Raw genomic sequence first — 72,089 nt, 5'->3', positions numbered from 1 at the left:
CATATCAGAATGACGGATCATGTAGGTAATGATGGTGACAAGTTAGCTTTGCCAGCACAGGAATAAATTACAATTCAAAATACAGTATATTACAATAGATAACAATTTGTCATAATATTTTAGAATCTTTCATCAAATCACTACAGGGTTGGTGAGAATTAAAGACTTATGGGTGACCTAAAACAAATTAAACGACTAATTCATTTGACTGATTTAAAGCAATCCTTTCTAGGCCTTTTTGGAGAGGTTCAGTAAAAAGAACTGGCTAAAAAGAGTCTCTCAAGATACACACAAACAAATGGGTAATATCTTTTTTCTTTGTCGTGGATCAGCACTGCCTGGAAATGCAGGAAACAATGCTGTATATGTACACACACACACACACACACACACACACATAATTAATCAACACACACAGAGAATGAATTAACCCAGGGGAATTGTGAAAAATATTACCTCAGCTCACCTCATTATCTCTCTTCTTTCTCTCACTCATGGAGTCTCTCGCTGCTATATGTCACCCATGCTTTTGTTATTTGGCCTGCCTATTCAGTCTTTCCTGATATTAACATCAGATCACACGCGGTCAGCCTAAATGTGTGCATAAATGTGGCCAAAAACCTGATATTACAAACACATTGTTCAAAAATATTTAGCCCTTGCGTGTCAACACCAATACATACAAAGCTTGGCCCTAAAACATCTTTCACACAGGCGTAAAGAGCAGAGCTACACGTAGCTGTTGCCTTGACCTCAAGCTGTAGTCGCTGCTTTAAAACAGCACCGTTATTGGTGACATCACCTTCTGGTAGGTGCTGCAGGAAAGCGGGACAATAATATTTACAGATATCTTCTAGTACTAACTGCAGGAAAGTGCAAGTCAGGTCCCTGACGATCGTCTACACTTTTGTGAGGTAAAGCGATATGGAGCACACAAAATCCCAAATCCTTAGACTCCACAGATTTAACTCTTAATAACATGAATTATGTATAAACTTGGCGTGCCATCTTGCACCTTGACTGCTAAAGCAAATCCTCAGCTGAAGCATATTAGTGCAGCATCTGCTTGTTATGCGACATATTAATGCTTCTGCATGTGCTCTACAGCACCTTCCTCTCAACCTCCACAACTGTGTCTTAAAGCTGATTCTTGAGCTAAAGCTTCTTATGCTAAAGTATCCGTCACCGGTGTTTAATATTCCAATTGCATAAATCCATTTTTATGCTTTGCTAAATGAATAAAAACACTGTAATTATAACCTGTCGGATATTACTGTTTTTAGGTGCAAATGTACAAAGATTTAACAAAAAATGTAAAGCATATGCTGTTAAAATATTGGGAATAAAACGAAGTTAACTGGAATATGTTAAAGAAAATACAATTTCTGTCTTTCTTTTTTCAATAAAAAAATTAGCTTTGCGCACCTGTAGATAATTGATAGGTGTAGCAAAAAAACTACCAAACTTCAAAACAAAAAATGAATAAATCCCACAAACTACCACACTTGCAAATTTATCAAAATATGAATTTATTAGCTCGTATTAGCTAGTTTCTGTTCATGACCTTCCTGAGGCACATGTCCACAAGACTATGCAGATACTGTGGGGGGTTCATTCTATTATTAAAAAAAAAATCCAAAAAATGACTTATTTCAAATGTTTTCATACCTAAAATAATAAACAGTATACACATTTTTTTTTTACTTTACTGCACCTGATATGGCTCGTCTTTGCTTAAGCTTAAAGTCACAAATTAAAAATTATTTTCCAACAAAAGAAGGCTTGTTTTCTTTTGTGAACGTATCTTCATATAAGAAACATTTAAGATAGGAGTTCTTTCAATTAGATATTTAGACAAAATACAGAGTAAGAAAATAATTTTGCAGTGAAAGTACGAAGAGAAAAGAAGAATCATAATAGTACCATGAAGTAAGAAACAGCTTAGAATGAGTAAAGGAGAAATATTGTAGTCTCCATGGAAACGATGACTTGCCAGAGAGGGGATTTCTCCCAAATCTGAGCTTCAAGCCTTTGATCAAGGTATGTGCGGGAATGTGTGTCGTTTGGGAGAGCTATGTGTTCCTGCACTGGCGACTCACAATAGCACATACCTGCAGATGATCCCACAGTAAATGAAAACCATGTCTGAATAAAAACTGAGATTAGACTCCAACAATAGAATTCCATTTCCACGGACACAATCATTCCCAAAGGCAAACAATGCAATTCCATTACAGTTTTAAACCATAGGAAAATTCAGTTGTTGACCTGGAGAAAAACATTTACAGGAATGGCCCTCTGTGTTGCAATAAATCCTCTGGCAAATGTTTTCTTTCTCTCTTTTTCCTCTTTACATTACATACTCTTTCAGCATAAACACTCCAGCAGACAATATAAATCAACTGTGTTTGCAGGTAGGAGAAACTCCACGGATAACGTCTCACCTCATTTTCTATTTTTAAAGGCTGAGTTAAAGGTTGTTTGTCTGAGGGGCACTTGTCCTGTTTCCTCTACTTCTGTCCATCTTTCCTTTTTCCTTAGTATTCATGCCTTGCCTTAGGAAGAAACCAAGAAGAAAGAGAGTGACAACATAAGGGGAGACATTATAAATGCATCAAGCCATCTAAAACTAAAGAGAGATTTGAGGTTCAAGGACAGAGAGGATCAAAATGAACGAGAAGGCCATAAAGGAAAAACCGCGGAGCAGACGCAAAGATGCTGGGTTAGCGTTAGCACGCTAGCATATGTGTCGCCGGCGGGCTTTTTCCTCGTCTGGAGCACATGGTGGCCCTGCGCTCTGATTGGCTCGGCCCTTGTGGCCATGGAAACCCAGCCATGGGTGAACGATACCCCCTCTGAACATGACTTGGGGAAAAGACAGGAAACAAGGACATCTCTCTTTCACACACACACACTTTCAGTCTAATACTTTCTGACCTGTGTTGGAGGACTCATGTTTCGTGTTGATGATGTAACCAAGGGGTCTGTCACTGCGCTCATGGCAGGATCACTGAGGGAGAGTTAGAGGTGAACGGAAAGGAGAAACAGATCACACCCAAATGAAAAAGTGCAAGAACAGCTTGTTTTTCTGACTCCTTTCTTGTACTTTGTTCTTGATGTGCTCCTGCTGCAACAGGAAAGTGTTACGCTAGAAGAGACAGCCCCAGTGAAGCACTAAATAAAACAGAACTTTTTCTTTCAGACCGTTTTGTTTTTGATCATTTGTTTGGTCAGAAACATACACTTAACGGAGAGATTAAACTGTTAATCGTCTGATTCAAATCAATGACTTTTTGTCTGATTCAGCAACAGGACCAAAACAGTCATTTATTAATGAATTGAACATCATTGGTCATGTTGAATTATTTTTTTCTTTGTCAGATTTTGGCTTTTTTTCACTGGCAAAGTAGGTCCAGCAAATGAAATTTATACTTGCCATGCTACTTTTTAAATCTGCTATTTAAAAAAAAATTAAGAAATATACACATTTATGTAAATTTAGATTAGCATTTATAATTTTACGCTTGCATCTTTATTAGTTTTATAGTAACATGTATTATAACATATTTAATATTATAATATAAAAAAATACAAAATATTCTATATTTGAAAATACAACATATTTTTAGATTTAAAAAATGATTAAAACCTAATTTTTTTTAAAACAAAACAAAACAAAACAAAAAAAATACTGAGAAGCAGAATTTGCTCATTTGCAAGTCTCCAAATTTCAAGTAAATTATAATAGCTAGCATTTGCCTAAGAGCAGATTATAACTCTGGGCCAGCAGCCATCCTTTTTTGTTGAACCCAGATCGTACTGTTTCATGGGCCAGTTTTCACCATCACATTCAATTCAAGTGTAAAACTAACAGAAGAAAGTCAGGGCTTCAGATTCTGGGGAAACACTTTGGGATACATCAAACTGTGACTTTAACTGCAAAACGTGAGATGTACGCCTCAGCTCCACACTCCCAGGCAAGAGAGGAAGAAACGGAGAGCAGAGTCTTCAACCTAATAGATGTCCTTAGTGTTTCTGTTTTCCTGTCTGTCTCTGACAGGACCCAGACCTGGCCGGGTCAACAGAGCACATGTACTTGTCTTTGACACAGGTTATGTGTCAGCACAGAGACTTGTGCATGAGAAAGAGAAAGTTTTGAAAAAGATGATGTTGGGCAGGCCACGAGAGGGAAGGCTGTAAATCAGGACGGCTTGTGTTTGTGTGTGTGTGTGTGTGTGTGTGTGTGCCTCTGTTGTCTCCGTGTGTCCTGTCTTTGCAGTCATCCTCGCTGTCACAAAGCATTAATAGTGACTGCAGATTTACTCACTCAGCCACAGAAGCTGAGAATGCACACTCACGTGTGTCTGTGTGTGTTTGGATGGCAAAGGTTCACTTCGGCACTGAGCTGTGTGGAAGAAAAGAATCACATAAGACTCCTTCCCACTGGGAATGTCACTGAGGATCTATAACCACACACACACACACACAAAAACATGCTGTGTGCATCACACAGAATGATGGAGTCATTATGAATCATCATGATGATAAGGACAGCACTTCTTTGTAGAAAACACACAAGCGCACACACAAAAACATCAGAACACATCATTACAGACTCGTTACAGTGCGTGCGTATGGGTGAGGATTTGCTTACACTGTGCTTGCCAAATGTTAAAAATCTATCGTTCAGCGTTTGCCACTATGCATTTGAATCTCCATATGGATAACAGATTGACAGACTTTGCAACAGACTTACTGAAAGGCTTCAGAGCCTCCCCACTTATCTGATGCTGCCTCGATCTGGGTGGTCAAAACTGGCCTTGACCAGCCGGAACGAAGCAGTCTGTTTCGTCTCTTTGTGTGTGTGTGTGTGTGTGTATATATGTTCACATTAGAAAGCTGTACACAGGCCAGGTTCCTCAGATCAGGCTCCTGGACTTTAGAGTGCATGAGCGTGTGTGTAATTGCATGCCAGACAGAATGTGCTCCTCATCGCTCTTTCACCCAGGCGAAGCACCATTTCCATTCCTCTTTACTATTTTCTTTCTGCCGTTAAGTCCAAATGTCTACTGTGTGCATGCATGTAATAAGTCACATAGAAACATTGTTTTATCACACACTGACTTGAAATGAAACAGAAAACGAAGAACTGCAAACAGGATGGGTGTATGCATAAAAAAGGATGTCTTGATATGCCATTTATGGAACGCATACATATTATATTATAATGATATTATAAATAAATTATACATTTCATAGATTACGGTTTCTCGTTTTTGCTAATTAATTATAATCCTAAATATAATTACTGTATTAATGATTGGTTCCTTTTATTTTTGCACTTTTTTCACAATTTTTTCCCCTCAATAATAAATATTCAAATACTTGTTTCTTGCATTCTTTGTTTATATCAGCAGTTTTAAACATGTAACTAAACTTGTCGTTTTAATGTTTTCACTGGGTTGGGTAAAAGGATAAAACTAAATCTAGCCTATATAACAAAAATATATTTGAAAAATAATTAAGGCATGGAAAATTCTGTTAATATGACTAATATGACTTTTATATCTCTAAAAAAATTTTAATTTTAAAAATAATTCATTTTATATATACACATTACATTATATTTACATATTTATATTATATATACATATATTTAAATTTAAAATATTTACATATATAAATGTCTGTATTTTCATATACATATAAAGATCTGACACATTTAAGAATAAAACATTAACTTAAATACTTTTTAACGTTATGATTTGATGTGATGGAATATTTTTAAAACTCATGTGAAAACCTTTAACATGCTGGTATTAAAGTTAAAGACCATCAGAGTTATGAATCAAGATTCTTTAAAGCAATTGCTTGTTGTAATTTTAGATAGGATGCATTTGAGAAATCCAGGCATCTATAGATAGCAACTTCCCAAAAGAATGGGATGGGTTGATGGGTTTATGACTTACTGGGTTGTAGTTTCCTTGAGTCACTACCGTCACTATATACACTATATATGTCTTCCTGATATGATTTTTTTTTAAAATGGACTAATAATTTATGTTCTAATATATGCTAGAAATGGCAGTAAAAACACACAAGAGGTTTCCCGTGCCTCTACGCACCACCACCCCACCTCTGCTAATGAAATACTTTCTGCTCTAATATCAGCTAATTGCTTTAATCAGATGTTTTGGTGCATAACTGTGACAAATACCTGCAAGGCTTGTTGCTGTGGAGCAGTGAGCCGAACAGCAGTACAGTACAGTGTACATTTAACTGGAAAACATGGTGTCCGTTTAGAAGACATTAAACAGACAGACTTGAACCGAACACTGAAAAGAACTAACAGTATGAAAGCAATAGAAACAAAAATGCATTTAAATGCTAATCCAAAGACAACTGCAAAGACAGTCCTTTCTATAAAAAAAAAAAAAAAGAAGAAGAAAAAAAGAAAAAGAAAAGATACTTTTATGGACAGGAAGGAGGGAATTTCCTGGAAATCTCGGCTTTATTGAGAGTGACTTTAACAAGTATCTTCTGCTTTCAATCATAACTTTTTTTTTCAAATGTTTTATGCTTAATTACAAAAATAAAAAAATAAGTACGAGGGGAATATATTACTGTCTTTTTACCTAATTAATAGAAGAGTTGGACTACATTAATAAATGAATCACGAAAAATACAAATTAATAAGAGAAGAGCAAGAAACACGTCCATACGTCCATAGTGTCTTTGCTTTGGTTCACAACCGAAGCAAAAAAAAAAACCTAACCTTTACTAAAACCTAACCTGAATTCTCCGTTTCAGCGTTGCCTGTGTAAAACCAAACAAAAGCAATGCAAGCAGAAAATGCGAAGTCTGTAATCACGTTTTGTTTCTGTCAGCAAAAAAACGCTGAAGCAAAGCGCGTATAAAAGTGTGATTACTCGCGCTCCTGCGCGCGCTAACGTCCTACAGTTGTAAATACAATATTAGCGTACTGCTTTTTTTTTTACACTAAAGTACATGCAATTGCATTACATTTTAGTATCCAGTACCTAATTGACTGACACTCATTATAACCTCGCCAAAATATGGTAACGCGCTCCAGTTCTGTCATCCACGTGCTGTTTCTCCACACAACATATCTTGTAAGCAAAACACAAATACGACTCTTACCGCTCCGCGAGTCTGTGATGATTATTTTAAGGAGAAGGATGCCCGGTCAAATGACGGAAGGTCCCAGAGTCTTAATCGCTGCCCAAGTCCTCCGTTAACGGACTCGCCTCCGCCTCCGTCTCGTCACCGCTGAAGACTTCACGAGACCTCAGAGCGCGACTCAAATCGTCCGGTTTTAACATGCTGCTCGGTAACAAATGCCGTTTTATTGCGAGTGCTGTTGATGTTCGCTCGAAATCTGTCGCTCTGTGCGTAAACCCGGCTGGTTAAATGCAGTCCTCGCGAAGAAACGCTCAAAAACCTCGCCGCGGAATTCGTTGGTCTCGTGCCCCTGTTTACCTGGCGAGATGTTCTCGCGCGCTTGCGGTGTCGTTTTCAATCGCGCGCCCGAAGTCGCCCGTTACAGCGAACACGTGCGAACCGGCCATCCTACTATCTGTCAACAATAAATGACTGCGACTTCAAGCCGTGTCCGCGTCTCCGTTCTCGTGGGGAGGCTGGGGCACAATGACTGCTGCCGCGGCTCATCCACGCGACTTTTTGGTTGTTTGTCACGGGAAAGGCGAAAGTGCACGACCTTGTCTGAGGGACGCTACCGCGCGTTAACACTGAAGGGGAAGCCTGACGGATGCCTGCTCACTGACCAGAGCAATTTCTGACGCTCACAAAAGGCGAAGGATGATTGACTTGCGCGCGAGCTCGCTCTCGCGCGTGCTTTTCTTTGGACATAAGACTCAATTGCTCTAACGTTGGTCCTGAAGACACCCCAACACTGCACATTCTGCACGTCTCCTTTATCAAACACAGCTGATTTCTGGTCATCAGCTCACTATTAAACACTGCAAGACCTTGGTGTCAGACATGCAAAATGCGTGTTTTTTAAATGAACTTCTTTTATACTTTTTATTTTACACATAAAAGGATGTGTCAAGAAATAGGCAAATTTAATATAGTTAAGAAGTGAAATGGAAGATTAAATAAAATGTGGAACTTGGAGCCTTTTTACAAGTCTGATGATGCATTGGTCGTCAGTCTCGTAAAATCATCAGATTTGTAATATTTTAATAAAAAAACAAAACAATGAATGCGATACTACACTTAGTATTATATATCCTTTGCATCAAATTACAACCCCTAAAAACTTAGTTATTGCTGATGCAAGGGTGTTTCTAATGCAGAACCTATGGGAGGACATCGTTCTTTGATCTAATTGCCATTATCAGTCAGTCTTTCTCAGTCCCAGAGTTTTTGGGAATGCAAAACATATATCTGTGTTACTCTCCCATTCACTGTCCTTGAAGTTTACCCGTCTATGACCACTTCGCTGCTGAGAAACCGGAAATGTGAAAAAGGTCAACTGGATTGAGTTTTCACCTCTAAACAGAAAAAAACTAAATTAGTTTTTTTTTTTTTTTTTTTTTTTTTTTTTTTACGATCGCTTGCTACACTCACTTGTTGGAGAATCGGCTGCTTATTAAAGCTGAAGTCTTACTCACATCAGCCCTTCAACTTAATTAGCGAGACTTCTAATACCTGCCCAGCCCTATACCCTCTTACGAAATGTGAGTTGATGGTTCTTACCCTGAAACCGTGTCCCATCGGCCTAAAGTCTGAAGGAGCCATTGTAAGCTCTCCATCTGCTCTCAGCTCTGACATTCAGACACTCTGACAGGAACTTTGACAGGCGGACTGGTTCAGGTGCACAGGCTGACATCCAATACAGACAGTGACATTGGAAATGGGGTTTCCTCCTAACCAGAGGCATCGCTCTCTCTCTCTCTCTCTCTCCCTCTGTTGTCTTTGTGTTCTGTCTCTCTCTCCATTTCTCACTTGTCAAATGATGGCATGGCTTAGGCTGGTTAGAGTCCAGGAGCATGAAATAATTATGGATGCTATGGATGGCATGGATCCGATCAAACTGTTGTGATAGTTGTGACTGGAAGGTATTGGGAAATCGGGCTCCCAAAGTTTGTTCACTCTGGGTGGTTTTGGTTTTCGGCATATGGTTTCTCAAAAACAGCCTGAAGAGACACAAAGTGCTCCAGTACTTCTGTTTGTCGAATCATCTCTGGGTGTCTGCCAGAAATTCCCTGGTGTCCCGTTTAACCCGAATCTCTCGCTCCGACTTGTGGGAAAGGCAGAGTAGTCGGCAGAGAGGCTGTCGGATCAAGATGGTGACAGTGTCACATCAAATCAGTCCATTAATCAGTCAGTCAGTGTGATTGAACAAATGATGGGACAGCCACAGCTCATTAGGGGAAACTTTTTTTATTTACCATTGTGTTTGCAAAACGCCAGAGTTAAGATCTAAAACTTTTTTTCAGTCACATTACGGTGACATTTCGTTTAATATCATGATAAACTATAGTCATCATAACCCATGTTTTAACAGTAACACCTTTGCTTTTAATACCTTTAAAACTTAGCTAGGAGTTTAGCAATTCCTTTCCGCTGTATTAAGCACTCTTGATTTTTCCATCCGTTCTGTTAAACATTAGTGTCTCTAGACTTGCCATGCAATTGATGCTTCAAGAGGCTTTTTGAAAAAGCTTTGGATTAATGGTAGTTTTTTTGGAAAAATAATAAGCAAACTTAAGCTTAGCTCTCAATTTACCTTGAGATTTATCTAGTCTAGTATTGTCAGGACGGGAAGTCTCTCTCGTTCTACAGTAGAAGGTACAATTGTAGCTTATCTCTTTCTCTGTTTCCTTCTGATTCATGTCTGATTCATGATTCCCTTCCCTCCGCTGCTGCATTATGTGTCAGTGTACTGACTGCATGACTATATCCGAAAAAGCATATATAATAATAATCATACTAATATTTTATATTTTAGAATATATTTTCTGCACATTGTCTCCCATTTCTAGTATGATGAATTTTATCCGATTACCATAAGTTAAGAAATATACCACTTTGATACCAAATATATATTTTGTGTATATTTTTACAAAGAAATATACAAATGTTATATAAATGCAAAATATTGCATATTTGTTACCCTGGACCAAAGGTCGCTAGGGGATGTTTGTAGCAATAGCCAAAAATACATTGTATGGGGAAAAATTATCGATTTATCTTTTGTGCCAAAAAAACATTAGGATATTAAATAAAGTTTATGTTGCATGAAGATATTTTGTCAATTTCCTACCATAAATATATTAAAACGTAATTTTTGATTAGTAATATGCATTGCTAAGGACTCGATTTGAACAACTTTAAAGGAGGTTTCTCAGATTTCCTCGGAAAAATATTGTCCTAGACTAACAAACCATACATCAATGGAAAACTATTTTAATCTGCTTTCAGATGATGTATAAATCTCATTTTTGTAAAATTGACAGTTTTGTGGTCCAGGGTCACGTTTTATACATGCAGCATAATACGGTTTCCTTATTATGCTCTCTGAAGTGTTTTTTGTTGCATGTTATATTTATAAAATAGTATACAGTGCAGCATGCAGTAAACATTATGTTTCATTCCAAAAAAATTCTCTTATATTGCTGTGAGAAACGCTGCCCTCATGTGGTGTTATGACCTGGTTCGTTGTTGTTCTTTTGACAGGGGGTCATGGGAAGGTTAAGGTTTGAATGTGTAGTTGCAGGGATGAAGAACTTTTGTGGGACAGACAAAGCAGTTCCAGTTCGATCGTCCGAAAGTCTATACATTTCTTTAAATATTATTATTTATTCCTTAAATGCCTGAAATGATGTCAAGATATTTTCACGTTTTATTCTATGACTTAAAATACATCCATAATACCACACACACACAATCTGCTTTTTACATTGCCATGTCTATAACAACACTAACAGTGGTGATAGAATAGTAGCGTAGTTTGTTTATAGTCTACATTTAGCTTTTACTTCAGATTTATTTAGGTTTCAATATTGTGTCAGAAAACTAAACTTTTGTTGGTCACAGGGCATATTTTTCTGGAAAATTCTTTTTCTGGATTTTTTTATTAAGGAACTTAAGGGTTGTCTACATGATGCTATTTTTCCCAAATCAATAAAACAAACTACAAAAGTGAAAAAAAAAAAACTAAACTAAAACACTAATAAAAGTAAGTAACAGTAACAGCAGCATCCTTACTGCAATTATACAGGCCATATAATCATACAGGATCATAACATTGCGTAAACAGTGACATAATTAAATTTTTGGGGGTTAAATATTGTTTTCAGCAGATATTATGAAATTTTAATATCAAGAAATATTAATTCATGAACATTTGAACCAAAGCCTTGTTTAAGCACTAGACCGAAACAATACCAGCTGGACAACAACATGCTCAAAAGAGGTCATTTTTGATTCGTTGGGATACAGCAGAGGTGACATGTGAGCAGCCAATAAATGTACAAGACACCACAGCCAAATGTTATTTCATTGGATAGAAGAAAACGTCTGGAGATCCAAGGCAAGTTGCCAGAGAAAAATAAATGTGGCTGCCTATTAAAACATGCTCAAATGCAAAATCTCATTATGGCATCAAGGTGAACCTCTATCAAGCCGTTATGGCTTAGAACTTAGAAATAAGCTGCATGCACATCTTTTGATGTTGTGGCGATCATGAAGTGTGCATTACAAGATTTCTGACTCATAATGCGATTGTATTATGACAGTTTTCTGACTCTGAGGCAGAATGTGTGTGTGTACATGCAGTGTGACTATGCAGAGCCCACGGCATCTGGTCTGATGGCAGCGAATGTGAAACGTGCCGGAACACACACACTAACACAAGCGTTCACACACAACCTCTGAGCACAATTTGAAAATCGCTGCTAAATATAGAAAAAAACACACCAGTGAGCCAAGACCTTGGGAGAAGACTTTCACTCAGAATATTATTTCACCATTCATCCTGCTAGAACGTGACCCTGGTATTCAGTCCTTACTCCCCTTTCTCTCGTTATCTTTGACAGGCAGGTTAGATTTTCAATAATGAGACCACTGCCTGACAGTCTTAGCTGAGTAGAGAGGTACTTTCCACAGGAGCTTTCTGCGTGGTGAGATCTGAGATTAAACTTGTTTAAAAAAAAGAGACATTGTTTCCCCACACGTTTCTGGCAACTATATGGACTAAACTGTTGACAGGATGTATTTTATTATGCAAGCAGTATGTGATGTGAATGAAAGCACCACTTAAAAAGTCTGTCACTCACACTGCCACAGCCATCTCACATATTTACATCACGCACACAAACACACACATCATTCACGCAGGGAATCAGCAATGTAGTCCAAACTGATTATTCATCACCATTTTACCCACAGACACATGCGTACAAACACCCCGACTCTGAATTCAAATTATGATTCCCTCTGACACACACAAACTTCAGTCAGACTTTAATGTCAGAAAATATAATCATTGTCAGTGAAGTTCTGAATTACATAAACATATTTTGGTGACACTTCACAATATGGTTCATTAGTTAACATTAGTTATTAACATTAGATAACATTTTTTTAAATTATTAAACATATTTAATTCTAATTTCATTATTTACTAATGCATTATTAAGATCACAAGTTGTTAACATTAGTTAATGCACTGTGAACTAACAATGAATGATTGTATTTTTAATAACTAACGTTAACAAAGATGAACGAATGTAAAATGTGTAAATGAAGTGGTCATTGTTTTCTTCATATTAGTTCAATACATTAACTAATGTTAACAAATTACATATTACATTTTTCTAGCTTCCTTTTTATTTTAGTATTATCATTTATGGGATAGTTTATTTAAACAATTTATTGTAATTATTTCCTAACTCTCATGTTGACGTTATTACTTTTTTAAATGTATTCCTTTAAAAGGTTAATCTGGTACCTGGTGCTAATTTCCTTATATGACAGACCCTATTTAGCTGGAAGCATTCCTCCGGTGTTCACTGGGTTTTCAAGATTGGGGGGCGCTCGAAGGTGAATCATACAGTTCAGTGCTGGAAGGGGATCTGCGTCTGCTTGCTTAAGAGAAGTCAGACTGAAAGAACACTCTGCAGTGATCAAGCCTCTCATCAGCAGAAAGAATCAGAAGGCTGGGTTCATCTTTGCTGAAGAGCGTGTTGTGTGGAGAGAGGAGAACTGCTCCAAAGCTCACTTTGATGATGAGACCAAGTTTCATTTCTTTAGTTCTGACGGGAACCATTTTGTTCAGCATCATATTGGGGAAAAAGACTGAAGCCCAAGTGTGTAATGAAGAAAGGTAGAAGGTGGGGAAGGAGTGTCATTGTTTAGGGGAAGTTTACTGCCACAGGAGTTGGGTCTCTCCTACAGATGCATGGCAAATACAAATGTTTAACAGAATCTCCTTCAGCAACATGCAGTACATGTTTTCATGCGAGACGATATTTCTGTCTCACTGCAACACAGATATAGCGGTTCCTTGAAGCTAAGTATATCTCTGGAAAGTCCTTAGAGACAAAGTTATGGCTAAACAAAACAAGCTACTGAACTGTTGAGACTGGTGGGGTGGACTAAGATCACTCTAGAGCAGTGTGAGAAACTACTTTTATCATGTGCCCACAGATATGAAGTCATTCAAAATGGGCCTCTACTCCCTACTCATCCTCCAAAATCTTTCGTACAACAGCGCTTACTCATCCACAAAATACCTGTTTTTCTTCATTTTAAATGCGTTGGGTATTTCAAACATATTAATAGTGGTACAGCTACAACTAATATTCCTCCAAATTTTGAGTGAATATTAATGATCTTCACTGTGTGTATTAAATAACAAATGATCTTCCTATACATTCATATAACTTACAGTTTTACACATTATACCTACATTTATTACTTTCTGGTTTAGGTAACTTTAAATGTTAAATTCAGAACTGAAGCTCATTTAATACGAATGCAATTTTTGTTTAAGAAAAGGGCACAGCAACAAAAAAAGACATCTGTGACATTCACTTAAATGTCAGACTTGTGTCTGTTGAATGGCCTTCACTCATGTCAGCTTCACTTAGCTCTGCTTCTGCAGTGTCTATTAGACGGATCTGTTTTTACCTGCATGCATGCAGACGCGTGTCTCCTGCCCTTTGCATGTACTTCGCTTTTATTCTGTATTCAGCGAATGTTCTCAAAGTTTCCCCTGCACTGAATATTCTCTTCCAAAGTTTGAGCATACTTTCATACTGCATATCAAAACCATCTTCTCCTTCACATCAAAGCATCCTCAAGCCTTGAGAAGAACAATGGCTATCAACTTCAGCGATATCAAACAATACATTCCACAGTGTCCTTAAGATCCACAGGTCAAAGCTTTTTAATCAAAAACCTCTTAAGATTTAAAAAAAGAGATTTCAGACACGTTTCAAACAGACTTGACTGTGAATTACATTATCTTATATACTACAAAACACTTGTCAAATATAAAAATAAACAAAAACAAAATTATAAAGGAGCTCCTTGAGGCCAGAGGTTAATTCAGGAAAGTCTGTGACAACGGCAAGAGTAATCGTGTGGATGTTTCTAGCGCTTTGCATAAAAAAAAAGACATTTTTTTAATTTCATCATACAGAACTGGATTGATTTGTAGTACGGGCAAGTCTGGTGAAGCTGAAGGGGAATGATGGGATGAGTTAAGTTCATTTGTCGCATCACATCGGGTAATTGAGCACCACGTCTTGTTTGGCCAGCTCCAACAACATAGGGTCATCGAAGAACTTGCTGATACTGACGTCCTCGCTCAAACCCTGGAGGAAGAGAGAGATGATTAGGATGATGATATATGATGCCTATTCAAACTAAACAAGTTGATTGACATCTCAGAGATGTCAAAGTGTCTTACTTTGCGCCTGCGGGTTTTGATCATAAACTCTCTGGCCAAATGAGGGGCCGGCTGAGGCTCTAGAGGACGAATCACAATGCTCTTATCCAGAGGATCACCGGGAACAATCTAGAGTGAGGGGCAGAGACAATAATTACTCAGGACAGTGGCGAAAATCTAATACCATGTGACACAAACATGCACACACACACACACACACACACACACACACACACACACACACACAGAGAAACAGTGTTAAAGGCAAGGGAGTCCAAGATAAGCTGCTGCTGACTCAATTTTCTGCTACTCAACATCAAACACATCAGAACAAATCCACTCACACACGGGTGAGTCTTACGCAAGTCACATTTCCCCCAAAATTAAAAAGATTGAAGATACTACATCTTGCATAAATTAAACAAAGACTGTAATTTTTAATTAAATACTACTTGCATTTATATATTATGAACATTCTTATTTCCATATCTTTTCCAATACTCTGACTCTTATTAACCTGTTTATAATACTGTAATATTTTTTTTAAAGCTTAATCACAATACATTACAGTAAAACAAATGCTACTGTGTCTAAATATCTTTCTATATTTTCTTCCTCAAACTTCCCCAACATTAAATTCACCTATTCAGACTTTGTTTTTGGTTAAATCTCAGATTCTTAGATTAAAGTACTGTAATAAAACCTTTACATTAAATAGTTCACAAATTTTACAATTAATTTAATTCATAATTCACCAATTAATATATTATATAATAGGCTTTGATTTCTTTAACCAAAAATGAAACAGTAAAAATACTGCAGCATACTGTAGTAAAATCAGCATACTGTAGTAATTGTGTAATATTAATAACACAATTATTTAAATGCCATTAAAACTACAAAAGTCCAGGTCTCAAAATAAAATCATATTTCATACATATAACATGTGTGCGATTTCCTATTTTCATTTCAGGCTAACATGTGTTTTTAAAAGGTTTTGTGAGATACTCTTACCCCCATTTAAACGCACGTACACACACAAGACAGGAACAAGACAAAACTAAAGACACGTGGGTGTGTTTGTACCTGCCAGTGGTGGAACACACTGAGCGCGAAGGCCTGGCCCTGCGTGTGTGTGCGGAGATCGGTTTCAAAGCCAAACGAGTCAATAGCGGGAATGAAAGCCTTGATGGTGTAGAGAGGAGAGCCAGGGATTGGCGCATCCTGCGTCACATGACCTCTACAGGACACACAGACAAGAGATCAGTCAGAGGCTTGTTCTAAAAGGAGACTGTCTTTATTAGAGACTTGCTGACTTTTGCTGCCTCGAGCTACAATCTGCTTAATGCGAGTGTGTGTATGTGTGTTAACAGACGAGGAGTCAGCAATGTCCTCGTTCTGTTTGTGTGTATTGTACCTCCTGCGTGCCAGCACCGTGTACACAGCAGAAACACAGTCAGCAGGGGCCTGAACCTCCACAAAGTAATAGGGCTCCATCAGCCTGGGCGTGGCCTACAGAAACCAACCAACCACCAAGCGAGGAAAAAGAGGGGGTGAGCAAGTGAGAAACCAATTACGATAATCAACTTAATCTACTGAACTGAGTTAATGGATCACGTAATTGAATGAAACAGTCCAATAAGACTAATGGAAACAATGATTAGACAGAGAAAGGAAACGGGGGAAGAAGAGAGGTGGCTAAATAGAGCTAGGGAAGGATAGATTACCATCAGGAAGGCAGAGTAGACGACTCTGCGAGCTGTAGGGATGACCTGTCCTCCTCCTCTGTGCAGCGGTTCCTGTGCGATCACGCGTCCAGGATCTTAAACTTCACGTTGCGGATTGCTGGACGCAGACAAGGAGATAGATTTGATATTTAGTACAACACAAACACACTAAATTGTAGACATTTACTAAAAGCTTGTTTGCATACGAAAAAAACACACATATACACAGTACACATATATTATGTAAACAAGAACTTATTTTTGGATGCGATTAATCAGGATTAGTCCTTTGTGCTAGTTTTTAAAGGACTTTGTGTTCAATGACGGCAAAAGAAAACTAAAATATCCAGCATTGGCTGATGGTCACACATTATTCTAAGGACCAGTTCTTGTTATTAACGAACCATTAACTATGACTAATTTGCTGTTTATTAATAGTTAGTAAGGTAGTTAAGTTTAAGATTAGAGATGTTGAATAATGTCATGTAGAATATGTGCTTTATAATTACTAAATAACCAATATGTAAATAATAGGTATTCTATTAAGCAATTAGTTAATAGTGAGAATTGGTCCCTTTAGTAAAGTGTTACTTTGGCTGATATATATCAAATGTCAACCAATACCAATATACAGAGCATTCCTAATTTAAATAAGTATATCTACTCTAAGAAATATTTATTGATTCTGTGGTGCTTTGCTTCTTCATAACCATTGAAAGCTCTTACGTTCATCACACAAAGGACCCTCGCGTGTTCCCCACTGGAAGCCCTGCACAATACTGTCCTTCACTGAGCCGAGAAGAGCTTTATCTACCTACAAAATGAACAGAGAAAGAAAACAGATCATTTATCAAATTATTTAGCTGTCAACAAGTTAAGTGCAACAGTGCACAACCTCTCACAAAAACAGATACACAGTGTCACATGCAATTATATGCTACATGTCCATTTTTTTTTCACACCTCTTATTGCCTGGCAAGCCCACAGACACACACATCTACATTTGAATGGCCAAAGGCACTATTTTAAAATTTACGTCTGAACAGTCAGAGGAGAGGTGCGTGAAATATCATGAATTTAATGCATATGAAATCAAATTAGAGTTGAATTGCATAAAAAAAAATTACAAATGATTTAATGAATATAAATGAACCTTAGAGAGCATGATTAATGTCAGCTGATATGCAAATTACCTCAGAGGGCAAAGTGTCGTCTACTAAAATGTTGGGCCCAGTTGTGTCAGGTCCAAAGGCCCAAATAGAACGAGGCGCCAGCAAATCCCAGTCATACTTCCCGTCTGGAAGAACTCTCCCAACTTTTTTCCTTTAAAGAGTAAATGAGATTTTCTTTATTTTCATTTATCGGCTTTAAAGTAGTTAACAGATGTTAGATGAAACAGTAGATCTTATCGGCTGAACTGCATCACATAAACTATCGCTTTAATGTTTTTTTTTTTTTTAAGAATTCTTTTATGTACCAAGGCAGTACTTATGTGATCAGGAAAAAAAACTGTAAAATGTTGGTGATGATTTGGTATGCAACAAATGTGTGTCATTATCAGTGTTGAAAACAGTTGTGCGTTTAAATATTTAATATTAAGAAATACATTTTTGTGTTACATATAACCCATAAGCCCTCTGAAGTTCAGCCATGTTTTACCTGTTCCACGTGATCTGCACCACCTCATTCTCAATGTCTTCAGCTAGACCCTTCTCCAACGGCTCCGCAATCATGGTAATCTTATTCCTGCCAATCACACACAGAGACTTAGAAATCCCACACACTGAAGCACGTCAAGACTGATCCTGTCAAGACAAGTCAAGTTCTAAATGGTGGTGCTGAGATACGGGAAATTTCTTCCCACTTCTTTTTATTGGGCGTTTCAGCAAAACACTTCAGAGAGGACGTCTCTACCACAGTCTCACAGAAGGTCACCACTGGATCAGCCACCTAATGTGCGAGGTCAAAGAGAAATCACATTAAAACAAAAAACATAGGTAAAAAGAGGAAAGAAATTAGCGTGACAGCAAAAGAGCACCTTGATGTCAATCTCAGAGTACATCTTGCGCAGGTCGTGCATCACACAGTCCAGGTACAGCTCACCTGTACCAAGAATCACGTGTTCACCGGACTCCTCCACCTGAACACACACACAGATTAATAAGAAACTAGTTTGTGAAAAGACTGCAACACGTAACACACTCATGTAACGTGGTTTAAAACATAAAAAAGATATGGTTTTACAGTATAGGTAAAGTGGATTGTTCTAGGGATCGTTACCTTTGTTGTAAGTGATGGATAACTTTTGTTGACTTTTCTGAGTCCATCCAACATTTTGGGCAGTTCTGAGGGATTGACTGGCTCTACAGCGATCTTTATCACCGACGCTGTGTTAAACTTCAGTGGTCTGAAGATCTGAGCCTAAACACACCAATACAAAGCACATTCAACTTACAAAGTCTTAAATGATGACTGCTTTGAGCTACTTTTTGAATCAATATCTCTCTTTCCTACCTCTTCATTTCCACGGGGTTCTGTGATTGTGGCGTTTTAACAATAGGCTGGTCGCACCTTCGATCAACACCCAGTTTCCAGCAGGGACACGATTCACTTCAATCTGATACCTTACATCAACACATAAAACATAACTCTTACAAAGACTACAATGATAAAAACTGAGATGATGACCTACTTTAAAACAATTTTGATTCAGAAATTTCTTTTTCTTTTTTACAAAACATTACAAAAAACCCCCAACAAATAATACATATAAATAAGGCTTAAAATGTTTAAGTAGAAAGATTAAAATAGTATATTCTTTTAAAATGTACTCCAATATCAGCTATTTACTTTCATCTTTGGGGCTCAAGATGTCGATTCAAAGACAAAAGCATGAAAATAACAATAGTCTTGAAAAAGCCTAGAAACCAAATTAAGAAAATATAGTGCTGAAAAAAGATTAATAATACATAATGAGTGTATACTGCGTATATTTATTTTGCATATATAAACATACAGCATATATTTTGTAAATATTTGTATTTTCATTTATTTGTATAAATACTATTATATTAAATGTATAAACATAACATTGTTCCTTAAATATACACATGCATGTTTATTGTTTTATATGTACATAATAGATAAACAGTATATGCACACATCATGTATAAAATTATATGCTTATATATAAAATTATATTATAACTGCATGGGCATTTTCATAATATTTCTTGATAGTTATGTCAATCTTAATTTTTTTTAAGGGCTATACGCTGGACAAAAAATATAAAACAAAAACATCATCCTTAAATCCTGAACAACTAGAAAAGACATAGGATTTGAAGTATTGCTGTTTAAAACAGGCGACCATGTATTAATAATGCCAGCAAAAAAAGAAAAGAGCAATCAGAAAGACAGAGTGTGACGGTCACCTAGCAACAGAAATCCACAGGCGTCCGACAGTGCAGATCTGAGAGTCCTCCTCGTCCTCCAGGCTGTAGTTCTCTCCTAGAACCTTCACAGGCTGGCCCGCCTGCAGGGTCCCGCTCAGGACTCGACCGAACGCGTGGAACTGCACGCCGTCATCTGTGCTGTACATCTTAGTGGTGTGACACATCAGTGGACCCTGCGAAAGAACACAAGCGCTTGGCTTACTTCTCTAGGCCTGTGTAACTGATATATTCACAATTTTAGGCGTGTTAGAGGTGGACACATTTCTATTTGGTAAGACACTATGTGCATCTCATTCTAAAATGTAAATAAAAAAATGTAATATGAAGGAATAATTCATTCAGAGAAGAAGAAAGGAAAACATTTGGCTTTGGTGATCCTGAAAAGCCAAAGCCTGTCATTCAAATGATCTGCTACTCTCCAAACAGTCTGACACTGTCGCTCCCAGACATAAAGCGTCTGCCACAGAGTTTTGTCTGTATGCCCTAAACTGAAAGTTATCTTTTATTATTTATCTAATAAAATAATTCTATTCCCATTTATATTCATGTATACACCACTGACATTTTTAATTGGCAATGAGCTTTTTTGATCATACTTTATTTTAAGATCCAATTCATGCTATTAACAAACCATTAACTATGACATTTGTCTGAATAATCTCCTAATTGTGGCTCATTAATAGTAAGTAAGGTTAATTTTTGGATTAGTGATGTAGAATATGTGCTTTATAAGCTTTATATATGTGTTTAATTATATGCATGCTTATACTTAACTAGTTAGTTCTGAGAATTGGTCCTTATACGTAAATTATAAAGTGCTTTTTCTGTATGTCACTTACATCAGGGTCACACTCAGACATCGTCTCTCCAAGGTCCGAGTCCAGTCCGCCCGTGTAGCTGTGCTCTATCTTAGCTTTGGCACCTCCCTGAGGAGATGGTATGTGTTTACGCACATGTCCACAAAGCCTGTGCAAATGATCACATATTATTAGACTGAAAGAAACTGACACGTGTGCAAGAATTATGATTTACTATCATAACAAAAAGAAAAAAAGATACTCGCCTGTAAACTCTCCAAAGAAGCGGTTGCAGACAAGGCGCAGAAGAGGTCTGATGTTGAGCTTTAATTCCTCTTTAGTCAGATGAATGCCGAGCTCATCCAACACACGAGGCAGAGATGTGTCCACATCCCCCACCACCTACAGACACGTTCACACATTTATACAGCCTGCGTATTTGACTGATCAAATGGGCATTCAGTTTACCCAAATGAAAGAAAAGTGAGTGTATTTCTCACCTGTGAAAGAATCTTGTACAGCGGCTCTAGTACGAACTCAACAAAGCTTCGCTGAGAATTGCTGTTGGGGGCCTTTTTCGTAAACTTCCTCCTGGCAGAGGAAAAAACGTCACAATGGAAAAATAAAAAAAGCTCCTATTCTGCTAATAAAACTAGCTTGAGATTCTCACGTTTTAGGGTTGAAGTAAATGTCTCCCCACAGTCTTTTAGCAAACTCCATGTAGTTGATGTCACCTGGAAAACAAATGAGAGTAAAAGAAAAGGTTGATGTTTTCAGACAGGAGCACTGAGGATGCTTATGAATGCGTTTTTGTTTATTGTGTGTTTAGGTCTCACCGTAGGTGTCTGAATAGATTTTGGCAAAGGAGCCGAGAGTGAAGCAGATGCTGTATTGTGAGGAAGCGAAACACACGTTTCCCAACAGGGGAGAGACAATCAGAGACTCATCGGTGGAGTACGTGCTGCCAGAGAGCGAGAGAGAGAGATTATTCTACAGAATTTCAGACAAAACGGTTCAATAACACCAATAACCAATAAGCAAGGGAAAGACAAATCGCAGATCTAAGACTTGTCTCAATATCATGTATCTTCCTTTAAACACAGTAGGTTACCTCAGCAAGCCGTTGACCTCATCCACGATGTGGCGCAGTTTGTAGTATGCATCAGTAGGGGGTAGCTTGAGCTCCACGATCAGACGATCCACTTTATTAATACAGATAGTGATGGCCAACTTCTCCTGCACTGCATGCTTAATCAGCCGCTCAGTGTTTAGCATCACCTGAACACATTCAAAACTTTAGCCTTACAGAACATAGCTACTTTCATGTGACATATAACATACGCTTATGCAAAACATGTTAAAAAATGATTTGCTTAAACGTTATATTACGATGACAACAACATGATGATAGCAGTCCTGGAGCCTAAAGCCTGACATTGGCAGTAGACTGTATTTGTGAACTCACCCCCTCGGCAGCATCGATAAAAAGCACAATGCCGTCAGACAGTCTGACTGCTGATGTCACCTCATCAGAGAAGTTCACATGACCTGAGGGCAAGTTCGAGAGATAAATGGCCTGCCATTTCACAGCATACTGTACACTTATAAGTGACATTTAAACACGTCAGCTAAAGTACCTGGCGTGTCCATGATGTTAAAAAGGTAAGATTTGCCCCGGGAGTCAGGCAGAACCATGGTTACAGGTGTACTCTTGATACCAACTCCCCTCTGTGAGAAAACAAAAACTTACATGAGATAAATTCACATGCTAGCTTATGATCAGATGATTTAGTTGATTTCTTACCTCTTGCTCTGTGAAGAGGATATCTGTGTATCGTAACTGTAAAAAAAGTAAAAAGATCATTACTGTAACATATTCAGAGTTAGCGTAGAGCGAAATAAACAGTGAATGTCATCTTGTCTGCCCAACGAAACACCTCAGTCTGCATATCACAAGCTGCAGCGGTGTTTTTATTCACATTTTGTATTTAATAACTATATACTCACGTCAGAGTCATCTCTCTTGCGGATTTCAGGATGCGTCTGTTCAATGAGGCAGTCCACAAAGCAAGTCTAAGCGGAAAAACAAATGCATATTAATGTGTCCTCAAAATTAATGCTATCAAATTTAGCACATATAAAAAACACCACATGATGCACCTTTATTTATTAGACAAAAGAGGACAAGCATGACGGTGTTCTTTACCTTGCCATGGTGTAAGTGCCCACACAAGGTGACATTTCTGATCAGTTCTGAGCTGTCCATCAAATCAGCAAGGAACCTGCGGATAGGCATATATGCAGCTCAAATAAACAGAGAGAGAGAGAGAGAGAGAGAGACGAGTCTACACAGAAATTCGTTTTGATTGCGTTTCATGAATGAGTGAGAGAGAGAGAGAGAGAGAAGCAACAGCAGCGAACTCACTCCATGTCGTAGACGGTGACAGGAAGCTCTTGCTCCATCAGAGTAAACCGCTTCATCTTCACCGGTTTTATGATGGGCTCTGAGGAGTAAACAAAATGAGATACTCTTGATTTTGTTCACCTGGAGTACATATACTAGTATTGCATGAGTGTTTTCTCTACCTGTCAGTGGTTGCGTATCTTCTTCTTGGACGATAGTCTCCACCTCAGGACCATAAACTTCCTCAGCTGTAGGATAATACTTTTTATCCTCATGCAGAACCACCTCCATACCGCCACCATCCTCCTCATCCGCCTCAGCCTGGTCTTCATCGTCATCCTCCTCATCTGCCTGAAATAAGATAAACAGCACTCATATCCCACTCATGCAGTATATTCTGCAACTTGCACCAAAAACAGTTTTGGGGCAGTTTCAGATGATTTGGTTTCCGCTGTAATATACACAGATGAACAGAGATCATATCTCAGACACACCTCATCAGCCTCCCGGTCATCTGCGTCTACTTCCTCATCTTCATCAGAGTCCAGCTCTGGTCCAATATAGTTTCGAACTCATCATAAAGATCTGTCTCCATGCTGATGAGCTCTGACGGCACAAAGCAGATAGGAATTACGTTTTCCTACCAGCCCTAGTACAGAGAATTACTGAGCATGCGCGGGATTTAATCGCAGTTTATTAACAACGTGCAAAACTGTAATCTAGACAAAATGCGACGACTTTGGAAAGGTTTAGGATGGTTTTACTTTCACTCTCATGTTTCTATTTATGCTGTTTTATATGGTGACTGTGTTACTTACTCTTGTACACTTTTTGCACACAATGTTATCTACAGAAGCTCAACGAGAGTATATTTAAGAGCCGTGTAAACACTGAAAATATTATGCAATAATTATAATGTGCAAATGCAGCATGATGAAGCAAATTACTAGCTTACTGACAATCACAATATATCTAAAAGTTAAGAATTTAGAAAAGCTTTAAACAAAGCTGCTAACAAATCTAAACGCGCCGCAAACGTACGACAGAACATTATTGAATGAATGACTGGCTCATTTAACTCATATGTAATTTCTGTTTATCACATGTAAATGCACTATGAAGCGTTATAATAGATGTATACCTGTGTGCGACTCTTTACGCCTGGTGGATTTTATTATTGTTTTAAAGTTATCCCGCGTACTGTTTCCAAACCATGCACCGCGAGGTCCTCTCTCAGAGCAACGTATGTCGTACGTTGGTGACGTCATCAACAGTGGCCCTGCACATTGCCGGTTCGAAAAACAAATCTGGGGTACAAAAGGATGAAAAACACTGCTTTAAATGTATACATTTATTTTAGATTTATGTTGGCTCTTGTTAAACGTTGGCGTAAAATATTTCAGAAATTAATTAGATCATTCAGTGTTCAATATATTTGCCGTGATGCAAATAGGCTTTAGTACACATGCACATAAGTACAGAAAGGTACCTTTTGGCTTCAAAAATGATGATGATCATTATTAAGGAATATTATTTATGCACCTTATTATATATAATTGCGTTATAAGCTTGGTTAAACTCCGTTTACATGTTTGCAAATATAGGCTACAAATAGAAGCTCCAACTTCACAGTAGGTCTTTAGAGAATCTTTGATTAAGACTTAAAATATTTGTCATATATTTTTATAATAAGAATAGTGCATGCTTCTTTCCCCAGTTATTATGATATATCCTCTCAAGGCTATCCAACAGGTCAAATAATAAAATGTACCAACAGAAGATGGCACCATAACACTTGTGTGTACTTGTATGTACAGAATTTCTTAGTTCCTCTGTGGGTTTCATGCTTTGGGCATCCCTAATATTTTCAGTCCCACATAGTTTACAATGTCCTAGTATGACTCAGGCTCCATTTGTTGATACAGGGATCTCATATGGCACTTGAACATTGGCAGGACTTCAGAGGTCAACATCCACTGTTACTTTCCAACTAGAAAAACAGACTAGGCTCTTCAAATAGCCTACAGGTACACGTTAATGTCCAACTGAATACAACTGATATGTACAATATTGCAGTTTTCACTCTGCTAACGTACTGTAATTCAAAGTTCTGAAAAAATATGAGGAAAATCATAGGTAGCCTACAATTTGCACAGTGACAAACATTTACATAAACTTACATAATACTCGTTTCCTGTGCTTTTAGAATGGTTTTCTTAAAAGCCTTTGAAGACGACTTTGTTTATAGTAAGAAGGGGATTTTATTTATTGGTCCAAACTTGATAACAAGAGTCTCTTAAGACAATTGAAAGTAATCTTTTAAGAGAAAGCCATGCTGGAAGAAAGGAAAACAAAAGCTGAACAAGTGCTGAGAACAACATTATGTTGATACAGTTTATTAAAAGTAATTAAATGAAGATGAATAAGAAGTTATTAAAAAAACTGAGAAAATTCAATAGTTTGTTTAAAGTATCTAATAAATAGTGAATTGATAATCATTATCCATCCTAAAATGTTACATTAACATTAAATTGGATGCAATACTTGGAATTTTAATCTAAAATAACATATTTTTGGACAGTAAAATGCATGAATTATTACATAAATGCAAATGTACATTACTATTTAAATGTTTTGGGTCAGTAATGTATTTTTCTGAAAGAAACTAATACTTTTTTTCAGCAAGGATGTGTTAAATGTATTGAAACAGGATACCTGTTATTCACTTTTTATGTATCAATTCTAGGTCTTTTGATCTTTTGCTGTATTTTTAAAGATCTGCAGAATAGGACTGTGTCTTTACAGCTTATACCTCAGATGCGAAATATACTGTTTGGTTCTGATTATCATGTCTATCACAGTGAAATCATACTTTTTAAACCGTATCAGTTTAAACTTCTGATTTATGGTCTTCTGAGTGCATGCATCTGAAACACACACAAAGTGTCTGTCACGCAACATGTGAGTACTAAACTGAGTAAGTTCTCTTTAATGTCTTATTGAGCTTAAACTCTCCAATACACTCAAAAACACACATGAGTTACAGAAACAGTTACGTCTATGAATTTAAACAGCTTGGAAAGCAATCACATGTTTATACTAGATCTGTGTGGCAGCAGCGTAATATACAGTAATAAATCAAGAAATGCACTGCTCTTTTGTCTCCTCTGAGACTGGGAGTCAGAATAACGTTCTGTGCTCTTCAGTGCAGCTAAAGACAGAACAGTTAGCAAGATTTGCTCCAACTCTTGCCATGGTGTTAGGACTGTTAGACTGTTGCGGCTTGTGAAATCACAATAGCAGTGCCGTGAAGAAAACGTGCAGATTAAGAGGTATGATATTATAATAAAAGCCTACAGTAAAATCTGAGCTTTTCACAAGCTTGCAGAGAAAGACTTACCAAAACAAAGTTACTGGGTTGTTCTTTTTCATAATTTTGGGTTGGGACCCGTTTATATCACTTTCATGATGTCACATTTAAAGCCATCTATAATGCAATAATAAATGCTGTTCTTTTGAACTTGCTATTAATTAATGAATCTTATATTCACTGATTAATAGAAAGGCAAAACAATATGTAACAGTTTTCACAAAAGTATTAAGCAGTGCAACTGTTTTTAACATTATGTTACTTAAGCAAACAAATCATCATATTAGAACGATTCCTGAAGGATCATGAGACAATGAAGACATGCTGATAATTCAGCTTTGCATCACAGAAATAAATTATGTGTTTAAAATATATTCAAAAAGAAAAAGGATAGGGTACATTGTAAATTTTGTCTTTTGCAATTGACTAAACCTTTGATGCATTAAATGTGATGACACAAAATACCTGTGCTTTATATTACACTTCATTCACATGCCAGTTTTAAATAAATTTAATTAATCATGTAAAGTTATATTTTACCACCTGCATTATTATGTTTGATGTCAATACATGCTATTGTACAGATCAAATTGAAATGTTGATATATATTATATGCGTTGATATATATACTCATAACAGTTAAAGAAATACACATTTCACACTAAAATGCCACCCACTGAATTTCTGGCATCATTGCCAGTTTACATATAACAGGATTTCTTTTACATTGAAGTATGAGAGAGGCAGAGAGAGAGAGAGAGAGAGAGAGAGAGAGAGAGAGAGACGAGCCTACACAGAAATTCGTTTTGATTGCGTTTCGTGAATGAGGCCCAAAGTATTTCTAATGATAGCTCTTGGCCTCAGTGAAGTATAAAGCACCTTACTGTCCACGTTTCCTGAGAAAATTAAACTGACATGATCTCGTCCATGCGGTTGCATCACTTACAAAATGCAGGAGAAGCAAAGAATTCCACAGAAACCACTTCTTTATAAGTGCATCATGTTGCTTCTACCAGACTACATGTTAAATATGCGTGGTTTATGCTTTATTTTCATATTGCATCGACAATCACACATCAACAGCATATGTTAATAAAGATATAGTTATGAGATGACATCATTCATGCAATATAATACGAGTCTATGTGATTGCATGTGAACCGTCGTATCATCACAAATAGATCTCTGGATAGAATAAATCATCTTAAGTGCATGGGTGGAATAACAGATCAACGTTTTCCACCGTCCCAGACTGTTCGTACAGAGGTTTTGGAACAGGTTGCTGCTGAAACGTGTGTAAAGAAAGGAAGCGCCCATGCTTTTTTTGCAGCAGGGCTTATGTGTACCATCTAAAATCTATCTGAGGAAATGGCGAAGAGACCTCAAGACCTCTTGGGTGCAAGAGATCCATTTTCCAGGGGCTCCATGCCAAATGTCACAAACAGGATGGTGCCAAATGCACAGACCATGTATCATGAGCGTAAATACTCTGGCGTAAAGAAGAAATTTATTTTGCGGCGTAGCAATGCTGTAGCGGACATAACAGGGTTACTGTAGCTCAGCTGGTAGGGGATGGTAGGTTCATGGGTGCAGTTTCTATGAAACATGCAAACTTTCTTGAATGCCTTAACGAAACCTTGATATTTGCCATAAAAGTATCTCTCCGTCTTAGCAGAATTCTTGTATTTAGTTTTATAATTCTGTTTTGTGGGTTTTGTGTTTGCATGTATGCATGGTGTGTGAGTGTATTCTCCGAGGTGCTGCTCTACTAACTCCTCATTACTCATTTTGATCAGCACACCTGGGCAGCGGCGAAAATAAACAACACACTTTCCCCCCCGAGCGCCATCCCGCTCTTCCGTTCCGGATCAAACACTAATGTCTGTTGCATTACAGCTGCGCGATCATTTTCTGTTGCTTCTGCCTGTCTTTGGAGCAACCTCATCTCTAACGTTATGTATATAGGCTACAGTTAGGTCTATACCTCAGATCCCTCCTTCTACTGTATTAGGATTGATTACTTATGTCTGTGCTATATCTACTCCATTACGACACACACACACACACACACACACACACACACACACACACACACACACACCTGTTAATCAGCAGTTGGTCCTTGTGCTGTAGTTGATGAGACTCTTGATTGTCGGTGGAGAGAGAGGAGAAAATAGCAGAAGAGCTCGTCAACCCCATTTACATAATGAAAACACAACAAGAGGCTCAATTAATGCTTGTTATTTAATTCTTTTGTGAAACTGAGGCATTATGTAAAGCTATTGTGTGTATTTTCTTTACTACCTCTAAACAGAAACGCAAACTCGGTAGTAACTGAATATTTCATGTAATCTGGATTATGTAATCTGTTTAGCGATAAATAGCAGTAGGACAATAGCAATAAATTCCTGTTTCTCTCCATCTAAAATAGACCTTTCTTAAATAGCCTGCTTATATACACTTCGAAATTCTTCCAGTTTTGTGGACATTCACTTAGCTTTTCATTAAACTCATGACACTCCTTTAGAAAACCTTGATGTAATATAATGTTTTATTGCACTTCATGTTAGCAACAACAAATGGAATATATTTTCTTGCTGTTTGTATTTTTATATTAACATGGTAAAACAATGTCCTATTTAAATCAATGCGATAAATGAGTAATTGAAATGTAATCAAAAAGTAGTCTGATTATATTACCTATAATGTGTAATGTAATGGATTATGTTACATTTATTTCCTATAAAACAAATACTACATTAAGATATTTTTGCCTAATAAAAATGCCCTCCTCTTGTACTTTTAGTATGCTAAACTGGTCTGCTGAATTGGAGCAACTAATTTTGTACTTAATGCACTTTAGTTGTGCGTAAGTGGACTTTAGGGACACTTTAAAAACCTTGCATATAAAGACACATTTTTTTCAAAGATCATACAATCATCAGTAGTGACATTAAAAACACGTTTTAGGATTAGTATTAAGAAATATGCATTGTACAAAAGTAAAACTTCAAATAAAGTTTAATTACCATTTTTTATATCGGTAGGTCTTGAGCGATATATCAGTGAATATGTTAATAGATTTAAACTATATACATTGTGATTTCTTTTTACTAAGGATATCACAAAAGGATTTATTTATTTCTGACCTATTTTATCAGGTCCTTCAAAAAAGTATCATAGTTTGCACAAAAATATCAAGCAGCACAACAATTGTTTTTTTAACATTTATAATAATAAATCAGCATATCACAATGATTTCTGAAGGATCGTGTTACACTGAAGCCCGGATAATGACTTGAAAATTCTGCCATCACAGGAATAAATTCCTTTTAAATATTACATGTTAAAATATTAAAGCAGTTACTTTTTTAAAAAAGGATATAAAAACCCTAGCACTGAAACAATGACCTTCATTTTTAGTAGCGAGAAAGAGAGACAGAACCAGATACAGTTAGAGACTTTGTTGCACTTAGTGTTTTGCGTTTATGTTGCACATTTTCGGATGTTATTCCTGCAGGTGTAATTTTTTACTTCTGATTAAGCAGGATGAATGCAGGTCTGTCAGAAAGATGGAGAGAAAGATGAATGGCAAACAAGGTGCGAAACTAGTTTACAGGAAGGAGGAGAAACAGCACAGCAGATTTGAGGTCACACACTCACACACTTCTCTACTCTAAGTAGATCATGCTCAGTGCACCACTCTGTGTGTGTGTGTGTGTGTGTGTGTGTGTGTGTGTGTGTGTGTGTGATATTTATCAAATTCACATTGTATAAATGGGTCTGTGTGCTCTTTAAATTTGGTATCATTCCCCGTGTGATGCATACCTACTGTACTCCATTTATCTTTGAAAAGAAATGCGTGAGATCTTCTCAAACAGGGCTACAGTGATGAAACACACAGCAAACAAAAATTAGTGTAAGTGGCAACACGTAAGAGAGTCTGTGGCCTAAATTCCAGACATGATAAATATTGTCCCGTGTGCATCTGTATGGCGTCAACATGTGTGTTGTGTCTGTTTGTAAAGAATACACAGTAAAGTCACACAAGCTCCTCTGAAAATGCAAACAACCGCTTAAGCTAGGCTTTGCTTCCTTAGTTACTGTTGCTAGTTCAGGCAAGCTTTATATTCTCGTGGGAATGAACTATACATTTCTACAAGAGCAAAACATTTGCTCGAGAAGCGAAACATTTTTTGAATGGATATTTTTATACAGGCTGGAATGAAGCATTACATTGGCGAAGCGTCTTTATCTGTTATTATTCTTTAAAGAAACTGGTAGATCATGCAATAATATGATTAAAAGCGGAGGTGGCTGTGAATCAAAATTGAAGCAAACGGTTATTTAAAGCCTCATTTAATAGCAGTAACATTCATGTAAGTGACCCGAATTAATATGGAAATTAATTAACATAACTTTAGACTTGATTAACAATTTACCTTTAAGAAAATGTAGGTGTGATGTTACATTTTAATTTGGTAATGAACGCACCCACACAGTTTAATACAAAGCAAGAACATTTCATGATCTATTTAAAAATCCTGAAAAGGGAAAAAAACTATGCAACAATATTTTTGCATTCGATCGATTGTTTTTGAACTATGCTCTCGTAAAAGCTAAAATATACATCTCTGTATCTTATTTTCCTTTAAATGCTATTTTACATATTCATACTTCAAAAGTACTAAAGTGTACATAAAGTATTAGTACCTTGGTTACAACCAAATTTAGTTTTTTGGGATTTTTTTTCTTTTTTTTTTTAAAAAAGTGTAAAGATTCGTATTATACTGTTTTTAAGGTATGATTGGTCAACAGCTTTTTTTGAGAGAGGACAAAAGTGCCATTTCACTGAACCCACACTCGCTTTTGCTCATATCTCTTTCAATCAGCCTATTTTCCACTCATCTTATTTTCATGCTCCATATGGCATAAAGTTAAAAAAAGGGACACACACACATACACACACACACACACACACACAGAGACATACAGTCGCTACGATTAATAAACTGTCAGTGTTTAGTTGCACAGAGCTTAAGGAGGACAACACATAAAAGTGAAACTTCTTTCAGAGGCCCAAGATGATCTTCACAACAGGAAAACATTCTCGCTGTTATTTCATTGATGAAAAGGGACACATTGACATGATTGAATTTATGTGTGTGCGTTTCTACAGTAATAATTAAACCCTAGTCCATATGGACCCTTGAATTTCCACAACAGACATCTGCTCGTCTGCCTCAGGGCCAACATGCAGACATATTTCCTAATAAATATTACAACAAAATTACATGCGCACAAGCACTTGACACCCTGGAACGACAATATAGTCTCCATAGCTTTGTGCAGAATGAATGAGCAATCATGCAACGGTTGAATTCGTCTCAATAGGTGTGCTTTAATGCATAGTGTTTCACACATTGACCATTTTGGCTTGTGCACTGGTGTGGAGATAAATGAGCATTCATAATTTATAAAGAGCTGAGATGCCTTATTAACTACACCATTCAAAGTGTGTTCCTCCATTGATGGCCATTTAAAGTTGTGTACGTTTTAATTACTTTAGTTTTGTTTTGTTTCTCACACAAAGTCATGATTTTAGATGACTTTTATAGGAATATAGTGCACCCGTTGTATGCAATGCAATGACTATTTTTATTTAGAGATTGCTAGTAAATTAAAAGAGAGAGAGAAAGAGAGAGACTAGAAGTAGAAAAGAAGTAGAAAACGTGAAATAATATTTTACTGTAAAACACTACGATGTTGTTTATAATGTAATATCTGCAGCCTTCAATCTTTTTCATTTTATTGAAAAAGAACAGTCTGGATATTCCTCAAATATTAATTTTTTCTGTTCAACAGAAGAAAGACTTGGAATTATTATTATCAAGATAAAAACTTACACAACAAATAATGACACTTTTTCTCAGTAATCTCAAAGGCTCTGAGGCGACCTTGAAAATATACACATGGGGTTTTTACTGTCCATAACCATTTGTTATAATTATCAGTATTCAATTAGACGTTCAGGGATAATTAAGAGGCTGAAACGCTAACTCAGTAAGACTTTATAGGCAGCATGTATAAAATAGTATGATATCAATAATATTCCTAATATTTCTAAATAAAAATTCATTAGTTGCATTATGACACTGAAGACTGGAATGAAAGCTGCTGAAAATTCAGATTTGCCATCTCAGGAATAATTTACAAACACATTAAAAATAGAAAACACTCATTTTAATAATATTTCTTTTTTTTTGTTGAAAGCTTTTACCTGTGTTTTCGGCAAGTGTAGCCTCAGTGAGCACAAGCAACATCTTCTAAAAACATCTTAGCAACCGCAAAGGTCTGAACAGCGTTGGCACATTTTGTAAAGTACACCAAGGCATGCTACTCCACAAAGACTCATCTGGACTGTTTGTTGTTTACAGTAAACTTCAGTCAACTCAGTTCGCTCAATAACAGATCAATAGCAGTCCTTGTAGAACAGATCCAAACATAGCAACCAACGCAAAACATGAAACATTATCAGGATGAGCCACTGCAACCCAAGCTGACATCACAGCCAGAGAGCCTTAGTATGTTTACGATGAGAGGTCAACACATGGCTCTCTCTATCCGTCTATCTATCTATCTATCTATCTATCTATCTATCTATCTATCTATCTATCTATCTATCTATCTATCTATCTATCTATCTATCTATCTATCTGTGGCAGAAGTGACACAGACACACACACAGGTAGGAGTCGGATTAATTAGCCAGCGTGACCAGGCATGATAGATGAGCGTATTTGTGTGTTCGTTTGTGTTTATTTGTAGAGGCAAATGTCCTGGTTCTGTCACCGTCCTTGCGTGTGCAACCCAAACCAAAGGGCCAGCCTCTTTAAAACGATTATTCATCTGAGCACACGTTCTCACACACACATACACGGACCTTATGCAAACGCTATGAAAAACAGTGCCCAAAAACCCTCAAACATAAAGATTTTTTTTTGTTGTCATTTGTCAGTCTGTAATGTATTCAGCCAACGTAGAGGGCAGTGAAAGGTACTTATTTTGGGTTTGAGCATGAACACCAGGCTGCTTTTCAAGAGCTCTGTGTTTGAGGTAGCATCGGTGAGACGGTGGTCCCTGCAAATGCCAACTTCAGAGAGAGAGAGGGAGCAAACGAGAGAGCGAGAGAGTGTGAAAAACTGCAGCAAAGATCAGATAGCAGACAAGGGTGAGAGAGAGAAAAAGAGAGAGAGAGAGAGAGAGAAAGAGAGAGAGAGAGAGAGAGAGAGAGAAGCAGTGTTTTAAAACGTTCAAAGAGAGAATCGTCGGCGAGGTGTCGTGATCAAGCATTAGGGAATCACTGGACATGCCAGACCCTCAGGGATGACCAAGGAAGATTACTGGAGCGTCGGAATCAGCGCTAGGGAACGTTAACGGAGCATTCGGAGGCTGTTAGCTTATAATCTGCAGCCTTTAGATAAGAACCTCCTCTCGAATACATGCGTACATGAGTGCGAGTTTCCATCTGTGTATGTGACGCTAAAGATGAGGACCTCGCTGGACAGTCAGGATCCTTTTTTCTTTAAATCTGGGATTTTTCCTGTAGAGGAACTGTGAGGAACTCAGTGGAATCATGCTTTAGCTCAACTTCAGATCTCTTTCTTATATATTTCCATGCGCACGAAGGAAAGAAAAAGGTAAGCAGACTGTGTACGTATTCTTTCAGCTTCTCTCAGCTCACTCACGTGGACAGTCTACAGGTATTTTCTGCAACCTGTAGGCGTTTTTTTATGTCTGCGTCTGCAAGCGTTCTGATGGCTTTAATCGTCTCACATGAATAGAGTCATAATGAGAAGGTGATGGTGATCATCATTGCATATTCTGTTCTTTCCATTGCGTGTCATCAAATCAATGAGGGACTGTCACACCCAGCATTCCCACAGTGACGGATGTCCCCTGCACATGTTGAGCTCTTCCTTGATTTGAAAAATCACGCATGCATTTCAATGGAAGCATAAATTCAAACGAAGTCTAAATATAGATACGGTCAGCGCTATCCAATTCCTGATTGTGTAAAGGCTGTACGTTCAACACACAGGCACCTGTTTGGATGGATATAGCATGTTAAAACAAATCAAATCATGCAAATGTTTTGCCACAAAAAAAAAGTCACTAGATGCAACTGTTTTCAGCGCTGCGCATATGGCGAAGGGATCTGAGTCGAAGTTCATAAAGTTTATTAAAGGAGACTGATGCAGCTCTTCGGGGGCTGTGGAAATGTTTGGTGGAGTAATATCTGAAGTCTGTCAACTGCCTGTCAAAGTTCTTACAATCTGTCATCACTTTAATTCCTCATCACATTTGCCATTTCGGGACTGGAGGAGCTGTGGGATGGGTAGAATATGTTAATCGTTCGAGGATTAAAATGACAGCTGTCCCTTTTGGTTCTAAGAGTGTAAATAAAGCAAAAGAAAACAATGTTTTCTTCAGATGAAGTTTCCATCGAACATTGCCACAGGGCGCAGGCATTTATGTCAGATGCCCATAAACAAGCTTATCTTCTGCATATCAGAAAAAATCTTTAGCGACAATTCTTTATAAATGCAATAAAGCACAAAACATTTTAATTTGAATTTTTCATATACATATAGAGAGGGTTCAGAAAAGAGATGATTGTGAAATGTACGTTTTAACGCAAAAATGATAAACATGAAATAGATAAAATATTCTAAATTAAATGTTTTTTCATATATATATATATATATATATATATATATATATATATATATATATATATATATATATATGTGTGTGTGTGTGTGTGTGTGTGTGTGTGTGTATGTATAAAGTGTTTATTTGTATGTACGTATGAATATATATATATATATATATATATATATATATATATATATATATATATATATATATATATATATTTTACACAATATATGACAAATAAAAGAAAATTGCAGAATTGCTGAGGACAGAGCGTTTGTTAGTTTTTATCTTCAGCTATCACAGAACATGGATTAGTCTATCTTCGCTCATCATAGTACTGCTATCGAACCACTAAGTGGTCACTGGATCTGCTGACATTTAGATTGGAATTAGCTGACATCACATCAGGATGTAGTGAAGATACCGACCCCGCTGTCTCCCCTCGACTGGAAATCTACTTTATATTCTCACAGCTATCATTGAAAAACTTATTAAATGCTCAACCGTCTCTCTCTAGTCTCTTCTCTCAATTTGGAGTGATTGGCCACCTGGAAGATGACTAAAATACCACCGCATGAAGCCGACAGTCACCCCTCAAACAAACACACACACCTACACACACACACACACACAACATTTCTACCAGACAGGTTTCCATGGAAACCTCTATATCCCAGTTCTTCATGTGATTCTTTTAGTTTAGAGTACTGTAGAACTATGCTGCATTTTTCTGCAATCATGAGTACACATGAAGAAAATTATATGTTTTTCTCATTATCACTCTCGTTGAATCTGCGGCTTCTTAGCTATTTGCACTCACCAATATAGCAACACCTGACACTACCCAGCCCCCCAATGTGTGTGTGTGTGTGTGTGTGTGTGTGTGTGCATGTGAAGTTTGTGTGTTTTGATGTCTCTCTGTCAGTACAGTATGTCTTGGAGCGCAGATTCTTGCAAGTGTGTGTGTGCGTGCAGTAGGCACACTGAGACAGGCGTCTATTATTAGAAAGACAGATCACTTGACACAGGCACTGGCTAGACGCCTAAATCTGGACCCCACCGGCAGCTCCCGGCTCAGAGCTCTGTCAAAAAAAAGTGCAGTGAGAAAAATTCGTTAATGATAATCACGATAACCATAACAACAAATCCCGCAGTACAGCTCCTCTCGAGCTATGAGGTGTGTGCACTTCAGCACTTCACTGCGCAAAGGTGCGGAGTTTCACAGCAAAAGTGCGAAATTACTTTAATTAGCTACATCTGCCGTGCAAAAAAACAGACGACGGATCTGCACATCTGCTCTTTCCTCGCTCACACTTACGGAGTAGCACTTTTGCACACACTCACACAACGGAGTAACACACGTTTTTAGCTGCAGTGAGAATTCGGGAGATTTATTTTGGGATTATTTTGGCCTGCATCACATAGGTTTCCCTTTCATTGACTTTCAATGTTTAAATACTATACAATTTATTTATGAAATAGAGAGTTCAGACTCTGATTTCTGATTGGATGAGACACATTCAAAGCTAAAAAATGCAGGCACCTGTTTCCTGTGATTGCATGCTTTATATTAATGTGCCACATTGTTAGGATACCATAAACAATCTACAGTTGGAGTAATCAACTAAATTACAGTTTGAAATAGTTGTTTATTTTAATTGTTATTAATAGATCTGGATATTTGTTACTATTTTCTAAAAGCATCATCTGAGGTCCTGTGTTATAGTGATTTAATCAGGGAGGCTTTGTGTCTTGCCAAAGAACACCTCTAACCACCTCCCATGTTTTTTTACATTTTAAATAATTAGTTGTCCTCAAAATTTTACATACACCTTGCAGGGTTGTAAAATGTTTTGGTAAAATGCTCACCAGAGTTGCATTTATTTAATTTGTAAAAAGAAATATTGTGAAATATTTCTACAAGTTAAAATAGCTTTCCTATTTTAATATATCTGAAGTAAATCATTTATACTTTAGATGGCAAAGCTGAATTTTTATCACCCATTTCTTTAGTCTTTAGTGTCACATGGTCCTTCAGAAAGCTTTTGTTAAAAAAAACTAAAAAAACTTTGCTGTCACTTTGATCAATAAAATGTGTCTATTGAATAAACATGAATTTTAAATGGTTATTAAACAAAATATTAAGAACCTTTTAAACATTCTTTTAATTAAATGCATTTTATGTGGAATTTACTTCAATGTGTGTTGTGCAACCATTTTAGGGCACTGCCAAATAAGAGCGATAAGATTTTATCCAATTTATTCGTAACAATTTAGCGTAGGGACTAACTCTCACAACTAGGTGCTTAATAGCATGCCTATTATTAACATATTGGCTGTTTATTACTTATAAAGAACACATTCTGCATGACCATATTCTACATTCCTACCTACCTAACTATTAATAAGCAGCATATTAGAAGTTTATTGAAGCAAAAGTCATAGTTAATGGTTTGTTAATAGCGAGAATTGGACCTTAAAACAAATTTACTTCTGCGAGGGGGTTGAAAACATACGGTTATGCTCATATTATGCTCAAACAATATACATTGAACAAAGACTGCATGACTGATCTTATGTTTTGCTTCATCTTCAGGCAACGCAAACTGATCCTGTGCTGCTTTGGTACTCTCTCTCACTTACGGATTGGTTCTGGTCGGGCAGAGTGGCATGAGTGTGGGCAAGCCCCACCGCTACAACATCGTGTCATCGTCGGAGGAGGACGTGTACCGGCAAGGCAACATGCCCGCCCTCGGCAATGGATTTGGTAACGGCAAGATCCAGACGCGCCGAAAGGTGCGGAGCCGCTTTGTAAACAAGACAGGCCAGTGCAACGTCAGTTTCGCACACATGGACGAGCAATCCCAGCGCTACCTCGCTGACATCTTCACCACCTGCGTAGACATCCGTTGGCGCTGGATGTTTGTCCTTTTCTCCCTTGCATTTGTCCTGTCCTGGCTCGCGTTTGGTTTCGCCTTCTGGCTTATCGCTCTTGTCCACGGTGACTTAGACCGGCCCACTAAAGATGATTTCACACCATGTGTCATGCAGGTCAACAGCTTTGTTGCAGCGTTTCTGTTCTCAGTTGAGACGCAAACAACGATTGGCTACGGATTCCGCTGCGTAACTGAGGAGTGTCCCTTAGCGGTGTTCATGGTCGTCTTCCAGTCCATCGTTGGCTGCATCATTGACTCTTTCATGATTGGTGCCATCATGGCCAAAATGGCTCGACCTAAAAAACGGGCGGAAACGATACTGTTCTCGCAAAATGCAGTCATCGCAATGCGGATGGGAAGCTCTGCCTCATGTGGCGGGTTGGGAACTTGAGGAAAAGTCACATCGTAGAGGCTCACGTGAGGGCACAGCTTATAAAGCCCCGAATCACAGAAGAGGCGAGTACATACCGCTCGATCAGATCGACATCAATGTGGGTTATGACCAAGGTCTCGACCGCATCTTTTTGGTTGCCCCTCTCACCATCCTCCACGAGATAAACGAGGAGAGTCCTCTGTATGGAATCAGCAAGCAGGACCTGGAGACATCTGATTTTGAGATTGTGGTCATACTGGAAGGGATGGTCGAGGCTACTGCGATGACGGCTCAGGTGCGCAGCTCCTACCTGGCTAGCGAGATCATATGGGGCCATCGCTTTGAGCCTGTGGTGTTTGAGGAACGTAGCCAGTATAAAGTGGACTATTCGCACTTTCATAAGACCTACGAGGTTCCCTCGACTCCACGTTGCAGTGCCAAAGACATGGAGGAGAACAAGTCCTTGGAGTCTGCCGCCAACTTCTGCTATGAGAATGAGCTAGCCTTCATTAGTAGGGATGAAGAGGAGCAAGAAGAGGACAGGGGTGAGAGGGGGACTGAGTTAGAGACACTTTCAGCCAATCTGAACTTCGATCAGAGGTCATATCACAAAGAATCCGAAATATGACCCTTGATTGTCACCTTTAAGACTTTGCTTTATCGTAGACTCAGCCTATTCTTCTAGTGTCGGTTGTAAAGGTTAGCTACAGAGCAATGCAAGTTATATGAAACCTTGACCCACCGTCCTAGAGCCATGCTGTAGTTGGGGCAGGTCAGGTCAGGAAAAGAAAGTGCTTTTTGTAGTTGTTGGAAATGCGAGGCCTTCCTGTAGGAAAACTTGAAATCTGATTATCTGTTTCATACTGTAGTTTGAAGTGATAGCTTTAAGTAGTATCATTATGCAATACTAAGCTAGCCTGGGTGCCATATTGACAAAAATTTTCTCTTGTTAACAAAATTTGCACAAAATAGGTTGTCAACCACTAGTGTGTTTGCTTGGATATAGAGTAGAACATGAGACACTCTTGTTTTGGTGTGATTTACAGCAATAAAAAAACTTGAAGACATTTATCCATGCTCTCTATATTCCAGTTTTTCCCCCCTTACGTCAGAGTTTTATTTTTACCGCGTAATGAGGTACTACTTTAGAGGTGTGTGAAAGATAATTAACACCTACAGAGATGCCAATTTACTGCTAACTGACAATGAGCAAAATGGTTCCCAGGCTAGCAAATAGCGAAGACACAAAGCTATTTATTCAGTATTAGAAAGTGAGTAGAAAATATATACTGTATGAGTTTGTGTGTGGATGAGTGAAAGAGGAGACATGATGGGATACAGTTAAACTTTTTTCCCCACAACAAACCATCAGTCGACATTCATTCTCAGGCCAGACACCCTTGAATAAAACAACTTGTATACTTACAATGACAGCCAAGAAAAACAAGAGTTTCATGTTGCTTCAGTGCCATATTAAACCCACAAATTATGGGTTTCTAAGTGTTGTAGCCAAATTTTAAAGCTCTAAAACCAACATATTTACAACATTACATGTGCTGCTAAAGCAACAGTTACATCGTGCTAGTGTGTGTGTACTTTATGAAATATGAACTTTAGTTTGACCTTTCTTTATTGGTGTTTCTTTCCTCTGTATCAAAACAGCTGCCCACTTGCGAATGTGAAAGGAAATGATCAATACCAAAAGCCAGTAGATCCTAAAGAATAAAAAGTCAGTATTGGATTAAGGGCACACTGAAAAAATAAATTTTTCCAACTTGTTTTCCTGTAAATAAAATAATTATATCCTTAAAACAATATATTTTTACTTGAAAAGCAATATCGTGTAACATAAATATTTAAATAAGTTTATATTTCTTATCTCAGTAGTATTTTTTCTTTAAACAAATTTAGTGAGAAATAATTCTTGTAAGCAATTAGCCATGCAATGTTTGTTTCACACAGTTGAAAACTAAATTTTAAGTGTCCAGCATAATACGACAATTCCATTTAATTATACAAGTAGTTTTTCACTTGAAACTACACCAAATGAATCTCAACATGCAACTAACAACAGACCAACACCAACCACCCACCTCTAATATCTTATGTGATAATTAGTGATTGTGACATTTTCCTCCTTCAAAATCAGAGCAAAGTGAACGGAAGAGGTGAAACGAGAGCCGGAGACAAAGAAGGAACAAAGGAGAGAGCGTTCACCCACTCACCTCATCCATCACTTTGCTCTGTGGGGGCAAATAAGTGTGCCTGATTAAATAAAGAAGGCATTATATAAGATGATTTAAATAAATTAAACGTTTCATCAAGGTAGATTATAGCTAAAGTCATCCTGTTTCAGAGAGAAAGAGGAAAAAAAAGAGATGATCCTCTCAACGTCATCCTCTCCAAAAATACAGTACCACACTAAACTACGTCACAAAACCATCATATAACCCACAGTCGCACAGTTTATTGTTTTTAAAAGTCCGTCTGGTCATGAAAGGAAAATGGAGTCATTAGTCACACTATTTTATGCAGCTGCATGGCTGTTTTCAGGTCATGTCCTCATAACCTCTTCAGCTGGGTTTCTGAGGGTGAAAGTGAGTCAGCTCATGATGATTTCAGCTCTTCAGAAAAGGTGGCAAGATAGATATAAAACAGTCAGGTACTTTATAGCAAATGAGCTTAGCCCTGCTGAAAAACCAGGTCATACCAGTTTAAGGTGCTCAGACTGATTTTTGGATTATGCTAGCTGGTCTAGAGAGGTATACCAGCTCTAACCAGCTTGACAACATGTTGTAACCAGGACTATCAGCAGGTTTTCCAGCTGACCAACCAAGCTGCTTTGAGCGTGACCAACAATAACCAGCTTGGACCGGATACCATTTAAACCCACCTACGACAAGACCAAGCAGAGCGGGCAGAACGCAAAAGTGGTGATAAAAATAAAGACACGACAGAAATTCAAAATCTGAAACGCAATAAAAAATCACGGCAATAGGATCCAAAAGTGTACCTTAGGGAATCAGAACTACCTGCAGGATTTATATTCTAATATTGAACAAAAATAAGTAATAAATCCACGTGGTGATGTGTAACTTTGTGCAGAGATACAGTATATGTTAAGAGTAAAGGAGATATGAGAATATTTGCAGCAATGAGCTTCGGTAAATAAGTGCGATGCATAACCTCAAAGCATCAAATCTCACGTTTAATTGCATGTAACTGAATTCCATAATTTAAACACTGAGAGAAAATCAGGAAAACAACTGAAAACTCGCATAGCATGAGGGTACAATTAAGGAAAAAAACTGATCAAGCAAGTGTAAAACACGTATAGATGAATCATTTTCTGTCAGAAGCTGTGTAATCTAGCATGAAACAAATGTCATTGTAATGCGAGGGAGTGAAGTGTGAGTATTCAGTGATTAATATCTTGACACTCTAACATTCAACATGCATTTTAGCACAAAATGACTAAGAAAGACGAGTGAAAGCTAATTTGAGCAATAGGTGAAGCTTATATGATTTTACAATCGCTAAAAATTCAAAGGCTGTTTTATAACAAATCTTGCTATTCAGCTACAGGTATCCTGCTGTCTGTCATCGGAAGAGAATCATAATACATAACCATGGTGACAAACGTAACCACGGAAACAGTCTATCTATAATTACTGGACATATAGGCCTATCTATAGATTTGTGTGTCTGGTGTTCCACAACAACCGTGCACCTTACACACATATTTTGTGGAAAAATGTTTCATTAATTGACCATAAATGCAACTGAATCATATTGTTAAGCCAACACTCGAACTTCAAAAATCCATTCAGTATAAAGCAAATGCCAATTGACAATCAACAAGTGATCTTTAAACAACATTGGGAATTACGGATTGCAATTAAAAAGATTAAGAATTAATTAAGGGAACATCCTACTGTATATAGGCCACATACTCTTATGGCCAGTGGAAGGAGAGGAAGTCCACATGCCCCAGTATCGCCGGTCCATGTCTGTGCTTTGTCTTCCTCCCAAGGGTATGTCTCTAATTGCCATCTCTCTTTTAGTACATTATAACTATGGGAACCAGAAGCATGCGTGCCCTATAGGTTCAAGCCTAAAAGCTTTGAGAATACTTGTCACATACAAAGGTCAAAGAGATCATGCACATTTGCCTTCTGAGAAGGCTGGTAATTAATGCCAAATATAACATAAAACCGGGAGGGGAACATGGAACAGCGGGTTCGGTATTTACACATCTACTCAAGCGCTCCTTACATAATCCATGGAAGTGGCAACAATGTAGGGACTGAAAAATTAATTATCCGAGTACTCACAGTTTGACATTACTGGTTTTTAATCTATTTAATGTCTCAAATACTGATACTGGGCCCAAGACTTTCGGAAAGACAAAACGAGCAACCTGCACAACACAGAAAACAGCGCACCATGAAACTGTACTAGATTCAAGAAGCGCACCTTAATCGATCAGAACCACACAATTAGGGGGTTTACAAAAAGTATTCAACCGTGTGTGTGTGTGTGTGTGTATATACACACACACACACACCATTGAGTTCTTGGAAAACGGGTGCATTTTACAACCATTGGCCTGTATCAAATCTCACCTTCAACTGCATGAAGTCTTAAGTTATGAAGTATTAAATTATGTGATTCCTGTACTGTGTGTATGTGTATACACGTGTTGTGTGATGTTTACTGACGTGCTACTGATGACCCTCCCCCTTTGATTTGCACAAACCCAAAACACATGCTTATTTTTCCTTTCATAATAGAGACCTCATATAGACTAGGCTGTAATATTTCCACTGGTACATTTTGCTCTAAATATGATAAAATAAAATACATATGTTTATTAACAAACTTGGATTGTCAACATACAAATTAAGCTTCAAGAACAAAAAGTATATAATAAAAGTAATAAAACTTTTTAAATTACATTTTCTTTATTGGCATTTAGATTATTGTAATAGAACTTTGTAATAGAAATCATTCGAGTCGTGCTTTGTTTCCTAGTGAAAACCAATGATAGCATGTTTATTAAACAGGTTTTCTCATAGGTGCTGCTGGCTGCTGAAGATATTTTGGTGTACTTATTTATATGCTCTGCGATATTACATAACCAACCCACTATTGCATTATATATTCATTGTCTACAGTTTAAAGTAGGTATATTTGTAATAAGCATACATAGGTTTTCTAAAGGCCAAACAGAAGAAAATGTTTCACTGATTAACTTGTACAACAACGCTGCCTTCTCTGTGCTGAGAAGAACCTCTCTTTTTCATTGCACTAACCTCTGGCCAGACTAAAAGAGCTGACGTATAATAAAAGTTACTCAAACAAACTGCACAGAACGTCAAAGTTAAGCAGTGAATCCCTAACATGGCCTCGTGGGACGACCCGAGGCCACACATTTATGCTTTTAAGTAAGTCAGTGCTTATGTTTTTCAAAATATCAATTTACCTGTTATAAGAACAGGACTTCTCTTACCCTTCTTGTAAAACGATGTAAACATGGTTCAGGTGAGAGGAGCTGAGAGCTGCATATGTAAATACGTTTCAAGGTAACGTAAATGCTCTGAAACGAGCTGAATAGGATGGACACTGTGAGAGAGAGAGAGAGAGAGAGAGAGAGAGAGAGAGAGAGAGAGAGAGAGAGAGAGAGAGAGAGAGAGAGAGAGAGAGAGAGAGAGAGAGAGAGAGAGAGAGAGAGAGAGAGAGAGATTAAGGCCTTGTCATGTCATTTTTAAAATTAATCAGTGTTTTGAAAATTTAACATAATGAAGAGATCATCGATTCAAAGCAACATGCATAATTCATAAGTAATTACAGACAAAGAAGCCGTCAGAAATTTAATTAGCAAGCGCACACCTGCCGAGCTCCTCTCAGTCTCTGTAGCTTACACACAGACCCCAGACATGACACACACATAAAAAACAAAAACAGCTTTACTGAGACGTATAAGCTAGCAAAACATTTCTAGATTCATTAACGATGTGAAACGATACGGTCCGTATTAAATGAGGGGAGACAGAGCTAGCGCCCTCATGTTCAGATGCTATCGGTTAATTGGTTTTTGTCTAAATGCTTTCGACGCTTTTGCAGACTCGGCAGCATATAATGAAACGTATTAAACACACGGCTCAAACAGGACTCCTAAAATCTAAGATAAAACTTCAGAAAAAATAAATAGCTGCATCTCTTTTAACATTAAGCAGAAAAGCAGCAGGTGAAGACTTTTTGTACCGGCAACTTTGTGCCGAGACGGGCCGACTGCTCTCCAGACGAAGCGCGACACCTAGTGGTTAAAAAGGCACTAGAGACATTTATAGTCACAAAAAGTTCATTTTAGTTCGCAAACGCGAAGACTTTTAAATACTAAATAAATTAGCTTTTATATGTGCTGTAAAAAAAAAAAAAAAAAAAAAAGGAGTCAGAAAAAGCTTGGTAAAATTACAGAGTGTCTTTTACACTATTTATACATTAAAAATGGAAAATAATCTGCCTCATCAAAAAAGGATTCCAATATGAAAATAGTTGGAAATTGAAATGGAATTCATTGGTATTCTATTTAAATTGTTTCTTTTATGTACATTGACTCAGGAACCAAGCTGCTGCAAACAAAATGAACAAGATCAAAAGCCTTTATACACATAGGTCCTAGATTGGAATCTTATAGGAATAACTTCAAAAAAAGATTATTATAATTAGAATTCTGTATATTTCTGACAAGAGAATAATAACAATATAATTGCTAATCCAGTATGCAGTATTTCAAAACTGTACATATGGGTTGAAAATGTACACTAACAAAAAGGTAAAGATTGGAAAAGCTTGACTTTATTCATAATTAGAGATGAAGCAAATTGAATGGATGCTCATTCGGGCATAAACATGTAAATATAAACAAAGACAGTTTAAGATTTAGAGAGACAACGTCATATCAAAAATTAATTCTACCATCTAAAGCAATAACAAACAATTAAAATGACTGACATAGGCTCGCTCTCTCTCGGTCACACACACACACACCAGTGACTAAAGGTATAGTTAGAATTCATTGTGTTATAAAGATATACAATTAAATAATTTAACCCACGTAATACTTTAAAATGCTTATCTTTTCTCTCTCTCTATCACACAGACGCACACACACAGAGTCAAATCTTTTGCGTGCTGGTTAATTCAAAAAGCTTCATCCTCTCCTGAACTGTGAGTCCATCTTTAAGACTCTGAGAATAAAATGAGAGATGGTGAGAAAGCTTTACATTTTTGGGTACATCAGTATTTTGTTTTATTTAAATGGCACAGACGACCCCACCTTGGATCTGACGGTCTGCGTAAGAGTAGCATGGTCCTTTGGGAAGTCTGGGTTGCTCCTGGATTTCATCAGATCTGCAACAGGCATTTACAAATTGTGAATAAGTGCATGCTTATGCACTTAGTCCCTTTGCCTTCACAGGAATATGTCTGTTCTTGTAGATTTGCTTACCGTATTTTAAACTGTGTTGTCTTGCTGGCGCCATCCTTAGTTTATTTAAGTCACTTTGAGTTTTGACTTCTGAAGCAACCAGCTCAGAGTTTAGTTCTTTAAAATACTAAAAAAAAAAACAAAAACATTTAATATAGAAATAGGAAAGACTAGTGATTAAAATTTTACTTTGAAGTGGAAGTAAATTCTTTGGAATCTTTTATGGTTAACATTTGTGATTAAAACAATACAACAAACAAAAGTGTAACGATTATTGCATTTTTTTTCTATTTATTGACTTATTTACTCAATATTCTCATCCTGAGTATATAAATGCTAACTAAAACTATTATTAATTAATTTTTAACTGAAGAAGGCCTTACCATATTTCCCGCCTGCAGTTCCAGTTTAAGTGAGTTGATCTCCTGTTTCAGACACTTAATCTCCGATTCCTTTACTCTGAGATTTACCTATAGCATCAAAAGAATGAGACAGAGCACATCTGTTTTTACACATGTATACTTTATAGCATCTTTGATGGAATATGCTCTGACATAATCTCATCTGAGTAGTAATAAAACCCACGAAGGCTTCTTTTGTGGAAGCCGATTAAATGTGCTCAACCGAGAGTGCAGATAACTTTAATCTGCGTTCAGTCAACCATCCCCTGCTAATTTTAGTAGTACAAGTCAAATTTGGGCTCTTCGCCATATGAAAGGGTGTCAAGTCTTACCTCCAGCTGATACACGTCTTTCTCCTGAGAAGATTGTGAATGTTTCACCTCCCCATTCATGCGTGAATGCATCAGGGACAATTCAGATGCCAAAAACTCATTTAATTCCTTAGAAAAATAGGTGATACATATGCAAGATAAGCAAAGGCTGTGTGAATGTGCACAATTTTCTGTGTGCTTGTGCATGTACCTGGTTGTGAATGTGAAGCTCCTGGTTCTCTCTCTGCGTTGTACTCAATGATTCCCTTTCTGTTTCTATAGTCCGATTCAAATTAGTATTTTCCAGGCATTTCTGAGAATACTGCTCTGACAACACTTCCAGCTCCCTGTGCAAAGTTTCCAGCTCCTCACTGCAGATAATGCACAAAGAGGCATATAGTTCATATATAGTTCTGCAATAAATAGATTTTGATGTTGTGGCAGACAGATACATCACACGCACTTGCACTTGTATTGTGCATGAAGCTGGCGGATGTCCACATTGGCTCCATTTTGCAGGGCTTTCTGTGTCTTATCCATTTCCTCTTTATGAGCTTTCCTCATAGCCTCAATAGCTGAAAAACAACAAATAACATTAAAAGATAGTTAGACAGAACTGTCAAGACCAAGAATCAGATGCTAGATCATTAGTTGTACGTGTAAGCATGCAGAGGACAAATTTACATTTATCAGATGCTTTTATCCATAGTTAAATACATGAGAGTAGGGACAAATTTGTGCTTAAAGGTACAAAAATAAAACTGTCATCAATTTCTGAACCTCGTGACTTACAAATCAATTTGACTTCTTACAAGGAACTCATTAGTTACTAAGCAAAATGTCTCAACCACAACTCTCACTGTTTCCAATTCATTTTCATTGCATTGCAAAAGATGAGTGTACGTTTTAAAGGTTTACAGTGAAAAGTATTTTCATGGTCTTGTGAATGGGAGCTTTTGTTGAGAGAAGCACCTGCAATGGTGGCATTCGTCTCCTCCTGCAGTACTCTTTCTCGTTCCTCTGTCAGTCTCTCCACCTCTTTCTGATGCTGCCTCTGCATCTCCTCAATCACTCGCTGGTGGCTATCTTCCATAATGCTGAAACCATGCTCATACGTGGTTTAAGACACACAAAGACAAGGCGCACCTTCATCTTTGTGTATAATTACATGTTAACCTTGTGCTGTAACAAGAAGGCTTGCGCATACCTTGATGGTTTCCAGGTCAAGCTTGAAGGCTTTGACATCCTGGTTACTAAGATCCGTCTTCAAACAAGTCACCTCAGTCTCAAGCTCTCTGATTCGGTCTTGCAGAGCAGTCACCTTCTCTTCATTCTCCTCTAGTTCTGAGAGAGTTGCAGCATTTGGCCTTGACAAGGTTTCAATGTAATATTCATGAAGACGGCTCATCTCCTCTTCATGGATTTTCTGGAGCTCTTGGAGCTTCTCCTCAAACTCCAACTGCAATTTTTTGGCTTCTTCCGTCCTCAGTTGAGCATTAGTCTCTGCGAAACACGCCCTGCTCTGCCTTTTCCACAACAACACGCCTCGCGCAGCTTCTCTTCATAGCGCTCTGTCTGTTCCTGGAAAAGAGTCTCCATGCTACTCACACACGGCACGACACTCACACTCAGCCTGCTCTCTCTCTGCTTTGCGTGAGGGCACTCATCTCCTGCTGCAGGGCAGAACGAAGACGACAGGCCATGTATGCCAAAGTGGCCTGACAAATTGCAGCCCTCAGGATGGCTGAGGGTAGTTCACCAGGAAGATCGGTTTCTCTAACAGTGGACTGTAGCTGTGTTGAGAGATTCTGCAGTGAATGGGCCTGAGCACGTAGCTCTGCCACCAGACTCTTTCTGCAAGCAAGCTGTACCTCAGAGCCCTCTAGAAGAAGATCGGTCGCCATTTCATCGTCCATTTGTTCACTGTATGGTGCAAGCTCTGGCGGACTAATGTCAGCAAGTCTGTCCCCTGCTTGAACTGTTTTCCATTTTGGTTCCAGATGAGGAACTCTCTGGCCAAGGCAAGACATAAAAAGCTCAGATCCCTTTGCTCCTGTGAGGATGAGTACAGAGAATATGTATGAGGTATGTCGTCTCGATCTTACACACAGCCTATGGATTGCACTTTCACTTAGCGTACTGTCTACCAGATCTTCCTCAAGAGGGTCCAAGAAGACCTGTGAGTAACTAGGATCCAAAGACCCATTATGACTTCCTCCTTGAGCCATCCTAAGCACCTGGACATGCACTTCTGACAACTTATTAAGCAAATTTGAGCTGGGATGCTCAAGTGCAGAGGCAATCCGTTGGATAATCAGTGCCTCCAGTGACAAAACACTGCAGGCCATCTCTAAAGACTGATTTCTTCCTGAACTTTCGCCAACCAAACTCTGCCTTCCAGGCTTTCCATCATCATAAAGGGGAGCTTTAACTTTGTCTGAGGCTCTGTCTAAAGCTTCAGTAAAACTTGGCAGAGAATCCACAGAGAGCCGACCCTCCGGATTATGGAGGGAACTGTGAGCACCAAGAATCACTGAGTCCATGCGGTCCAGTGTTGAGCTGTTGCTGCTGCTGCTGCTGAAGATGCATGGTAAGCTCCCGAAGTCGCTCTTCTGTGTCACACAACTTGCTCTCTAGCGCCTGGATTACAGAGATCACTCTATGGGACTCGTCTACCTGAGTAGTGGGTTGCATTTCCAAATCACTCTGCCATTTCTGTCTGCACTGTTGTGGCTCAATCAATGCCTCACAGAAAACATTAGCTTCAGAAGATTGAGCTTGCTTGAGCCTTTGCTCGGTCTCCTCTAAACTACTGCCCAAGATGGCCATCTTAAGAAGCACTTCCTGTAGTTCTTGTTCCTTCCTGTCTATCTCTTTCTGTTGTTGCACCAGCTGGGTTTGAAAGCGCTCCTCGCTTACCCTCTCGCAGTCCAGCAGAGCACCCCGCAGGGTCTGTAGCTCCTCACAAGCTCTTTCATAATCATGCTCCATATCATAATAAAGAGTCTCTTCAGTTTGGAGGCGTGCCTGCAGACGACAAACCTCACTGTCTGACTCTTCCAGCTGGTTTTGTAGCTCCTGGCACCTTCGCAGAAGTTCATCAGTAATGTCCCCTGTTGGCCTTTTCTGCAGTTCAGCCTCTTTCTGCCTGAGACGCTCCTCTAGTTCCTTCGAACGCTGTTCTGATTGGTCGAGGCTGTCACTGAAGCTCCTCCTTTCTCGTTCCTGGCTCTCTTGAAGGAGGCGCAGGTGCCTCTGTAGCCTGACCTCTTTCAAGGCTTGTGCCTCTTCGGTTGCTTTAAGGCGACCCGTTACCTCTTCCAACTGCCCACGCAGACTCTCCAGCACCTCCTCACGCTCCTTCAGAAGAGTTTCTGCATCTTGAATCTTTAACTCTGTCCTCTGAAGACATTCCTTGCTGTCACTAAGCTCAGCTTGGAGTCTGGCCTCACTGAGTCTTAACTCCTTTTCTTCAGTCTGATTCCTCTCGTGCTCAGCCTTCAGTTCTCTACGCAGGCTCTGAAGCTCCACATCCCACTGCCATTCAGTCTGCGCTGAAGTTGAAGAGAAGGAGACTGGCAATGGAGATGTGGAGCGATCAACCTGTAATGAATTACGAGACTTTGTTTACTACAATGACAAATTATATGTAAACAGTGAAAGTAATATAGATTGGAACACCACAACCATATTTGCTTGTTATGCTACCTGGTTTTCTTGTTTGGGTTTAGCTTCCAGTAGTTCACCATGACCATCACAGGGCACATATATGGTTCCTGCATCAACCTCTAAGCTGTCTGGGCTGATTGATTCTGGGGAGGTGCGACTGGGCATTGCAATAAGTGATAAGTTTGATGGTATATCAGCTGACATGATGTTTAGGCTTTGCCTCTGTGAGACTCTTTTTTTCTGAAGATACTCATTCGTTGCCTCAGGGGCTGAACGTGAGATCTGCTCTTCAGGGGATGATGCAGGTGCAGGAGGCAGTGAGCGCCGCCGTTATGGTTCCACTGCCTTCCAGATGGATCATTTGACAACTCCTCCTTGTGATGTTTACAACTCAATTCTGCCCAATCAAAGGTTTTGTAGCGCCCCTCTCTACGGCGCTCACGGATGCGACTCCTTTGCTCGGACTCCTGTGAAACTGTTTTGCATTGGCAGGAGCTTGTACGAGCATGTGTACTAGTCATTGGCACCTTCTGAGGAATTGAACTAAGGGAAAGAAAAGAAGTGGTTATGATTAAGTTATCTCTGAGACTGTAGTTGTGTTTACATAAAAAAACAAAAAACTCTTGTCATGAAAACACATTCAAACCTGGGTTTTATAACAGGATTTTTCCTTGTATAGCAAAGAGAAAGATAAAAAAGCAGAAGAATCAACCCACTAACAGAGAAAATTACAGCAATAACTGTATTAAGCACCGTTCACAACAACAACGATAACTATAAAGATAACAATATTAGTGTCCACACAAACTTTATCGTCTGTTTATTCGAAGCGCACACTCGTCTACTGCAGTAATTTATAAGTCTCCTTACATCAGGAGGATCAGGAACAGATTCTGATTGAGTATCAAATGTTTGTATCATTCATCAGCTGGAATAAAATTGTTCTGAAAGTGATTCCAGCGATATCGTTTTTCTGTGCCATTATAGCTGTGGTGTGGACTCTATTCTTTAATATTGAAACGATTTTTAGAATTACTTATCGTTGCATTTATAGTTATTGTACTGGGTGTGAACGAGCCTTTACACTTTAATATCAATGTATGTGTAGTGGTTAAATATTTCTGGGAATGGCAGCTAGTTTTGATCTTGTACCACGTGACATCTGGGGCAATGGCGGGACGAATGTTTTTCATTACTGCCTGGACCCAGTTGCGCTGTATCCCATAAGTCATTGCACAAAGGGTGAACACTCCATCCTTTGTCTGTACAAAAAGAGTGATGAATAAAGGTAATGCAACAGACAAATACATAAGCTTAGAATTTTTCCAATATAGACTCACATGAATCTGAAAGCCATAGTTCCTTTGCACAGGGAAATCTGTAACATCGTAGCAAGTAGACAAGTTGATCTCACCATCCACATCAGCTGCCTAAAACACAAAACACAGAAAGACCTCTTAACTGAAAATGGCAAATCAATTTTTATGATGATTCTTTATAGGGCGAATATCACGAATCACTTTACCTCTTCTGCTGCAGAGTCACGATAGAATCTCAAAGTCTGGTCTGTAAGAACAAACCAGTGTTTCCGCCACTAGAGACAGAGAACATCAGACCACTTCACACAGAAAGAATCATGAACAAGTAGACAGACCATGCACTCCAATCTCAAAATCACCTTTCCATCCTCTCCCAGTCTAGACATCCATCCCTTTTTGAAATTAAGGAGGTCAGGCTGAAAGGAAAAGAACATTAACAATGACATATGTGATACTAATGATCAAGTGACAACTATGATTAATTTGATAAATTTGTTGCAACATCTAATAATTTATTGGATTTAAAATGTATAAATCAATTTACAGCCATAAAGATACACATTAAAATCATTCTTATTTGTATTGGATATACTGCACTTACTGTGGCCGTGGAGTCAAGCGGTCTGCGCTCCAGCGATTTTGAGCGGAGACTACATGATATCAAATGTTGTGAGTGATCAGGAATATCATTAGTGAAGGAAGCCTGAGAAGTAACAGTTGTCTTATGGTCTTTTTGTTCAGTAGAGGATGTAGGGGTTGAGGGGGAAACCTTGGCATCTAGAAATGAACCCTCTTGTTGAACAGCTTCCTGAGGTCTGCTAGAAGTATGCAAATATACAAGTATGCAAATATATAAGACAGTTTTATATTTAACTTTGAGCTCTATAGAATCTAAAAAAAAGTTCTGAATGTAAACATGGTAAACAGAGAGAGGAAATTCTAAGACAGACACAGAGGTTAATAAGCAATACAAGCCATTTGGAATTCAGCACGCACACATTATACTGGTTTCATCAATGTTGACACATATACAGAAAATACACAAAACACCTAAAACTGTCAATCTACAAACTGTTTGAACAAACTGCAGAAATTGGTTTGAGGTACATCAATGCAGTGCTGCTAAGCATTATATAACATTATAACTTTAACAAACATAACACAAATATATTTGGATGAAAAAATGGGAAATGGGAATGCAAGCAGCCGAGTTTGATTTGACTGATGGAGATGGGATGAAGTCTCCTGAAAGAAAAGCAGAGAAGAGTGCTTTTGACATGCTTTTGAAAAAATGGCAAAACCATAATGAACACTAGAGGGAGCCACAAACATAACACACAAAAACCAATGTAATGAGCGAATCAGAGCACAATGAACCTTTCTTACCTGTACCGATTTCCAAACAGCCGTGCACTTTTCTTCTTGTGCTGGGAGATTCATGATTGATTGTGTTTGTTATGGATGTGTGTGATTGCCTCTTCCCATTGGGCTCCAAACTTCTCTCCCAGGAGAAACCTCTATCTGTAGCACCATCCCTACATGCCCCCTGTGAATTGTGATTGGTTGGTGGAGGAAGGGGGGAGGGGCTAGGAGACACTGAGGTAGGAAACATACACAGATGTGAAGCAGGTGAAGAAACAGAATCACAGTCACACCTGGTATCAGTGTGTGTCTCTGCATCCACAACTCTTGGACTTGAACTTGTCTTCTCCAGAGATGAATAGCCGCTTTCAGTGCCCAATCGATTCTTAGTACCTGAAAGAGCAAATAAAATCAAAGTAATGGGCTGAACCTGGGGTGGGGGTGACTTAAACCGTAATATATATTTGTCGTACCTAGTAAAAAGTGCAATGTGCCGAATATCACAAATTTCACACACAAATTAAGTTCTGTCATCATTTACTCTTTACCTCTTATGACTTTCTTCCATGGAATAGCATATGCCATACTGAATTTTTTAATTACACAACATTCAAAATTGTTTAGAAAATCCATTTCGAAAAATTGAGCATTTAACAACTACACCTTATCTCTCTTAATTTAATTTTCATTATCGCCCAAATTTTTATATTCCGTTACTCTGTCTAAGGTCTATGAAACCTCTAGTAAATAAATAAGGTTTTATAAATAACATAAAAGTATTATAAAAGCCACATAAAGATCTGCATGAATTAAGCTTTGGATGAGAAACAGATTGAAATCTTCCCTTGTTGCCCTTCAAACAGAAGTCATCAGATGTCAAATTTATAAAATAATAATTTGAGCTGATTTTGTAAAGCTAATTGACACAGTTCTGTTCAAAATATCACTGATCACATGCTTCACAGGTTGAGAATGATGACCGAATTGACTTTTTCATGCAAACTATTCAGAATTCTTTACTAGAAGAATTATCAATATTCTTAGCCTGCTACCTACCTTTATTTCCTAAGCTGACAAATCAGTAACTACTACAACCATAAACAAATTCATCCAGTTCAAGTCACAAGTCCACACACAAAGGCCAGTCTGAGGTCATACCGTCTGTGTCAGAGCAGCCCGAGGACTGACTGAGCGATGAAGAGGGAGAGGACTCAAGCTTGATATCGAGTGATGAAGCATTGCTGGAAGGAACCCCGACTTCACCACCGAGTGGCTCCTCCTCCAGCTTCTTCCCTGAGGACAGCATCAAGACCTCCTCCACCGGGTTCACCACGCTACCTCTTCTGTCATTTTTGGTGGCCCCTTTAATACTATTGGTGACACTTCTGCCTTTAGTGGCACCGCTGGTACTAGTGCCAGCATTGTCGCTGACAGACACTTTGGCGCTGCTGTAACTACTAGAACCGATGCTGCCTTGTCTTTTAACAACGCTGGTGGAACTATTTCCAGAAGTGCTGCTTCTTTTAGCAGGGCCACCGCTACCGCTGCTGCTGTTGCTGGAGGTTTGGTTTTCTGTTGTCTGCTAAGAGAGAAAGAGAGAGGCCGAGAATATAGGTGAGTAAATCAGAGATTGACAGGCTGCACACAAGCGCTCGGCCAACGAAATCCAATTGGCACGTGGTGGTATAGGAAAAGCCTCTCTTTCTATATACAACCTGCCTGACAAACAAGCACGCATGTCTTTTGCACTCTGCTCCCACTCGCAAACTCTTCACCCTCCCCCTGGGGAATGCTCCATAATCCTGTCCAGATCGCTTAAGTTAATTCTATTAAACTCCTATCTGACCAACGCTCAAAATACACAAAAACAAAAACAAACACACAAAATACAGGAACACAGCATTTCATGTACATGATGTTAATTGTTGCAGCACAGTGCAATGGCACTTTCACACACTAGATCAATTTGCTCTGTTGTCAGCAGAAAGAATATGCAGAAGGGAGGGATTAGTAAATCAACCGGACAGAAAGATGGGCACAGCACTTAGAAATGTAATTAAAGTAAAGAATAGGTGGAGGAGGAGCACATTTAAAGGAGCAGTACTCTAAGAGCATTATTCTTTCTAGCCTTCTACGCTTATTTAAGTCTACTATTTTTTAACAAGATGGTAATATAATGCTCTGCAATATTGTGATCTATAGATCTGGACATCTAATCCATTTAACGCTGAAACATATAAATCCTGCTATGCGTTTAGTGCATTTAAAACTTGCTGATCACAAATGAAATACTGACAAAGCAGAAGAGCAAAAAATGTGCAACCTGGAGATTAGACAAATCTTTTGATTCTAGAACTGTGCTAAAATATAATTCTGCTATAAAACGCAGAGGAAAAAATCCAGAGGAGTCCATGGAGAAAAATATGCTAAAAAGTATTTAGCATGTGTGTATTCATGCGTTCAAAAACACCCTGCTCTTGTAATTTTGGTATACTAAGCTGCTAAACTTTAAGTTACTATATTGGAACAATTAATTATATACTTCATGCACGTTAGTTGTGTAGTAGCTAAAAATATACTCAAGTATATTTAATAATGCTGAAGCTAAGTGGAACTATTGCAAATATACTTTAGGTAATCTTGCATTTAAAGACTATTATTATACAAAGATCAGACAAGCCTGACATTCATAGTGACAATAAAACACATTTTAGGCTTAATATTAAATATTCATTGTACACAAGTTACAATTACAAATCAGTAAGTCTTAAGTGATATAGTGATTTAGTAAATATGATAAAAGACTTGAATTATACCGTATATGAAATAAATATACTTATACTTAATATACTACATTAAATATTCTATTTATTCATATTTTGCTAAAGGAAATGCTGCAGAGATATTAGATGGGATACTGGAATTGTCTGTCACAGAACAAGACTGTATGAAACAGCATTAAATATGAATAAGACTCACTTATGTGGGTGGGCTGGATCCTTCCCTTCTTCTTCTGATTTGATTTCGCAGCCTTAGGGTAAACAATCAGATTTTCCTGCCACCTAAAAATGAAACAAACAACCTTAAAATTCAAACACACGGCAGACCCCAAAAACGGCCCAGGCTGGAAATTGCAGGCATATGCAAACTCAAACAAGCTTGGATTTCTCTTACTTCTGCTTTCTGGACATCACGCTTCAAGACTAAAAACCTCTAGTTGCAAGGAAACAGAATATTACAAGCAATAAAATAACAACCCTGAACAATCCCAAAAGAAAAGATCCAAGCTGGTGTTCTCCAACACAGACAGCGACAGAAACACTCACACACACACACTAATCCAAGACTCCTTGACACCTTTTATTACACTCTTAAGGGATTAGATCAACCTTGCTGAGATTTAGTGACTTATAACACTTAAGCAGAAACAGAGGGATGACACTGAAGACCGAGAGAAAGAGAAGATTTTAGCTGAACTTGTGAACAGAGCTCAGACTTTGGATCTTCAATCAACTTGACCTCTTCTGTTCCATTACTTCACAATTATGGTATACTATAACGCATATCGATTAGGATGAAAAAACAAACAAACAAACGTCTAGTGCCAAAGTAGGTGTAGCGTGGCCAAGTTCCCACCACAGGTCAGTGAGTGCATTACCTACTGATGCTGAAGCCATCTGTGCTCTCTGTTCGGATGTAGTAGTCTCTGTCAGTGAAGCACAACCTCAGGCAGTTCTGGAAGCCAGTTTGCGATGAAGCATCAAGAACCTCACAGCATTGGGACATGTTTACACTTCCTTGGGGCAATGTACTTGGCTAGAGGAAAACAGTTGCTATGTCATTGCACAGAGAGGATTAAATTTTAATAATCATACATTTTTGATGGAGAATCCTATAGTCAATGGAAAATCTTATTAGGTTTTGTCAATGACACCAAGGTGAAGTAGTAGATTATTGTAGGCCAACTTGGAAGTTAGTCTTCAAAACACTCCATGAATGATAATGCTAAGTGGAAGTCAGTTTGAAAATAGTCAAAATAAACACATTTTAGATCCAGTGTCAATAATGGGGATTCTTAAGTTTGGGATTGTTAGGTACACAAGACAAAAAGGTTAGGAAATATTGCATGAAGAACAGGTAAAAGCTCACCATCTTATCCAGAGTATCTCAGAAGCCCATGCTCGTAAAGCACAAAATATCTCCTCTGCCATTTCTATAACAGAGATGGCAAAGAAAGATCAAGGCTACAGTTAAAACATAGTTACATATCAGCGGCCTGTATCTGATGGAAACAATCTCTGAAATGCCAGGGTCATCACCCGCTTTCTGGGGACACAACTGCTGAAGTCAGCGTCCTCTGGGGCCAGGAGCAGCCAGCCCACCTGGACAGGCTTAGTCTGCGGCAGAGAAAGATATCTACTAAATAAATAAAGTAAAAGGCTTTAAAAAAAAAAGTTAAAAGTTAAGAAATTATATCCTTACCTGAATCAGATCTGCTTCGCTGAGTATGTGTGAATCCACGGGTTTGAAGCAGTTTTGACATTTACTTTTATTGAAGATGTTGGCCTGAAAACGATGACACCGATTCTCACGCAGAAAACATCGTTTTGGGGTGAATGGTGAATGTGTCAACATTTACTTTTGTAAAGTAAAATGGCTAAGTAATTAATTTTCAAGTGAATAAATGTGGTTTAATTTATTTAAAAAACGGTAAGGTGGCTTCTCGATGTCTTCATTTATCGACGGTGTCCGTGCCGTTCATATCTTCCTGTCCCTTCAGTCCTTTCACTTATTGTTAGAGATTTGTGGAGTCAGACGGAAACCTGCCTGATACAAGGATCTAAACGCGATATTAACATATTACGGAGAGTTCAGCTCTTCTGAAAAGAAACGTCGAAACAAAGCCCTGAACGAGCGTGGTTCTCAATGGCGTAGTCTAGCCGTTCCGCTAACTAGTGCTTTCTCGATAGGGAGTTGATTCATACCAATGATTCGATTCTTTTGAATCCGTTCACCAGAAAGATTTATTCAGATTCGCTCAGGGACCCTTAATTGTTTTTGTAAAAACAGAATCGTAAAAACTCGCAATTTATCGGTTTTCGGTATTTAAAAGTTTTAAACCCCGTAGAAATACATGTTATTTTACTTTTATGTTTTTTTTAACAGTGTGGTATGCTGTCATATGACCTCACTACATTCTTTCATCAAAGATGAAAGTCCATGTCCAGATAACATTTTTGAAAATGCCTTGAAATAGTATAATCAGGCAATAAATTAAAAGATGACAAAAGCACTTTCAGTTCATCAAACTAACAAAAGAAAGGTTGTGTACAGTTGCATTATGAGGTACATTTAAGAAAAAAAACCCAATACCATTAAAATATAAATACAAGCAGTATTTTATTTTATTTTATTTATAGTTAAAATAGAATACATAAAGGAATATACAGGTTTGATTTCCAAATGATGAGTGGTAATGATCCATATTTATTAGCAATGACATAAAACAAGCAAATATTATGGTTAAATAGATCTTAATTCATGCCACACCTGTCTGTTAAAGCTTTAGCATAAATGCTTGTCTGAATGTGTGAGTGAAAGTGATATCCGTTAAAATTCTCCACCCTCTGCTTTCAGATCAACTTTCATCTTCTGTTTCTTCATTATGGCCTCCAACTCAGTGGCCTTCCTCTTATCCTGAAACAGAGCAATAAGAAAACAGACAAGAAGTCAGTGATCATTTATTTCTGCTAATATCCCAATCGCCTGTGTTGTTCAAATATATGTCAACGAAGTGTTCTGACAAATGACTTTTATACTGTTTTGACACATTGATGCAGCATTTAAAAATGCTTTGCTTAAAGTTCTTCATAATGTGTGTGTGTGTGTGTGTATATATATATATATATATATATATATATATATATATATATATATATATAATAAAATGTCTATATTATATATAAATGGAATTAATTTTGTTCACATATATATGTAATGTCCATGTACTGTGTATATTATGTATATATAAAAACACACACATAATAATATATATATATATATATATATATATATATATATATATATATATATATATATACAGTATATATGTATATATATATATATATAGAGAGAGAGAGAGAGAGAGACAGAGAGAGAGAGAGAGAGAGGGAGAGATTTTCTTTCAATATTCTTTTAAACCTAAAATTAAAGACAGAGAGAACTTTTTTTCGATAAATGTCCACAGTTACATTCCCCAGTCGAAGTTGACTGAAAGAGGAGCCCTTTTCTATTAACTAAGGTCTGACAACTGAAACTGCCGGAGGGGAAAAAGAGAAGGCATGAGAGGTATTTTGCGAGAATGTGTCTGAGAGTGTGATTTACCTCCAGCAGTGCTTTCTGCACCATGATCTGACTGTAGACTCTGGTTCCCTCTTCTGGACAAACGGCACGCAGCTCATCCTTATTCAGAGAGAGAAGAGCTGGGCTCCCGTTAGGACACCGAGACTCTGTACAGTGCTGAGAAACAGATAGAGATTACAACATGAGCAGAGGTCTTACGTCAGTTTCAGCTCCAGACTGGGATGTGTGTATTTTACTCACTAATCATGGAAGCCTTTGGCACTGAGCCACCCCTGAACCTCAGCTGGAGGGGAGTGATAGTCCAGCGGGGCGGTGGTCTCATTTGCTTTGTTAATTACCACTGGGCGTATCGATGCTGATTTACCATTGGCCAGTCGTTGCAAGAGCTCATCATTCATCAAAAATACTGTTAACACATATAAATATTACAGTAAGAAATCACATAAAATATGCATTTTAAATGTTAACATTTACAATATATGATATCTCTGATATAATATATGTGACCCTGGATCACACATGAAAAAATAGTTAAAGCTATATATGAAACTGATAAAATGGCAAAAACTCAATAGCAAATTTCATTGAATAAAAATAGAAAAAAATTAAGCTAAATTAAAATATTAATAAAACTATTCAATTAAATAAATAAAGCCAAAATAATGAAGAATAATTAAAAAAAGTTTAGAATATAGTTTATAATAGTGAAGAAAAAAATAATCCACAGAATGCATTAAACTAGCATAGTGTTATAATATGGGATATTGCATCAAACATACAGTTTGGTAAACCTTGCAAACCTTGACAGACCAATCAAAAGCAAGTATTCCACATCAAAAAAAATCTGTCATATGTTTATGAATAAAACACAAAGTCACTTCCAGAAGGACAGTAAGCCGTGTATTTGACTGCATACAACACTAATAATGACGTTACCATCCTCCATAAACTTAGCCTTTGACTTTTACTCCAGAAGCATTGTCTTTGGAATCATACTTTGAATAAAAGGCATTTATTAAATAGTTAGAAGTGACTAATGTACCAATAACGTTGTAAAAAAAACAATACCTTTATCTCCGTCGTCTCCAATTGGTGGCATACTGTGGGGGCGTGGATCAGGGTGGAAAGCATTTTTGCCTGTGGAATTGGGCAGAACACACGAGGCTCTGCCTCCTCCCGGGGGAGGAATAGGAGCTTTCTATGAAAATATGATAGGAATTAGTTTGTGAATTAGCATGCGGGTTTGTTGCTGATTACACATCTGAGTGCATGATGCCTTTACCATAGACTGGTTGCGCATTACTACGTTGGAAGAGTCGACTTCTGCGTGATTGATTGGCTCGAGAATATTATGTGGAACGAAACCAATTTGGTCGTATTCATTCTTACATTTCCACCATCTCTTTGATGACTCTAACACCTAAGACAAAAAGGAAATGACAAAGTGTTTGTCAATTGGTATTATATAATTGATTCCTATTATGGCAAAATAGCATTTTCAGGGAAGGATCGGCTGAGCGTGTGCCTTTGCAAGATACCTCCAGGGTTTCTCCATGTAATACTGAGAGTTCACTACTGTTTCTCGCCACAAAGTCATAACTGCAACGGTACAGCCTTTCTTCGTGAGGAGGCAGGGAGTCTTCCATCCTGAACCAAAATCACAATGAAGCAAAGTGGCATCACAAAGACACACAGCTGACTGGTCAATACTAACCCGTCGTGTTCCTGGTATACAGCTAGACGCGCCTGATCAATGACCTGTGGAAGCAGAAGGGAAGGAACTGAAGGTGCGTTTGTATTGTGGCTGTGTTTATATCAGTGTTTTGATAGGTTTTATACCTGTTGAGTCTGCATGAGGGCTTCATGTCTGTGCTGGGACTCTATGGGGTCCTCGAAGGGCTGTCCGTGAGGATCTGTGGCCATTGGCTGCCAGCCATCCAGAAAGACAGGTGTGTATTGAGGCACTGTCTCGCTAAGTTGAGAGCTGATAAACACACAATGGAGTCAACTTACCGATCTTTATTAGTTAAAGCCTTACCTTTGCAAAATACTCCTTTTCCATGAAATATAATACTACACCACCCTGCGTCATATTTGCTGAGTTAAATCCAATACTTGCATTTTATTCATTTTGGGGTGCTGATTTAAAAAATAGTGCCTGTTTTGCTCTAGCATAAAAAGAGCAACTTGTTATCTTCTTGTATTTTGCAAAGAAAAGAAAGAAAGTTTATAATAAGTATATATAAGTAAATAATGACAGAATGTGCATTTTTGGGTGAACTATTAATTTATAAGTGAGGTTCAAACTCAAAGTCATTTATTCTAATACTATATTTTGCACTCAAATTTAAAATCTACAGTTTTGTTACTGACTATGGCATGGTCAGTTTGGGCTGAGTGACTTCCACAGTGGTTTCTCATGCTCATTAAGGTTCTTCTGTAGTAGGGAGATTGCTCCACTGGTCATAGCGGGGCTGGACACTGTTGCTGCCAACTCAGGACCACCTGTGGTCTTTACCATCTGGTGAACATACAACGAAACATACACACCATATGGCGACTACAAATTCTTTCCTTACTCTCACGGTAGCCTCTGTTTCTCTTCTAAATTAAAGTTAGACAAAGTTATGCCTAGGTTGCCAGTTCTATGTTCTAATATTCTAACAGATTTTGAATTGGTGCTTTTCTCTATATGTCTGCTGTGTTTGGTTTGTAATACTCTTACCAGTTGCAATGGGATGAATACATGGTGTAAGAGTTGTTCTGAGGTTGGTTCTGAGATTTTCGTCTTCAGGCGATCCTATTACACAGACATACACATTGGTGAAGCATAGTTCTCGTTATTCATTTCTGCTCTACTACCAAACAAAACTGAAATAGATAAAAGATAAAAAAGAGAATAAAATGCAAGATTTAGAAAGATTTGTTGAATTTGTCACCTTACCAGTAGACAGAAAGAATATTTAATCTTCTGAAGAACATCCACAAACTCTTGTTCTGATGGTGGGATCACCGTTCGTATGAGAGGGCCGTCTACAAACATAGATGTTTAAGATTTATGATTATGTAGCCTTGTGATTTGTGGAGGTCATCAGGGGCATCTCTCTCACCAAACTGTTTTTTCTTCTTCTTGCTTTTCTTATCATCCTTCTTTGCTGTTTTTAATGATCTGTTGCTCTACAATGTTCTTAGCTTCTGCTGTCTCCTGCAGACGGGCCATAAAATGCTCCACATCAGCAAAACAGTGATTCACCAACTCCTACAAGAGTGGGATATAAAAAAAAGTAAGCTTTTAAGCAATAAGTCCAGTTACAAAAATGCAGTGCTACGCAGTGGCACTTTCATTAATCTTTTCACTTAATTATAAAACAATAGTTTCATATTTTTAACAATAATTTTTTTACATTTTTATGAATTGCTTTATCTTTTTATATTTGTTGTTTTGCTGATTATTGTATAGTATATGTTTACGGTATGGCAGGTTTTAAAGTGACAACTTGCAAAGGTGAATGTGAACTTTTCTGAACAGTAATGTTCAAAATAACTACAAAATATTTTAAAAATTAGGTCTAAGCACCTAATTTTAATATCTTTTATAACAAAAAATAAATAACCTTCAGAAATATTCACAAGTGTGACAACTAGCCCAGGTCTCCGCCATTACAAAACTGAGTTATAATTTTTCACGTCTGCATTCTATACAAGAAGCAGTTTCTAAACAGTTATACTTACAACTTCTCTCTGTGCATGCATCAGATGTGAATCTGTTTTCACTCTGTCTCTCCATTTACTAAGATAAGCAAATATAAAGCAATGAAATATTCTATTTATATATAATTATATACACATATATAATTACAAAGTACAGGGGTTTATGAGGACACTGCCTAAAGGCTTAAAAAAACGTACTAAATTTCATTTGTTTTATCAGTTTGTACAGTAAAAAACCCCCAAAACATTACGCCTATAGAGAATCCCCGTAAACCACCAATACCAATACATTGTGTGCGTATGTTTGTGTGGATTTACATAAATAGTCAAAAACATGTGCTGCCATTACGTATCAATTTCATTAAACAGACAAACAGAAAATAAACACATACAATACACACATGCATTTATACCTATGGGATGCGAAGTTAGCAGTTGTGTCTTTTGTAGACTTAGACTGTCTCCTGGGGATAACTGGGGGAGCAGCCATCTTACAGAGTGAAATGATGAAAAAGGAAGAGACAAAAAACATTCATAAAAATTCATCAGATGGACAGGTTTACCTGGTCACCTGCACACACACAGTCAATGTCAAGCCTGGTACACCGATGAGTCACAATTACAACAAAACCATTTAAATGCCTTTAAGAGAACAAATTCAATATCTACTTCAATTACATCTGCAGTTGCTTGGTCACCACTCTACGTGGGACTCTACTTTCAGTTAAACAGTATTATGCTACCACAACGCGATTATCATTGAGCATTATTGGGTAGTGGACTATTAGGGAGAAAACATTAGAAACTGAAGACAGAATTTCATTCAACTGAGCTGGCAGGCAGACAAAAAAAGGCGAGACGACTATGCCAAGCAGCCTGAGAGAATCTCTTTATATGGTTTAATGGTTTAATAAAACAAGCTTTAGGACTTGGGCTGCCACAACTCCCTATAATTAAGACACGCCTGTTCAGATTTTTCTTTTTGCCAAACAAACTCAATGAATGGCTTTTTGTAAATCTGGTCTTGGCAGGATTGCTTGAGAGTTTCACTCCGTCGTTGTTTAAGACTCTGGGATAAAGAAGGTTGACATTCCATGCATAACCAATACATTACTGCACATTAGCTCAGTCACAGCTTTGGCCTCTGACTAGCAGAAACCAATAAGCGTCTGTCAGATCTTTAGGATCACATATTCAGTCTCTGAATATCTCTTTAACATTTATTAATGTTAAAATTAAAAAAACAATAATTACAGTCATTAAAATGTACAATTCATCATTTACATTCCCTTCTTAAAAACATTTTTGTATGTATTTTTCAGCTATAAAAAATAAATTCCATGAATAATAAATAAATAAATAAAACGATGTCTTGGTATCCCCACAGCCTTGTATGACAAGCAGTTTACAAAAATGCACTAATGGTTGGAAATAAATAAAAGAAATAACACAGACAATAGACTGCAAAAAAAAAAAAAAAGGTTCGTACAAAATTGAGCGATCGTGTTCCTCAGCATGATTTGAGATGATCCGTAGAGCACTGTATGCTTCAGTTGAAGCCAGTACATCTTACTGTCTATACAAAATAGCATGAACATGTCAGTCATGAATGACCTAAACATAGTGTAGAATCTAAAACATTTGTTTTCCATTTCATGTCATAATAACTCCTAATTTCATTTTTAAAATCCTTTTTATTTCAAGGTTTAAATTAGATTTTGAACTCCTGCTTTTCAATGTGGTCTCAGATCTTTGGACCCTGACTACATTCCTGAAAGTAAAAATTTCAAGAAGCCAACACAATCACCGCGTCCAAATCACTGCATTGACTAAACACTCTTGTGTTGTTTAGGAGGAGTGGCAGCATATAACCAGGATTTCTAGCACAGCTGCTATTATTAGCAGAGATCTATTCAAGAACTTGTCTGAATCCACGCTGTCATTGTATTGCCAAAGAATAGGTACAAGACACAAAATATAGCTCTTAGATATGAGATTACAATGCACTGAACATTGCTATAGACGAGTGAATACTTTTCCAATCCTTCAGGGTAAAGCATTTGTTACCAAAGTGCATCGCATAATCAGCATCTGCACGTGACCGTAAAATCATAATACACCTGTTCTCTTAATTGCTAGAATTAATATGTCAATTTCCGTGGCATTAGTATAAAGAAATAAATGGCTAGTTTAAAAGTCTTACTGTGTGTTAGATCGTACACCTCCTTCTGTCACATCTTCTGTTTACACCTAATAGAGAAATGCAAGAACTAGAAAAACAAGTTGATCTGTTTAACTTGAAGAAAGCCTGGACTCTTTCTCTCTCTCTCTCTCTCTCTCTCTCTCCTGAGTTTCAGGATATGAAGGTGCATAGAAACATGGGTGGAAGTGTGTTACTACATTCTGATGACTGCATTCCTCTTACATTCCTCTGCGAGACAATAAACACATCAGATCTTCACAGAGATAAGGTTTTGTAAGAAACTTTGAGAACCCCAAATTAGATTATAGAAAATATAAAAAGTGTAAAACATCCATAAACGTATGTATTCATACGTAAAGACACATAAATGCAATACTCACAGAGCCACAGAGTCTTCAGCAGTGCATCGGTCACTGCTTCAATGCAGTGTGTTCAGGCTGAGCTTGTTTGTCTAGATCTGTCATTCTTCTCATGCCCTCCCTCTTTCTTTTTTTTTTTTTCTCTCTCTCTTCCACGGTTCCTGTCACTCACAGGTGTAAAGAAATGATGTTAGCTCAGTGCTGAAGCTATTTGAAGTACTTTCTTGAGTCTAGGTCAATTTATGCAGTGTTTGCTGTCAGCACCCAATACATTTAGACTTGATATTATCTTACTGCAACACTTTTGATGCATAGATTGTATTAGTAATGCATTGTTGTTGTTTTCATTTTTTAAACAATCATATCTCATCGTTATGAAGCATTTGTTATTCTTATAAAAACTCTGTAGCTTGCTCAGTTTTTGGAAAATTTCTGCAAAAAAAATTGTAAATGGCAGCTATTATTAGATATGAATACATTAGTATATAAGAGGTATAAAATGTATATAGAAGAATTTCACAAAATACACAAAGTAAATAAAAAAATACACTCCACACTTACATAACCTCTCACTTACAGTGACTGTGTCATTTGATATGAATGCTATCTATTGCCTCGGATTCTTTGCCAAGTAGAGCACAAATGCTGTTCATCCCAGCAGGAACTGTGAATTAAGTTTCACATGGCACTTTTTGTGCCTGAATTTCCTCTCAGTCAAAGCACCATTCTGCATTTTCAATCTATAAAGCGATTAATTGAGCAATGCAGTCTTTAAATAGATTTTTTGACAACTTATTTGTATTTAGTAAACAGGTTAAGTAAATAATTAAATGATTCACTCAATACGACTTGCTTATATCCACCTACCGCGAAAATGTGCTAAATTTATTAGGACACCAAACAGGATATGATGTCACACTCTATGGCCTTTTTCATACATTCAGCCCGTGGAAAGTACAGTCTTTCATCAATTTCTATTTTCAGAACTGGGTAGCAACTGATTACAGGTAATCTGAATTACATAAGTACTTGCAATTAAATTAAATTTAAAAAATGTTGTTGTTGTTGATTACATATTATTACACAAAAGCAATAAATTATCCATAATTTATTCATTCTTTCTAGTTTCTCTTAATCAAATTTAAATGATCTTTTCGTTAATAATCTTATGTAAATATGAATTTACACAAACCCCTTTCAGTTGTAAAATTGAACATTGCATCAACCAGTAATGAACACATGCATTTTATTTTCATTACCACTCACTGTATTATTTACCCACTATAGTTTTTAATGGCTTTTGTCTTTTTAAATACATTAAAATGCAAAGATTCACATCATTTCTTACCTATATGTTATGCAGGCATGTCATCTAAACATCCCTCACCTAATATATTTACTTGAAGAAATATTACACTTGCATACGTTGGTTTCATTTTTAGTAGGTTAAGTGTTGTATTTTGATTGATGTCATTTGAAAATGAATTTTTATTATTTAATTAATTACCAACTTTTCATTAAAACCTAAAATAACAACGTTATTTGGGAACGTCGTGGAAAGCATTTAATGTAATATTTAATGCATTAATCCTATAAAAATAATAATAATAATGATTTCAATACTTAATAGATTAGGTTACAAACTTGTTGTCACGTAAATTGGAATCAGTAAAGGACTACAATTAATCTAGCTCTGTCCATTTATCACAATACTGCAAACCTGTATCTTTGTTTGCGCCGTCGTCCTCTGCTCATACCAATCAGCTAGGATTCCCTACACTTTTGTTAAACGACAAGGTGCAAGAAAAAACATAATGACACCGCGTACAACTTAACCAAGTTTCAAACTAAGTTAGCTCCTTCTAGTGGGCTTGTTTGTGTCACAAGCGAATGAACGCAAACCAGTGGAAAGCAGTGCCTGCATAAAAGGCTGAACGAGTCAGTGAAGGATTCAAAAGATTCGGTTCAGTTTAAATCTCCAGCGCTGTCAGCCTTTCAGTTTTATCCAAGGCATGGGGTAGCACCCCAAAATAATACAGAATTATGCCCGTATCTGTATAAGTGCGTCCAGTAAAGAACAACGATAGCGATAATAAGATACTCTTTATAAATTTAGGTAAGGCAATTGCGCCCTCGCGTGTTAAAAAGTGCGAAGGCCTACTTGGCAAAAAAAAAGTTTTGTTACGTAACGCAGGCCTGTCAACGTGCCTTCATGCAAGAACTACTTAACTTGTGCTCGTGTAACAGATGTGGTATCTATGCGCACCCACTGACTTTCCACAGTCTCTCGACGCATACGAACAACAATGTGCTCGTTCAAAATATAAACAAGAGGCGTGGCGCGAGGTGGAGCTTAGCGCTCGCGCGTTACCGTGCACGATCCTCATTTAACTGTCCACAGCAGCACCCGACGTGATTTAATATCACTTCAATGAACTCTACGCACTCGCAGCTCCGTAGGTGTTCACACGGGTGGGTATATTGTTATGTTCGTCGTTGTTTTGATGTTAAAGAAGAATGCAGACCCCAAAAGGGGAGCTCCGCGTGTTCTGTAATGTGACACAAAGAGCTGTCAAGAAGGGGGAGGGCACGTTACAACATAGGTAAAAAAGTTCACGAGTTGTTCTCCAATGACAGAGCACCCGACACAACGTCAGGGTCTGGCGTTACATTTGCCTTTTACCAAAGTTGTACATTAGGAGCCGAGCCCTCCAACGTGGCGATCCCCAAGAGCGCAGGTACAAATATTGCACGACAGGATTTTCTTTAGCCGAATCGATAACACAGAGGCTGCCAGTAGAAGATTAGCGGTTTAAGCCAAAAAAAAAAACCTACTACAGGGCAACTCCCCCTGAAACGGACTGCAAGGTAAGAGTCAAAAGAACTGCTGCAAGTTTTCTCATAGGTTACGCTGCAAGCGATTACTTTCAACTGAATCGCAAGTTGTTAAGGACTTGCAAAAAAGCCAGTCCTTAACATTCGTGCCCGTGTGGATAGGAGTCGGATGCATTACCTTAGAAGTTCCTATTTCGTTTGCCATCCTCTACCGACAAACGCGTAAGAAACTTAGCACGTTATGTCCTATTGCATTTGAGACTTTGCATAAAAGTTCTAACGCAGTCGTTGGTCTCAGTCTTTAATATATGAAGTATATAGGCTCTGTGATTTATTCTACTCCCTACTTAGTATTTACAGTTTATTTACAGGCTGAAACAATGAGTGCAAAGCATTGGTGGTGTGTAATGTATTATAGGCTATTCCTGGTTGGTTGGAATGGTATGTCCCTAAAATACCAATCAGCTGCCAGATTTGCACCAAGCTGGTGATGTTGCTAAAGATTTCAGACAAATATAAACATTGTGCGTTTTAATTTAAACTTCCGGTCAAAATGTATATTTATATAGCACAGTAAAAGCAGCTGAGGTTGACCCAAAACGCTGCACTATTTAGAAAAACATGGATTATGTATAAACATTTTCCAAATATCAAGCAATTAGTAAATAAATTAATAATTTGTACAGTTTCAGAAACATAAATCATATATATTTTTAAAAAAGATTAACGCCAGCTTTTGTTGCAGACTAAAAACGTTTTGTTTTATCTTAACGTTTTTATGTGAAATTGTCTCTTATCTTTCTTACCCTGAAACACAAATGAAAGTTAGCTTCTTTTAATCAGACGTATGTAAACAATGAGAAATAATGACAGCGAGAGATATTTCAGTCAGCGTTGTTGATACTGTCTACCTGCATAGTCATGCGTTGTCATGCGCTGTCCCATAAACGAAATGAGACTGGCACAGAAAAATAGCACAGCCAATCAAATAACCGGTTGAGTGGGAAGGTCACTGGCACTCGTAGAAAAGGCATTTGGAGGATTAACAAAAATCTGTTCACTTTCCCACTAGGTTCAGTCAGCCTTTTGTCTTTTTTATTGTGTAATTGGCAGAGTTGTCGCGCCAAACAGCTACCTAGGCATGCAAGGGCAAAGAGACACGAGAGAGACAGAGATGTTTACTTTTCCCCTGTCACAAGATCATCATAGAGGCATCGGACACCTTGACAACTTTCACCTCACAAAGTCCGCCTGTCGGTCACTCAGCTCTGACGCAGCAACACACCTCTTTCTCCTTCTCTCACATGCTCTCTCACTCAGTCTTTGCTAAAGAGAGGATCTGGACATCTGTACTTTTCACTCTCACAGTGGAGAGTGCATAGATCCCAGAGGAATACCCATATATTTATTGGACCGTCCCATTTGAAGTAATGCAAGTAAACAGTTTTATGTAGTAAGCTCATTTTAGGACTTGTTTAGTGAGATTTTTTTACCATTATATTTTATTTCTGTAACGTTGTAGCCTCAGATGCTGATATGGCATTAACATCTATACTACTACTACTATACTAGATCCCTGAGCTGGGTCCTTCTTCATGCGGTGGGTAAATAGTGCTAGACTTGACTCTTTCAAGTCAACGTTTACCATATGGCCTCTTTAGCCGTGAAACTGTATGTAGGCGCATGACTTTATATTGCGCCCCAGTTCAGGGGTTTTCAACGTTTTAAACCCTTTTAATACCTGCAAATATGATGATCCCTTTCATGAAGCATAAAGGCAACTATATACATGTATTTTCATGCACACAGACCCAGCTATACATTGAAAAGCATTGAATTATAAATTATGAATTATTAACCAAAATTATTGAAAAGTTAACTTGAAAATATATTTATTCAATATTAAATTCAATTTTCTATTCTATCTTTTCCTTTTCTTTTTATTTATCATACAATTAACAAAAAGTGGTCTAACACTAGCTTGCTCTGTTCTTTTTCTATCTTTTTATTTATTATATACTTTTACAAAAATATATTATATTTATATATATTATATATATTTACAAAAATAAAAATATATTTGAATATAAATAGATATTAACGTAGAATACTTTTTTTTCTTTTGTATTTTTCTATTACAGTTGTTTTATTTTTCACTTCTCATACTGTTATTTATTTCCAGACATTATGTAAGTTCCCATCTCTCTGGAGCCTTAGCTTGGAAACAAGCTACGACTCAAGAGCTTCTTGATTTCTAACAGTTGAAAATAAACAGCAATTAACCAGCCTAAATATTCTCGTACATGCCTGGTTGTGTGTTTCACAATCTCAAGGAGGGCCTCTGTATGTTTATTAAATCTCATATAAAATACAGTTTTTGTAAAAATTAGTTTTGAACCGGACTCCCATGCTAGAATTATGTTTTGCGGGCTGTAGTTGTAGTAAGCCTTCTGTTGACTTTAAACTATTTGGCCCGATCTTTATACAAACATTTGTTATTTGTAAAAGAAACAAGACTATAAGCCACCATTTTTGAAATCTCGCACTTTTATGTTTATTATTTTGTGCTTGTGTTCGGCTGAGCTTTATCTCCACTGGAGAATGTCTGGATTATTTCTAAGATAAAGAGATTTAGATATACAGAAGGGGTTAGTGACTGTGCATGTTAAAAAATATATAATAATTTTATATTAATAAAAGAGAATTTAAACAAATGATTAAATATCTTTTAAGCATTATGCTGTATTAAACAAGTACATGGACATGTAGATCATATAGGCTAACTGATTGATTTAGCCTTTCCATACTCTCTTTCGCTCTGGTTTTTCTGCTCTCAGTGGTGCACATTCTACACCATAATCTTCTGTTTACCTTGAAGTAAGAAGAACAGTGATAGCTGGAGGAAAGAGAGAGATGGCAAGTTAGCCTTGACTTTTTGACTTTACTCACTCCAACACACAAAGAAAACAAAGAATCCTTTCACTTCTCTCCCAGGGAAGAGTGAGGAAGTCAAGAAAAAACGAGAGAAATAAATACAGCGGAGAGGAGAGACAGATAAAGAGAAATAGTGGGTTAAGCGGTTCCGTGGTTTTCTGTGAAACGGGTGTGCTTGTTTTAGTGTAGTGCTGTAAAAATCACGTTGAGCGTATTCTTTTCTCTTGTATGTCACTGTTTTAGACCTTCTATTGACAATGTAATTGCTGAGAACCTGAAAGGAACATTATAACATTATAACATTAGAACAGCTTCACCATTTTATCCAAGGTGGTTAAAACAAGGAACTACGCTGGAAGCTGGAAGTGTTGTTATCGGTAACTAAAACTGAAATAAAGTATTTC

The 72,089-nt window shown here is 37.7% G+C and overlaps 4 protein-coding genes and 1 pseudogene across 4 annotated transcripts; 1 reads left to right on the top strand and 4 right to left on the bottom strand.

Annotated features, from left to right (window-relative positions):
* Nucleotides 1–14,416: 14,416 nt before the first annotated feature.
* LOC122341546 (116 kDa U5 small nuclear ribonucleoprotein component-like) lies at nucleotides 14,417–33,064 on the bottom strand. Its single transcript, XM_043234997.1, is given in 35 exon segments — nucleotides 14,417–14,870; nucleotides 14,966–15,073; nucleotides 16,031–16,184; nucleotides 16,362–16,456; nucleotides 16,672–16,757; nucleotides 16,760–16,789; nucleotides 17,398–17,485; nucleotides 17,865–17,994; nucleotides 18,331–18,417; nucleotides 18,539–18,621; nucleotides 18,710–18,811; nucleotides 18,952–19,092; nucleotides 19,186–19,219; nucleotides 19,221–19,295; nucleotides 20,105–20,298; nucleotides 20,965–21,071; nucleotides 21,074–21,091; nucleotides 21,189–21,324; nucleotides 21,423–21,513; nucleotides 21,593–21,656; nucleotides 21,759–21,883; nucleotides 22,034–22,200; nucleotides 22,388–22,470; nucleotides 22,560–22,650; nucleotides 22,727–22,762; nucleotides 22,930–22,995; nucleotides 23,129–23,204; nucleotides 23,348–23,426; nucleotides 23,509–23,677; nucleotides 23,821–23,894; nucleotides 23,897–23,932; nucleotides 24,468–24,633; nucleotides 28,798–28,840; nucleotides 30,525–30,579; nucleotides 32,977–33,064. Coding segments are annotated over 32 exon segments (3,048 nt in total). The 5' UTR covers nucleotides 24,595–24,633; nucleotides 28,798–28,840; nucleotides 30,525–30,579; nucleotides 32,977–33,064; the 3' UTR covers nucleotides 14,417–14,774.
* A 1,326-nt stretch (nucleotides 33,065–34,390) lies between these two features.
* LOC122341545 lies at nucleotides 34,391–39,442 on the top strand (annotated as a pseudogene).
* A 6,427-nt stretch (nucleotides 39,443–45,869) lies between these two features.
* LOC122341340 (centrosome-associated protein CEP250-like) lies at nucleotides 45,870–50,913 on the bottom strand. The gene is made up of 13 exons (XM_043234691.1): nucleotides 50,639–50,913; nucleotides 49,455–50,533; nucleotides 49,071–49,396; nucleotides 48,594–48,983; nucleotides 48,138–48,433; nucleotides 47,903–48,050; nucleotides 47,400–47,505; nucleotides 47,142–47,301; nucleotides 46,952–47,059; nucleotides 46,602–46,688; nucleotides 46,240–46,345; nucleotides 46,069–46,142; nucleotides 45,870–45,979 (listed from the first exon to the last, which is right to left on the bottom strand). Exons 1-13 carry the CDS (start codon nucleotides 50,801–50,803, stop codon nucleotides 45,908–45,910), a joined length of 3,117 nt encoding a protein of 1,038 aa, XP_043090626.1. The 5' UTR covers nucleotides 50,804–50,913; the 3' UTR covers nucleotides 45,870–45,907.
* LOC122341339 (myosin phosphatase Rho-interacting protein-like) lies at nucleotides 50,914–55,971 on the bottom strand (the record flags this gene model as incomplete). Its single annotated transcript, XM_043234690.1, has 9 exons — nucleotides 55,966–55,971; nucleotides 54,439–54,862; nucleotides 53,574–53,673; nucleotides 52,520–52,733; nucleotides 52,278–52,334; nucleotides 52,125–52,193; nucleotides 51,940–52,029; nucleotides 51,752–51,861; nucleotides 50,914–51,142 (listed from the first exon to the last, which is right to left on the bottom strand). Coding segments are annotated over exons 1-9 (1,299 nt in total), but the record flags the coding sequence as incomplete, so codon positions are not given.
* Nucleotides 55,972–58,661: 2,690 nt separating this feature from the next.
* Nucleotides 58,662–63,645, bottom strand: LOC122341338 (epidermal growth factor receptor kinase substrate 8-like protein 1). The gene is given in 17 exon segments (XM_043234689.1): nucleotides 58,662–58,977; nucleotides 59,665–59,754; nucleotides 59,757–59,799; nucleotides 59,884–60,049; nucleotides 60,712–60,841; nucleotides 60,926–61,063; nucleotides 61,182–61,290; nucleotides 61,358–61,401; nucleotides 61,483–61,627; nucleotides 62,017–62,029; nucleotides 62,032–62,164; nucleotides 62,369–62,443; nucleotides 62,588–62,676; nucleotides 62,754–62,815; nucleotides 62,817–62,902; nucleotides 63,376–63,433; nucleotides 63,638–63,645. Coding segments are annotated over 17 exon segments (1,476 nt in total). The 3' UTR covers nucleotides 58,662–58,890.
* Nucleotides 63,646–72,089: the final 8,444 nt, after the last annotated feature.

Source organism: Puntigrus tetrazona, chromosome 3 (genome assembly GCF_018831695.1).
Source record: "Puntigrus tetrazona isolate hp1 chromosome 3, ASM1883169v1, whole genome shotgun sequence".
NCBI lineage: Eukaryota > Metazoa > Chordata > Actinopteri > Cypriniformes > Cyprinidae > Puntigrus > Puntigrus tetrazona.
Note: the sequence above shows the minus strand (reverse complement) of the source record. Positions and strands in the feature narration are given on the sequence as shown.

Bases quoted from the DNA above. Each gene is read 5' to 3' on its own strand.
- LOC122341340 (XM_043234691.1), bottom strand. From the start codon at position 50,803: ATGTCAGCTGATATACCATCAAACTTATCACTTATTGCAATGCCCAGT. The intron at 48,434-48,593 runs GTGCCCTCACGC...CGTGTTTCGCAG, and splicing joins TGCCCTGCAGCAGGAGATGA to AGACTAATGCTCAACTGAGG. The intron at 46,143-46,239 runs GTAAGCAAATCT...TGCCTGTTGCAG, and splicing joins ACAACACAGTTTAAAATACG to ATCTGATGAAATCCAGGAGC.